The 71,392-nt window shown below is 40.9% G+C and overlaps 4 protein-coding genes across 5 annotated transcripts in view; 1 reads left to right on the top strand and 3 right to left on the bottom strand.

Moving 5' to 3' along the window:
* Positions 1–31, bottom strand: part of MCAT (malonyl-CoA-acyl carrier protein transacylase) — a 2,953-nt gene extending 2,922 nt beyond the window's left edge. The window contains exon 1 of the mRNA XM_009279090.2: positions 1–31. This exon is cut by the window's left edge and continues 236 nt beyond it. Coding sequence (XP_009277365.1) covers positions 1–31 — 31 coding nt within the window.
* A 1,817-nt stretch (positions 32–1,848) lies between these two features.
* TSPO (translocator protein) lies at positions 1,849–12,105 on the top strand. Its single transcript, XM_019472009.1, has 4 exons — positions 1,849–1,869; positions 6,812–7,012; positions 10,296–10,434; positions 11,339–12,105. The coding sequence occupies exons 2-4, from the start codon at positions 6,825–6,827 to the stop codon at positions 11,513–11,515; spliced, it is 504 nt and encodes a 167-aa protein (XP_019327554.1). The 5' UTR covers positions 1,849–1,869; positions 6,812–6,824; the 3' UTR covers positions 11,516–12,105.
* A 1,810-nt stretch (positions 12,106–13,915) lies between these two features.
* Positions 13,916–43,590, bottom strand: TTLL12 (tubulin tyrosine ligase like 12). Of its 2 annotated transcripts, XM_009279046.1 has the most exons (14): positions 43,437–43,590; positions 37,126–37,301; positions 34,883–35,081; positions 32,899–33,058; positions 32,090–32,223; positions 28,752–28,828; positions 22,531–22,647; positions 22,227–22,421; positions 20,508–20,619; positions 19,534–19,685; positions 19,368–19,449; positions 18,833–18,901; positions 16,464–16,602; positions 13,916–14,438 (listed from the first exon to the last, which is right to left on the bottom strand). In XM_009279046.1, exons 1-14 carry the CDS (start codon positions 43,554–43,556, stop codon positions 14,287–14,289), a joined length of 1,884 nt encoding a protein of 627 aa, XP_009277321.1. In that variant the 5' UTR covers positions 43,557–43,590; the 3' UTR covers positions 13,916–14,286. The 2 variants fall into 2 exon arrangements, with proteins under 2 accessions (XP_009277321.1, XP_009277322.1); XM_009279047.1 differs by lacking the exon at positions 22,531–22,647.
* Positions 43,591–57,139: 13,549 nt separating this feature from the next.
* SCUBE1 (signal peptide, CUB domain and EGF like domain containing 1) overlaps positions 57,140–71,392 on the bottom strand; it is a 219,653-nt gene continuing 205,400 nt past the window's right edge. The window contains exons 16-23 of the mRNA XM_009279091.2: positions 70,188–70,391; positions 68,609–68,770; positions 65,274–65,441; positions 64,211–64,372; positions 62,540–62,737; positions 59,908–60,060; positions 58,800–58,879; positions 57,140–57,631 (exon numbers count right to left, since the gene is read on the bottom strand). Coding sequence (XP_009277366.1) covers positions 57,479–57,631; positions 58,800–58,879; positions 59,908–60,060; positions 62,540–62,737; positions 64,211–64,372; positions 65,274–65,441; positions 68,609–68,770; positions 70,188–70,391 — 1,280 coding nt within the window. The 3' untranslated portion in view covers positions 57,140–57,478. The remainder of the gene's footprint in view (positions 57,632–58,799; positions 58,880–59,907; positions 60,061–62,539; positions 62,738–64,210; positions 64,373–65,273; positions 65,442–68,608; positions 68,771–70,187; positions 70,392–71,392) is intronic.

Raw genomic sequence — 71,392 nt, forward strand, 5'->3', positions numbered from 1 at the left:
CGCCCGGGGGGCGGCACTGCCCGGGGGGCATCGGCACCCGCTGCTGCCGTTCGCGTTTCTGCTGGCGGGGCCGGGACGGTACCGCAGCTCACGGGCAGAGAGGATTTAGTCAGGCAAACACCGACTGCTTTTCCATGCCAGCATTTGGCATGGAAAGTGCTTTTTTTTTTTTTTAAAAAAAAAATAGGGACCTAAACAAGGAAGCTTATTATTAATTTTGGTTTTGCATAGGAGTTTTCCAATGGTTTACAGCTGTCCAGCTGTGCAAGCACACGGCTGCGCAGCTCTCAGTGAGGCACGGTGACTGAACAGCAGACAGCGCGCTGCTTACCCCTCTGGTCTCACCGGGACCTGCCCTTCTGTCTTCTCACACAATGCACATGCACTCCGCGCGCTCGAGTGAAGATTATTTCAGGCTGATGTTTAAGTAAAGGTGTTCTCTTTCAGCGTCGCTGTAATTTGCTTTTAATTGGACATTTCTTTAAGGGTGAAAGGGCTTGTTTAATGTGTATTAGTAAGTAATGCTTATAAATCAGCACAAAATGCACTTTACTAATTTGAGCATTCAATAGCAGATTAAAAAAGAAAAAGTGAAAGTTGCCATGCCAAAGTTGCCGTTGTGCAACGACTTTGCACGTTATGAAACAGTATCAAGCAGTGAGTCAGACTGCTTCACAGGGCACAGACACAATACAACAGATTGGATTAGTTCAACTCGGCAGAAGGCATACGGATCAGAATAGCAAGAAATTCTGTTGACTCTTTATTCGGGCCGATTCAAAAGGCTCACAGTGGGCAGATTTTGCTCGCTTTTCTAGTCTCTATCCTATGCTGCTCAGTGAGAAGGTTTCCTCCATTTTTGTCAGCCTCCAGGTCCAATACCTGGAAAAGCCAGTGAGCTTCTCACCTGGTACAATACCTGGAAAAGCCAGTGAGCTTCTCAACTTAGCTGAAATATGTGGGCAGCAATACAGGATATATATGACTACATCCCACTCCATGGCTGCCTCTACCTGTAACGTAAGCGGCAATACCTCTTGTGCTAAGCTGAGACGCTGGGTGGCAAGTTATCAGCTGGGCCAACTGAGGTTGTACCTCAGTGAAAACTCCCAGAGTAATGGCTGCTCTCGTTGCGTTTAGCTTGTGCGCCAGAGCTTTTAGGCACCCTTACTACCAGCTGCCCCGCGAGCCCCGGCAGCGTTAGGCCACTGGATTAGGCGCCCCTCTTGCGTTAGGCCACTGGATTACAGTTCACTCTACTGGACGCCCGTCAAGCCCTGGGAAGATTCACGGTTGTGACCTTCACCTTTGATGCCTTCAGAGGCAAAGCCCAGGGCAGAGTCCAGCTCCTGCAAACCACCACAGCAGCCCAGGTCGTAACGCTGCGGCTGTGAGTGCACCTCAGCCGCGACCGTTTTATCTTTGGTTTGCTGTAAAGGGCGCAGACCATTTGTAAAGCACTTGAGACTTACCAGTGCTGACACCTCACGAACGTCCCACTGCTACTGAAGCACCCCTTGGATGTGGTGCCTGTTATGTTTTACCCTGTTAAAAGAATACCTGGCAAGCTGAAAAGAGTCAGGCCTAGGCAGCACTTAAGCTAGAAATATCCAAGAGAAACTTAACTTTTTTAAGAATAGATGTAGATGACACTTTCCAAGCGGGTGGACAAAGAAGATGACAGACCTACAGCAGGAGGCTGGCTAGCTGTTTGGAAGGAAGGTAGCCAAAGGGATGTTTTGTCTTTAAAGTACACTGCGTGCAGAGGATTTTATACAAACATACATAGGGAAAATTAGAAGAGACTGAGCAGTAAATGGCAAATTATCACCTGGGAGGATGATGCTCTAGCGTACATTTGAGTTCCCGGTATGTAAATCTTCAATAAATCATAGATTTATTTGCACAACTTGTGCTCTGGTATTTTAAAAGAAGTGTAACCCAGGCAGTGAGATTTGTTGTCTCTGAACCTGATGAGTACGCCTTGCATTGTATCCTTAAATAAATACCGTAATTTTTATTTTTAGTTATAAATACCTATCATAAACATATACTATACACTTGTTAGATATTTATATTGTATTTATATAATATATACTGTTTTAAGTTTCTCTTTTACTTGAGATTAGATAACAAAGGTAAGACTGCTTTTTTGTGGTATTCTGTATCACAGACTGTGATATAATTTTGGTTTTAGTGTTGCGGTTTCCCAGGAGGCTTTAAAGCCACAACAGACATAAATAGTTTATCAATATAAGTTAAGTATGCACCCCTTAATTCATCAGACAGCTGTCTCAGGAAGAAGCCTTTTCCCCAGGGAAAATTTGCATGCTGCCCCTCAGAGCCAGGCAGAACCTTATCTGCCCTCAAAAAAATATACTGTAGAGGACGAGAGGGAGAGTATGTATCTTGGGGACCCCCCCTTCAATAGTATGTTCACAGCTTGGCAAGTTAACCCAAAAAAACGGGGACTAGAAACCCCAGAACCGCGTGGGTGATTTAGCCATGCTGAGAGATTTTCCTTCGTGTTTTTAATGCGAGCGCTGTAATTTAAGCCCCATGTGATTGGGTAGCCAGCACCAAGTTGCACAAGAAAGGGATTAGTCAGGGGTTTATCAGAACAGGGATGTAAGAAAATGCAATGAAAGTAGTCGTCCTTTCCTTCCTTCTCCTTCCCACTGACTGAGCTCTCTCCTTCTCTCTGAGTGCCCAGAGAAGGGGAAGGGATTCACCTGCCTTTCAGAGACCTGCTCAAAGCAAAGGAGCGTTTTAGTTCATTTTTCATCAGGCTGAAGCAAGCCAGCTCCTCTAGTCCCCCCCATAGCGCACCCCATCCCTTTTTTTGGGTGCGCACTGTTTTTTTCCAGAAAGAGGAGGACACGGAAAGCTTCTGTTTGATTTTCTGCGTGTTATACCACCACAGAGAAACAACCTGCAAAAAGACAGAAGCCCAGCAGGCAGCAAGTTGCAGTATTGGTCCCCCTCCCCCCTTTATTTCTCCTGTTACTTTATGTAGCTAGAACCATCTTTGGGCAAGTCGGATGTTTTGAATACCTAGAAAAATTATTTTAACGTGTTTGTAAAACAAACTGGCCTGCTGCAGCCCTCACTGCACTGCTGAAACTGCCTGAAGTCAGACTAAGGCTAAACAGAAAGTGGGCAGGATGATGAAGAAAATATTGCAGGGCAGAGATAAGAGGTGGAAGCAGAAATAAACAAGTTAAGTGTGTGTGTGGAGAAAAGATCTCCAACTGTGGTGGTTTTAGAGGCAGGTATCTGCTGGGCACGCTGCAGATATCATCCACAGACATCCCGGTTTCTTCAGCATGAAAAATCAGGGTGCAAAAATATTGTGCAACCAGATCTCACCCTGAAGTGGAGCTGGGATATGATTGGGAAAGTAGTAATTATTCCTAGGTTGTGTAATACAGATGCAGCCAGAGGGGCTGTGTTAGCAAGCCTGTGCCGTGTAAGTTATCACCAAGTAATTTCAGGATTATCAGCTATACACTAGAAGGAATTCAGGGCTGATAAGCCTTTACATACTCCGTGATTACATTACTTTCAAAAACTGTACTGGGCATTATATAAACCTTGCACGGATCTCGTGCTGCACAGCTAACCAGACAAACGCTACAGCACTGACCGAACGCACCAACTCCCCAGTGCACCCCCGCCTTCCACTTACTGACTAAAGACCTACAGCAAGTAGCCAGAGGAAGATGGACATGGCTTCTTCCAAAATCAGCTAGTGCTGCTCCTTGAGTTAGCTGCTGCTTTTTATGGGAAATTGATACTAGTATTTCATTTCTTGGGAACTAAAATACAGGAACTCCCACTGCTGATGGACAGCTGTGGTCGACTAGGCCGAGCCTACCAGCATAGTCTGATCTTGCTGCATGGCTTCATTCCTCTTTCTCCTTGGTACTATACAAGAGACATGCTTGGGAAGTCCCGAGAAATACTATTGGAAAACATAGTATATAATTAGTAGTAATAGCAGTCAAAAGACTGGGACACCAACATTCAATTCAAGCCAGTGTGTTCAATCTCTTCACTTCTATTTCTTCCCCTTTCCTGTTCATACACGGCTTCACTTTCCCTGTTTCTTTGCTTTGTGCCTTCCCCATTTCTGTTTGCCTGCCTGATTTTCTTTCTCTTGTCACTTAAGAATTATTTCAGCGTTCTTCCTCCAACTTGAAGAGGGACAGATGTGTAGCTACATATTCACTACTGACTGCAGCAGAGCAGTATTTTTCCAGTTTGATAGCATTTAGCACTTTCAGCTTGCAGAACACTTTCAGACTTTCTTCCCTGGGGAGAAGCTGACAAAACCCCTGACAAAGTCCAGTTGCTTAATACCTGCAGGAAACCACCCTGATATTGTTATGTCCAAATAAAGCATAAAACCCTCTGGGTCCTTGCTTATCACTTTAAAAAAAAAAAATTAGCACTTGACAGCCACACTGGAGCTGCACAGATGACCAGCACTTTACAGCATGTGTAGAGAACTAAACCTAGCGTTCTCTCTGTAGGCAAAGCAAGAGCAACGGGTTAAGAATTAGTGAGATCTTAGTAACTTTAAATTTCTAACTTAACCTTTGGGAATTACTTATCTGAAGGCAACCGAAGAGAATCATTGTGCTTGGAGCTCTTGTTCCCAGTACACCTTGTTGCTCCTGCATATCAATTCCTTCACATCCCAGTAAAAGCAGAGCCTTTCATGCTGTCAATACGGGTGACAAGTAGTGTATACTGCAGCTGACAGCCTGCTCCCTCAGGGAAGTAACAATACCGATCTACGTGTAGGAGAACATATTAACTCCTCTGCTCCATTTAAGACACTCCCTGGTAAACAGCAAGTAGAATCCATTAGGCAGGAAGCATGGCAGCAATGACTACAGCAATGAGCTACGCAGATTTTTTTTCCTCCCTTCCTTGTTGTCCATCCTCCACCCAAGACCTAATTGATACTATTCCAGCAGACTAGCACATCGTTCTCCCACTTCTTCTCCCTAACCTTAGTTCTGAATTCTTCCCTGCCTAGTTTTTCTTTCACTCGTTCATTCTTTTGCTCTTTTTTTGACTTTGACTGTTGTACCGCTTTTGTCTGCTGCCTTTTTTGTGTGCAATCCTACTCATTGCCCTCCCACGACTCTCCCCTGAGGCATGCCCACAGCCCATCAGCCTACATACCCTTTCTTGTTTACTCCTTACAAACCTTCTAATCCTGCATGCTTTACCAGTCCCTCCACACTCTCTGTTTTTGCCTTCAAAATTCTGCTCTGCTTCTGTCACCAGGATTTTTCTTGATCGCATGCAATCTGGCTTGCGGTCCCAGCCACTGAAATCTCTTCATTAAATCTGCATAACTGTATGGGCAGATCCCTGAGAACAGGGACAAAAAACATAATGCAAGAGAGCTCCCTTGCTGGCCAAGCTTATACCTGCTCTCCAAACAGAAATCCACTGTACCAACAGAACTGCGACAATGCAACGTCATCTGTGTGCCATTTCCTATCAGTTTAAGCACATCTGTTACAAGTGGGATTTCCTCTTCCCCACTCCCTGCCTCCTCATCCCAGCAGTCATAACTATAGCAGTAAAAACTTTTAAACATAGGCCAAGGCAACAGCCAAGTCAATAAGGCACTTTTCTTTGACGAGCCTCTGAAATGCTGGTTGCTTTAAAGCTTTATTCTCTCTCCTGTGGCTTCCACAGTTGCTCTTTCCCCACTGCTGCAATCTCTCTTACGATTCCTTCCTGCTGTCTCCCCCTCCTGCGTAACAGATGAACAGGAATTGGGTGTATTTGCCTACTGTATATTTGAGAAAATAACGCATTTCAGTTCTGCCCTTTTTTATCATACCTCTAATCTGTTTACATTTTAGCAAGCTAAACACAGCTCTTCTGTAGCATTTGGCTTTTGGCCAGAAAATCTGCAATGAAGCTTTTTCCTGCTTACTTTTTTTACTGCTGCCTGTACTCTAACTAAAGCAGTGTGGCCTACCAGAACGAGGCGTTACTCAGTCTTACTTCTGTAGGCAAATTTAATCTGGTACACTTTACGGGCTTGGCAGCTAAGATTGCTGCAAGTGATTGAATGCTTCATGAAGAAGCCACAGGTGTACTCCCCATCTATCCACTGAGATCTCCTTCCTTGTTTAGCAAAACATCATTTAAGTACTTATCTTCTCATTGTCCTCCCGGGTGTTTATTTTCCGAGGCAGCTTCTCAAGTGTCTGCTACTAATTCACACCACTCTTACTAGCTATTGAGCATCCTCAGCACCCTTTTGAGGCTAAAAATACAACACAACATATACAATTACTTTGCTTAAGCACAGGAAAGCACACACTCTTTTCACACTCTTGACTACACCATTTCATTGAGTGAATGGGCTTTTTGGTGAATACAGAAATACACACTTCTTAGTACATTCCCCCCCCCTCCCAAGTGCAGTTCATATAATATCAAACTGCTTTATTCCTCTGGCATACTTATGGGTGAGGATATTTATGTAGGTAAAACTCAGTAATCTTAGTGCACAAAGTTGAGAGGGAAGTAAAGGTCTCACTTCCCCCCCGCCACCCCCCCAGCGTAAATGATAGGTTCCTTTATGGGGGTGAGTATTGTCCAGTGAAGCTGGTACAAGATCCATTCATTCCAGCTGCAGTCCTTCTCAGTGACAAGACTAGGCTGTGGATCAGATCCTACACATGTATATTTTTAAAATATGCTAAAAATGGAAAGTTTTTGTAGTTGCATTTTAAAATTGCTCTGCCAATCAACATGTTTGGGTTTGTTTCAGATTCACTGCCTCAATGGAAGCGGCACCAGCCTGGGCCCCAGCAGTGGGTTTCACACTCCTGCCTCATGCAGGAGGATTTTTAGGAAGCAAGATAACCAAAAAGGAAATCCCAGTGTGGTATGAATCTCTGCAGAAGCCATCCTGGTGTCCACCTAACTGGGTGTTTGCTCCTGTTTGGGGAACTCTCTATACATCTATGGGGTATGTTTTTCACATTGTATTAAAGCACTTATCTCAGAGTCGCTTGTTGTACAATGCTGGACCAGAGCACTATTACTGTATTCCTGTGGCTGTATGTTTGTAAGAAACTGTGTCAAGCTGCCTGTTTAACAGGTAAAAACATGTTTTGGGAGTTGTGTGTGGGTTTGATAGGACATTTTTGTATGCACAAGTATCCACATCAAAAGCAGGAGTTTGAAAAGCTGCCATTAATTTGCTTTCCTCATTCATTCTGAGGGGAAGACCTGCCAAGCTGGCAGCAACGGAGCAAGGCAGCGCTGGGATTTCTTCTATGTATGTCCTTCAGTAGTTTTAGGAAAAATTAAAAAAAAAAAAAAAAAAAAGGGGGGGGGGGGGGGGGGAGGGTGGAGAATTAGGATAGAACTGTTCTAACAGAGCTCAATTAAAAAAAAAAAAATCAAAACATACATGTCCTTTCAAATAAAACTGCCAGGCTGTTAAACTGTAAATGCTTGAAACCATCTACTGCCTCCTTATTTAACTAGTTTAAAATACTTGACAGCACAGCAATTACTGCCAAATGAACAAGGAATCACAAGGCCAAATACCATTCCCACAGGAACCTCAAAAGTTTAATACTACTGTATTTTGGCAGCTGTTACTTTTAATAAGATGTAGCAAAAACATTTATAGAGGTAGGTTGTCTCAGGAGATTGGGCAGTTTTGATATTCCTCACGGACTGCTCCAGAAGCTGTCCACCCAACATTACGTGCTTTTATGTTAATTCTGGTGAGCTCTGCCATAGAGGAGAGGTAGCACCCTGCTCCTAGAGCCTCAGAGGTCAGTACAACCCCCAAGCACAAAGTGATGCTTTGTGTCTCTTCCCCACTTGGTCATTAAGAACTAGCTACATACCAAGATTCAACATGTTTTTTCCTAGCTATCAAAGACACATTGTTGCTAATCCAAAGTAATAGGTTTTAGGCTGCAATATGCCTTTATATGGCTTACCCAGCCCATTTCTTCCACCATGACAGTACGTTTTAAGTGATTTGTAGTTTGTATATAGCACTGGCTTAACTATGTAAAGTTTCAAAGAGACCAAATCTTTTGCAATTTAACATTACATAGCCATCCTGCAGGTTATCTTAAGTACCACACCACCTGTTGCAAAATACAGCAACGATGCAATGTCTGAAACTGTATCTGAATGCTACATTGGCTCTCACATTCCCATTTTGGTTTCATTTTCTTTCCAGAAAAGCTTTGTAATTTTTACAGCCTCATGTACCGTCCCTCCTTTCCTGTCAGGATTCTCTTTTCTTTTTCCTTTTACAGAGTGTACTTTTTAAAATTGGTGTCTACTCCTATATATCCCAAGAGTTAGAATTTGAATTGGATCATTACTGTCCTGCGAATAAAAAAATGCCTTCTATCAAAGAGACAAGAGCTGAGTGGCTTTCCCATGAAGAGCTTCCTTCAAGTTGACTGCACAATTTGTAACCCTGTTTCTGGATTCCTCATCATAAACCTGGATATCAAGTTAAATATTTTAAAAATCCAAATTGTGACAGCTTATCACTTACTTTGATGATATCAGAATCAGTATATTCTGAGGTGGATGGTCCCAGTTATGTACTATACGTCTAGCTCAGTGAAAAGATCGTATTTATTACCAGGCCTTTTCTTCTGTAATCCATCATGTGCACACATTCCTTGAATGATCGAGACATCTCACTTCATTAGAATCTCTTGAATATATTCAAAGCAAGAAATAACTAAAAGCAAGATTTAATAAGCTTACATGCCTTTCTTGAGATTTAGCTTCCTAGCAGATTTGTACATCGTGATCTTGGTCTGAAGTCAAAGTTAGATGTACAAAGAACTGTAAGTCCGCACTGTGGCTCTGTAAATCACTTAGGAACAGATTTGGGTCCTGATGCCTTTTATGAAGATAAACTGTTAAGTTTCTAATGCTTACCCTGCCCCCTTTCTTTTTGTTTTTTTTTTTTTTTAATACTCTCTGCAATCAAACTGCCAAAATATCAAAGCTGCATTGTTTAGTCCTTATGAAAGTAATGGCCAAGAAGCAAGCTTGGGTCACTAACTGGGTTAAACAAAAAAACCCAAACATCCTTCTCATATGACCTACAAATGAAGACAAACTCCTTGCAATTACTTCTATGGATATTTGTCTGCTCCTAAAAAAAATAATGCTTACAAGTTGGTCTCCATCTTTGCTCCACTGCCAGCAGAAATTTGTATGAGCCCCCTGCTGTCCAGTATAGCGCAGTCCAGTCGACATTCCCACCAGGATGAAATCGGTATTCAGTTACTAATGCTGAAACGAGGGTATAATATCTGGCATTATCCAGGGGATTCTACTGCAGTCACGTGGAATGGCTGTGCAGTCATCTGGATTGAAATCTAGCTAATGTCTAAAGGGAAAGTCAAACGAGCAAAAGAAATAGTCTGAGGTGATGAACGCTCTCTGTTCTAACCAGCCTCCTTCAGTGCAAAAATAAACCTTACATTAGTAAGTCTCCCAAATCCTGAGAATTCCTGTCTTTAGCAGCTTACATTCTGGGATCCCTCCAGTGAACTGTTCTTCTGTGGCATTAAGAAGATCTGTTCAAAATCTTTAAAATATTTTTGGAAGATGTTTCAGTAGCCAGGATCCTGCAGGCAGGAAGGGTGCTGGATGCTCCTTGTGGTTAATTCTTTCCACAGAACTCCTAAAATCTTTGTTCTCCCCATCTTTGTCCCCTTCCTTCTGAAAAATGACTATAGGGTTCCTTCTGCTCTAACACCATCCATCCCCACACTCACCTGTGCTTTGGGATGCCACTCAATTCCTACTTCTCCTATATTCATTTCATCCACTGAAAAAGTTAGTGGGTTGTGTTTTTTTTTTTTTGTTAATTTATTTTTAAAGCACTATCTCCCAGTACTAAAATTAACAGTTTCTTCACTATTTAGAGACTTACCTTTTACTCTTGTATCTTAGACTTGCTTCCATTTCAACACGGCTTTCTCTTTTAAGACTGAAATGCAGTAGGTCATCTGCTCCTCTGCACCTAGAAGCAAGAACTCTGGCAGGATAGGGAATTTTTCTCTCCCCATATGGCTATCTGCAGTAGGTGATCAACCCCGTGCAGTCAGTTACTCTGCCAAGTAGTACCTGGATATCTAGTTTTCCAAATGAATTTAGACCCTAGCACTGAAGTAATTTCATTCGATCAAGAACGTGTGGTTGCTTTCTAACCACAGTACTGAATTACACCTTACATTTGCTTTCTCCAGATTCGGCTCCTACCTGGTGTGGAAGGAACTGGGGGGCTTCAACGAAAAGTCAGTGGTTCCTCTGGGTCTGTATGCAGGGCAGCTGGCATTAAACTGGGCATGGACTCCAATATTTTTTGGAGCTCACAAAATGGGATGGGTAAGTGGAAAAGTAAATTTCTTAACCATAGGCTTCTGCTGTCATTTGCAAGGTGCTAAGACAAAAGTTTTGTGTCAATCTTTTCTCCCTGAAAATGAGCCTGAGTACAGAATATGGCTTGCAGAAGTTCTCTAGAATTCTCTTTAATGCATCCCAGCAGCCACCTGAGAGAATTTACATATCTACAACATCCTTAAATGTTTAGATTTCAAGAAACTCTTTCTGCCACCCTTTGATAAGAGCTTTGTGTGACTAGAAAATGTAAACATTTATGCCCCACTAAAATTCCTAGGTATCTCTGGCAAACAGCAGCGATAAGAAGCTTATCATAACATTACTCAGGTAATCAGCACCCATTTTTAGACAAGACTAATTTTCTGCAGTCTGAGAAGAAACACCTTGCCTCAAAAATAAAAATCAATAATAAAAATAAAAAATATTTGCCTGGTTCTCTAAATATATATGCAATGCTCTAATAGCGGAAGACTTTGCAATCCATCAGATTCATTCACACTGCATCTCTTCAGGCAGCATCTATGACATGAAAAGACTGGATAAGTTTACTTAGCTAAGTGACTTGCTCAAAGTCACACTGAGTTTTTCGTCAATGTAGCACTTCCCGCTGCCAAAAAAAGAGAGTATGGGTGAGGGGGATTTTATTCTCCCTCTCCTGCTCCCAGCTGCAATGCCCTTTCTTGTGACTGTTGTATCGTTTTATGAGTCAATTCAACTCGTAACTCAGCAGAAATCTATCTTTTTTTTGCTGGCTGGTTTTCTGAGAAGGAATTAACTCACAGAGGGATCCAACAAGTGCCAGAGCTAAGTGGAAAGAGCCACACACAGACTGTCTAGTCAAGAAAATGCAACAAGTAAAACCAACGCTAACTACCTTCCTGTGTTTCAGGGGTTGGTGACTCTCCTGCTCACGACTGGTACGGCAACAGCTACAACTGCTTCCTGGTATAACATCAAAAAAACAGCAGCTTATTTGATGGTTCCTTATTTAGCTTGGCTAGTCATGGCTTCTGCACTCAATTACCGTCTCTGGAATGACAATCGCAACAAGAAGCAATCTGAATAAACATTTTTCAGCCAAAAAAATTTTTTTTTTCCCCCACAAGAATTTTCTAAATAAAGTTATGGCCTTATTTTATTTTTAGCTGAACTACTTATACCATTAGTTTGCTAATTAAAAGTTGACTAAGCAGTACTTGTTTAAAACAAATATGTCTTTACTAGGCAAGTCCAAGGGGTGTATGCCTGACTGAGTTTTATAGCAAACTAAAAGATAGTGCTGATTGAAAAGTACTAGTTTTCTATGTTATAGCATTACATTTTATATGACAACAGCATTTTAACTATTACCAGAAATAAGCATGAACTGCAACTTCATGTTCAGAAGAAGAAATCCAGCCATATATTAACACAGCTTCCAGAAAGCTGCTCCTAACAGTGACAGGCATGATTGTGGCCTGAATCTTTCATGTTTACCACTAGACACGGTGCTTTAGTGCTATGATGTGTCCCAGTACGGCTGCCAGATATTTATCTTCTGGTCATTGTACTCTGTAAATGTTTAAGATGAGATTTTTTTCACAATTTGTGCCTTCCCACTTTGAAGCACTGTGCAATCTAGTGTCAGCTAAATGCATTAAACTACATGTAAATTTACTAACCTTGTTCCTCTGTTTTTTATTGTTTTTAAATGGTTTTGAGCAGAAAAATACTGAAGGCAACAAGATGCTATAGCCTCAAAGATAGCCCCTTCATCTCTTCTCCTCACCATTGCAATGGGCAAGACAAAACAGGAAATTCAGAGCAGCTGGACAGAAACTGAGAGGACCCAAATATTCAGCAGCCCCCTGCACACACCTCTGAGGCATCACAAGCAGCACTGGCCAAAAAAGCACTAACATACTCCGCCTGGACCCTCAGTGAGATGCCAGTTCACCACTGGACCTTGACAGTGGAGCTGGCAGCCAGGCCATAGGTGGGTCTGCTGCCCAGCAGGGCAGTACAGACAGCATAGCTACTAGTGTCTCCTACTCACACCTTCTCACTTTAGCCACTTAGAAATAGAAACAAGGGTTTCTCCTCTTCAGGGTTATGGTAGCTGACATAGTAAGATCTGGGACGCTTAGTTCAACCAGTTGCTTCCTATAAGATAAAACCATCTCTTTTGCCTAAGAGCACAACAGCAGACTATTTTTGCCCACAGCTGGTGGTCCCACTGCACAAATCTTACTACTTTTTTTAAAGTCATTCTTCTGGTTTGCTAAGTGTGACATCACTTTTCCCTTTGTGATGAGGGAAACCTTCCCCTTTGTTCTAGATCCACAGGCACTTTGTTACATGTTTTCAGGTACTTTAAAAGCAGAAAGTGCCTTTTGCTCTCCTACAAGTGACAAATACGTCTGCTGAGCTGCACTGCATGTCCCCTTATGTCCGGTCTCAAGCACCCGTTACTATATTCTCTATCACAGACAAACTTTTTCCCTGCATCGGAAATAGTCACACCATCTATGTTAAGCGCTTCACCATGTTTCTTTAATCACATTTAAGTAAGGAGTCCAAAAAAGTTCTGACTTATGAACAGGAGACTGATATGGCTGTCAGCACCACTTCTGCCTGTGCAATCCAGCTCTCCCCTCTGCCCCACTTGTACAGTGACTGAATTTTCCTAAGACACAGATGGTTTATTTCTCCAGCCTATGTTCCAGTCAGTGGAAAGAAGTAGGTTTCTGCAGACCAGCCTGAAATAGCCTAAAATATCTCTCTCCCTTCCTGATCAGGAGAGATAACATGCTGCATATTTGCAAAGCCTGAAGCAAGGTTTAGAACATTTATGCAATTTTATAACTGTACTTTGCTCTCAAGCAGCTCCTGATTGCTGCAACTAGCTTAAAAAAAAAAAACAACTACCCACATAATATATACTTCATGATGGACAGCAGAATTTTTGTAACTTGTACATACATACAAAGCAACATAAATACAGCCTAAAAGTGCTAAATTTCAGCCAGCTACCCTGATTTGAGGAGAGAGGAGAGATTAGGAATGATTAATTTCAAACTGACACCCCATTCCCAAATACCTCTACCTTAGGCCCTAAACTTTGAAGTCCAAAGGCTGCTTGGGCTTCTAGCAGAGCTTCCCAGATCCCTTTCATTCCTTCGGGCTTCTTCTGCATTCCTGTGCTGCTCTAGACGTTGCATCCACTGATGCACTGACCACTTCTCACAAATCTAGTTTCTTTAAGGGGCAGGCTAAGGATGACAGCCAGCAGTACAGGGTTCCTAGATGTTGTGGGTTTTGTTTGCTTTTTTAAAATAAGAAAAATGGGAAGAGCCATCAAATCTTTCATCTCACTACCCTAGTAGTTCATTGCACTGAAATACCGTATTATTTTCCCGTCAGAACATTTTACATCTTTCTATAACAGAGGGATAGATAAGAAAGATATACAAACTCCAACATGATTCAGTAAATTATAGTTTTAATGTTGACATGAGGAACTTGTGCAATGTTTCCCAGCAAGCAAGCAATCAGGCTACCTGAGAAACAAGTCAATTGTTTCCAGTTACTGTCCTATTTTGAGGTCTCCCATATTCAATAAATGAGATATTTGGTCAACACAAACCAATGATTTATAGAACTAAGCAAGATAACGAAAATGCAGACAAAATGATTATCAATACAGTATATGGTATACACATATTCTTCTGATATGACTTTTTTTCCAGGGTTACCAGTATAGGAAAATAGTTGCATCAGCAGCTCATAGAACTGAAATATAAATCTTGCTGTCAAGCATATCTGGGAAGGAAATTAATAGAGTCAAGCCTCCTGTGGCTAGACAATGCATGTCACATGGCAGCTGTCTGTTTCATCCAGAAATAGGGTGCTGAAGACATCATTAAAAAAGGTAGGGTGGTATTTGCAGGCTCTATCACAGTCAGGATTAAAGTTCACCTCCAGGATCTGAGGCTGCATAATTCTTTTCCCTGTAAAGGGGAACACAAACATTGCCTCTTACTACAAGCTCTAGAGAGATCCTGAACCACTACCTGTGTTTAAGCCAGAGATTATAGAAAATGACTGGAAAAAGCCATTTTTTATGACACAAGCTGGCAAGCCGGTAAAGTGTTTTTATTTCAGTGGGTTTGGTTTTTTTTGGAGGGATGGAGGTTTGTTCTACCATCATTATCCAGAGGACAATTATCCAACAGATTCTGCAATCACTGTGGTAATCCAATGTCTCATTTAGAATGAGAATTCGCAGCGATTTAATAGGATCTCCCCGATACAGCTGTCTTGCTTGACAGTCTGAAACGTCTTCCAGAAAACTCTGCTTCTCCTTTCACATTTCAGTACAAACCTTCCTTTCTTAAAGCTCTTAGATATCTACCTTTCTAGTTCTAGCAGTCCTGTTCCGTTACACTCCAGCCTCTCCCACCTGCCACTTCATCCCACTCCTAGAAGCAAGTCAGGAAGTTTAATTTTCTCTTAAAACTTCATCAGTATGGTTCAGAGTTCAGAATCAAATGCATTCTGTGCAAAGAGAAACAAAGGATTTTCTTTCCTGTCTGGTGTTGAGATCGTAAGTGAGGGTACAAGCTTCTGATGCATAGGTAAACCATACTGTGCTCTGCACAGAAGCAACTAACCTATTTGTCCATAGGCTGCCTACAGCATCACAGCCATGACTTTGGCACCCATGCCTCCATCTTCAAAAGGCTAGGGACCTACGCAGTTCAGCCAGGGCTATAATGTGAGGTTGGTCCTTTTACTACAATAGTTGTCCTCGAGCTAGTAATAATATTGAGTTGCTTTGCTTCTCCCATTCAAGACAACTCTGGGATAGCTGAAAGAGCATTCAACATGGACGTAGCAGACCCAAATTCAACCCCTTGCTCCACTTGATCTGAGCACGAAAGGGTCAATTGTACACCTCCTGTTTCTCAATCATCTCACTCCATGAAAGTGATTCAACATTTACAGAATCAGCCACTGCAGGACTGGGCTAGGGGCACCCACCCAACATACATCATCTCATCACTCCTCCAGCAAACCTGGACACAAGTGATGAATTTTTCCTGTGTCCCGGGGACCACATTGTTACAAGAAAAGAGTATGCTCAGTTCTGTTTAATACTCCCCCAGCAGTCCTTTTTGTGTTGGTGCCTCTGCTGCTTTTCTACCTACAAGAGACACATGTCTGGGTTGGGCATGCTTACAGAACAGTTTTGAGCCTTCTGGTGCGATAATAAAGAATTCACCCTGTTTGGCAAATTTTGCTACCAGTCCTCCACAACTGGCTGGAAGAAAGGCTCCAGGTAGTTGGCCATGCTGTGGCACTAACATGAAGCACCTTCACGTACATGTTCTTGCAGAGACGTGGCAACAACTGAGTGACAGTCCTGAGGACATCAATAGCACTGAAATGGTGAATGTGGTCCTTTCCCTGCTTTAATAACTAACTGTGCATTGAAGACACTGGGCCAAGCCTGGAAGCCGCAGATAGTAAGATGTCTCTAAGGTTTTCATAAAGACATGGCTATTTCAGACATTCTCTCACCATAAATGGGAAAGAAAACTTGCTGCTGTCAGAGTGACTAGATTGCTGTACAGTTGGGGTTTTTGTGTGTGTGGTTTTGGTTTTTGTTGTTGGTTTTTTTGCGTGTTTTTTTTTTTTTTTTTTTTGTGTTTTTTTTTTTTTTTTTTTTGTGTTTTTTTTTTTTTTTTTTCCCCTCAGAGAATGGCATCAGAGAATGGCAGTAGCAGGGGCACAAGGGAAGCAAGGACTCAGCCAAGCACAGTTAACAGCTCCCCCATCATCACTGTTAACCAGCATGGTAGATGCTAACCCCACAGATCCGCAGCTCCAGATGTGCTTTGATGTCAGTGGGAGGCACAGAGCATGCAGCTCACACTGCTTGAAAAACAGTAAGAGTTCAGACAGAAGAAATAAATTTCTGAAAAGGTCCGCAAATATAAACAAGTCAACATTCAAAGAAATGAGCTCCTCACCATCTCTGCTGGTGTCCCATTTAAGCATCAAGTCAACGGCGTATATTGCTCTTGATGACGGATAATCACAGATACCAAGAGGCGCAGGTTTAGCTGAAGCAACTTGGAACAATTCAGCAAATGCCTTAAAAATATTTGCCTAATAACAGGAAGAGTTCTCTGAATAAGAAGTGAGGTTCCATAAAAGCAATAAACATGTTTTTAATCACTTCATTCATACAGCTTTTTAAAGAGTTCGTATAAATTACACTAGCCAACAGATGAGAATCTGCACAGTATTAGCTTCAAAATGTGCATTTAGACCTAAATACAACACAGTGAAAGCACCAAGCACCCGGCAATATTCGTGGACTCTTCTGGGGAGCAAATCAGTACTACAGAAATCCTGCAAATAGGGCATTTAATATTAGAATTAACCCCCTTCTCAGACATTATGTACAGTATTGCACTTACGTGTAGAGGAGGGGAAAAAGAAAACCCAGGAGAGTTCTGTGAACACCAGCAGTACAACTGTGAAATTCTGACTTTTTCCTGCTTATTAAGTTGTATTCTAGCTTCATTTTGTTTTGTTCTGTAAGGAAAAATCTTCTACCCACTTGCACCCGTCTAAAAAGGGTGGTGGGGACATGGAGATTTTAAGAACATACTACACTGGTATTTTGAGAAACAATCAGATATCCAATGTGAAAGTGAAATAAAACAGAAAGAACATACAGGTGTGAATTTTAGCATTGAGTTTACACTGCAGTGAACCACTCCTTCTGCAAATGAAAAGATGGTGTAATACTTCCTATTCTGCACACAGTACCACTTTGGGTAACCTACAGTATGTATTTTGACATCTCTTTTTACCTCTTGTAGTCTCTTCCAGACTATTTTAAACCTAATGCTGCAAAACCTGTCATACTCTGAGTATCAGTGATTGGATATGAGGTTCTAGTTAAAACAGATGTAAATTAATTTATGGAAACCAACCCACAGTTGGGCAATTTATTCACTTTTGAAAGCATACGCACATATAAATGCTCAGCTACCGTTCATTCTGCATCTTCTAGCTCCTGATAAATATGGAAAAACACAACAATTCAGTTTTGTGCATGTTTCTGAACCATCTCTTCACATTCAGCTTTTTCTTTCAAGCATGAATTACAGGCAAAAATCAATGAGAAGGCCCTCATCTGCCTTCCTGAATGGCTTATGGAACATTTGGAGCTTCCTCTTCGCAAATAAAAGATGCCCTAGTATTAGGGAACCATCTGTTTTCTTGTGAAAAGTCATTAATGGAATGACCAGGGACAGGGCTCTCGCCAGCTCGCTAACACAGAGAAGCTGAGGCAGCAGCTGGAAGTTCTGCATTGCAGTCTCAAAGGCAAGATTTAGTTTAACAAACAGGGGTTCTAACTTACTACCTCAGAGATACTACGTTGGTGGAGGAGGGGTCTTAAAGAAAAGAGAGAAGACCAACCTAACTTTTCTTTTAAATGTGCCACAGTATACAAATGTAGCCTCTGCACTATCCAATCTGGCAGTGCAACCCTTCAAGCACAGTACCCCTGGAGCAGGGGCAGTGCTTATTTCTATCAGCCACGTGGGCACAGCTGGGCATATCCTTATTTTGTGAGTGAGCTCCAGTGCGCTGCACAACAAGCTAACCTGAAAGTGTACAGGAAGATCTTTAGACCGACAGCTCTGCTTAAAATAGATAAATCAAAACCTGTGATGCCATTTCACTGAGATTACTATACACTGTAATTTCCTATTTACTTCAGTCTCCTACCTGTTCTGACAGCTCCTTATCTTGTGAAGCTCTTTGGAACAAAGAAAGCAAGAGCCTGAATACTTCAGTGGTTCAGCTTTTCAGAATCAGAGTTAATATTCTACTGAAGAGTAGTGAAGGCTTTGAAGACAACTTCTCCACAGTCATGTGAGCAACATCTGTAGCGATTAGCACACTATATTCTGGACTTCCCTGCCTTTTTGCATGAAATACTAAGTCTTCACAACCATGGGCTTAGATTATTGGCAACCTTCTGCAAAAAAGATGGAACTTGCAAGAAAAAGAGATCCTGCTCCCAGGATCCTGAGGGTAGTCAGGACTGGCTTTATTACTAAGGCCAATATAAAGAATTCTCATAGTGTAACCATGAAATAAAATTCTCAAATGTTAACAACAAAATGTTTGAGGGGGAATTATGCTAAGTTAAATACTTCTAAAGTAAAGGTTAACATTTGTTGTCCTTTGTGGAACTGATACACATGAAGTGTATCTTATGAATAAAAAAAACCAACACTACTTTTGGAAAAGCTAGTTTGCCGAATAAAAAAAGATCCACAAACATTTACACAAGAAAGTTGAATTGCTGACTTACTTGTACCGTTGTCCAAGGATGTTCAGGATATTGTTTTTCAAACAGAGGAATAAATTCTTCACAGTGTACCTAAAACAGTTTAGCAACATCAAAGACTGTTTTGGTTGGGAATGACTGAGCAATCAGATAAGAGAATGGAATATCAAGTATATTTTTCCATTCGTACAAACCCAGGTAGAGAACTAGGGAATTAGACAGTTCCTGGACACCTTCCTTGTTCCAGTATTTCTTCTTATAAAAGATCACACCGAAGTCTTTGACAATGATTAGCTGCCATTTTAATAATTTTTCTACTGATCTCTATCAATGTGGGTTATATTCAGGATGTAGGTTTGCATTACCTTATATAATCACAGATGATTAGGGGTCCAGAGGGGGAAGAACCTAGGAAAATATTTGCTTAGGGTACTTTCAACACACTGACCGCTTGTTTAAATGGATGTGAAATAGGTTATTTGGCAACAGTCACAAAGGAGGCACTGGAAGATTTTCTAACAACGGAAAGGCGAGGGAGCATTTTGGACTGTTTGCTTACCTGTTTTAATGTTACACCGGGAGCATAATTCATGACTGTGAAATGCTTCTCATAGTCATCCAAGTCATCAAGTGAAAATGCCCTAAGGAATAAAACAATTCCTTAGTTTCCAAGGTATCAGTTTTAATTCTAAGCCCCTCCACACTAATAAGGAGAACATAATTACCGATTTGAAAAGCGCAGCCAGAATACATCATAGATATACAGCTTGAGTGGTTTTATGGACCGCAGCAATACAACATAACGGATGTCAAATTTAACCATCCCCACATCTTCTCGGTGAAACAAGACTGGATTCTCAATATATTTGCACACTACCTACAACAAAGCAAAAACACTCACAGTAAATATAATTCAACTGAAATGAAAACAAAGTGTCATTGGATCTCGATGATTTAAGGTATCCTTGTACACATTTCAGTTTTTCTTTAGAAGTGTGCACGAATACACAGTGTTGTTAGTGAATAGGTACCTTTTATCAAACTTTGACATCAGGGTGGGGAAAGTGGGAGGCCAGAATATAATAATTTTTAAAAAAATTACAAAATTAATTTTATTTATAATTTTGGTGACTGTTGTTTTGAACTAGAAATGTGAAGCAATTCTTTGTGCATTTCTGCATTCCAGAAAATACATGCAGTCCACACACCAACAGAAATAAAGCTGAAGTGACACTCTGACGTATGACTGCATATTGCAGACTCCCTATGAAGAGGTCCACGATTCATCTATTGTTGGCAAAGACGGTACTTTGTGCCACTGAGCAGAGCAATAATGATCAACCAGAGGTCAGAAGCAATAGTGTTCCAAAATTTATGACCAATGCTAACTATAGCTAATGTGTGTTCATCTGCCAGTCTGAAGATTAGTGTTAAAGCAGCACCACACTGGAGTATTCATTACTGTCAGGGCAAGTTTTATTTTTTAAATAAGAAAACACCAGACTAAGTTCATCACTGCAACAAATGGAGCTGACCGATTTGAACCTGAGTCAGTTCTGAATTGATTGAAACTGTATGCTTATGGCCAGCATATGAATTTTGAAGAAAAATTTCCTTCTTTGTATTTTTAGACCTCCTTCTCTGAAGCAGTTTTTTCAGCTCTCTCCTTTAAATCACATTTGAAACCATGCTCTCTAACCTTTGGGCTGCTTTCCCTATGCCTGATGATATTGTTCAGGCTGTTGGTGATGTGGGTATCCAGGCTTCTGGCCAAGTTCCACGGTTTGCATATCCAGTGGTTGTCTTCTCCTCTGAGAGAGAGAGAAAGAGAGAGAGAAGCCAACACCTGTAAGTATCCACCTCATTCACCTGTCTGAACATCCACTTGAACTGATCTATGTACTCCCCTGAATAAATACATTATAAAGCTGTGAGCTACAGTGCAAGAACTAAGGACTTTTGACTGACAGCTGGGAGCAGTAAGCCTTAGGCATGAAGGGGAGAAAAGGCAGCGGTAGCTTTCGCTGATCTCTTCAGTTAGGGCCTAGCATGCTCTTACTGTTTATTTCCTCCTTCTGCATCCGACTCCTTCAAAAGGGGCAAACAATCCATCAACTGGGCAGCATCATCATGAACACGCACAGGTCACAGTGTGGAAATCATTCTGCCAGGAGTCTGTGAACATTCTGGCAGTGTATCGTGCAATTTTCTAAGTTGATTCCCTAGTAATACCTCCAAATCACTCACGTTAACTGACACCATAACTTGTCTCTTTGGGAAGAAATCACACAATATCTCAACAGTTCATATTGCAAGAAAATGAAAGCACATCACCATCTTCTCACTTTCTAGTAACTAGTCACCTCAAGGGGCAATATTCTTTGAAATATCTTTGAGGAAAATAGGCAACATGCTGGTCTTTCAATGCATCCTTCTGAGTAAGGGCAGGGTGACACTTGATGTCTTCCTTTCCCCCATCTATTAAAGCATCCTGAGAAACTTCTTGAGCTTCATGATAAACAGTGTAAACTGAGCTGAAGTTAGTGGTGTTAACTTAAGCGGGTCTGTTTTGTTTATTTGAAACTTCCTATCCTCTCCTTCCCATTCCCTACATGCACATTGCATTTATGGTCAATCCTTGGTATTAAAAAGGAATTAAAACACCAAACACTAGGGATACATGGAAGGAGCGCTCTCTCCCGGTCATGCCAGTCAATAACAGACTATGTAGAGCAAAGAACAGCCAAATGAAATGCCTGGCAGGTGGCACCATAAGCAAATGTCACCAGGGAAGCAACGTTTCAACCAGAATACTCCACACCAGGCATAAGAGGTTATTTCACTAGCAGTACCTAATGCTCTCTTTCTCTCTTACCAAAAGAAAATTGTAGTTTCCATCCACTCCAAGGCAGCTGCACCAGCAGAAAGAGTGTGGATTTTAAACCCTAAAGCTCCACAACTGCTTTAGGCTAACACTAAACCTAGATTTTACTTTTACAACCTTACAGAACCTAAGTATTTTAACTCTAAACATTTTTCACTCTGGCTTAAGTACAAGAACAACTGCTACTGGTCCCCTGAAAAAAACCCCATTTGTTGCAAACACATTTTGATCCTTTGTATATCTGTTAAATACAAGAGGTAAGATCTTGACTAGACAAAAAGCAACAGCTTCAAATTTGTATTCAAATCATGGCAAAGTTTCTGTGTTTCAAAATGCATTGCTTAACTACTCTTACATTAAAGAAAATATCTAAAGAGCTCACACTTTCCAGGTAAAATTCACTTGAACATAAACACACCAAAAGCAAACTCATGGTGGTGTAACAGCTGCCAATCCCAAAATGCAGGCTACTGGCCTTTGAGGAAAGTGGGATTAAGAAAGCACAAAATGTAAAGAAGCGGAAACATAAGCCACCTTCTGTCGCGTTGCTGAAAGTAGCTGATGAACTGAGGCAATTCTGTTTGGAGGTTAAAAGTACGAGGCAACCATCTTGGCCCGTCTGGTCCTCCAGCTCGCCTAGAGATGGATGCCAGGCAGTCTTTGACAGTCAGGAGGTTCTCACATGGGAACTGATTCAGCATTACCTCAGGCCTTTCCTCACTTAGCTTCCTACAAAACAGAGTAGTTGTTAGGTGAAGGAAGAATGTTGGGGAGGCCTTTGGAAACACAGTTTTTATAGCAACGAAATAATTTGTATTATCAGGGGAACAATTGCAACCTATAATCTTTGAAGTGTGAGAAGTTGTAGAGGATGTCTGCTTCTCCCTCGTGGTCTGTGAATACAAAACGGGGATGTGTCAGGTTGTTGAGGACTTGCTGAATGTCTGTGAAAACCCTAGAAGAAGAAAAAGGCATATGAAGAAAAATGTGAGAGTTTGGTTTCTGAAACTGGTCAACTCTTGCTTGAACAGAAAAAAAAAGTTTTAAGCTTGGCTTCCTACAAGAATTATGCTTTACCAATACACACTATCTGTGACAATCTCTTCTTAACACACAGAAACTTTTTAAATTGAAGTGGGGCAGATTAAAAAAAAGTATTTTGAGACAAAAATCTCAAAGATAGTTTAGCTCCTACAACTTTCACAAAAATAGCAATTCAGAAGACAGTGACTAAGTCCCTGACAAAGAAGCACTAACATGAATTCACTATTCTACATGAAAAGTCCTTGAGAGAGACCTCGTAAATGCCTTTGTTGTTGGAAGAGCCCTAAAAAATGAACCTGCTGTCATTCACAAGAAAAATTCGTAGGAAATCTTGTCAGTTTAACTCAGCAGCTTTAGAAGACTATTTTCAGAACTTCACACGAACAGAGACATTTCAAACAATCAAAACATATGAAAGTATGTACATTATGTATGTGCAGGAAGTACACACAACTTTGAGGTTTAATACAAATCCCCTTCCAGCTCCATTAAATAAACCACACCAAAACCCAACCCAAACCTGATACACATTACAGAACATAACCAAGAATGAGGCAAGATGTTGCATATCTTAGAAAATTCCCCTCTCAAATAAAACCAGTGACTTGGCTATCTGACATGCTAAAATAAGCAGATAGCAACAGAGGTTATTCTGATGATTTTACAGCTTAAGGTGAGGTCACTTAATTCAGAATTCAGCATGATGACTCAAAAAGCAAGACTAACATAGAAAACAGTCCTCATGATAAGGGAACATTTAAACAGACTATGCAACCACTAATTTTTTCCATGAGAAACCACTATATTCTTCCTCCTCTTCAGACCTATTCTTATCAGTTGTGTAACTTTCCTCTCCTCCTCTGCTACTAACCAACTGAAAGATACATTCCCCTGTGAGAGACTTCTCTGAAATAACGAACTGTAAAAATAGCCCAGTCACAGGGGGAAATACATTATTTAAAAAAAAAAGTATGTAAGATGTTTTGCATAGCTCCATGTGTGACATACTACAATGGTTATACTATTTACACTGGAGCCTAAGACAGCTGACTTCACAGTAGATGAAGACAGTCAGCCTGGCATCCCTGTTGAAAGAAGTCACCAGTCTTTCCCCACTGTTGCAACAGAGCAAAGTTAGTATCTTCATACAGCCCCACTAACATTTCTTTCTGCAATATGTGGCTTGGCTTCTCCTTGTAAGTCTGCACACTAGGGGAAAGTACAATACCAAATTTGATATGGGACCCAGTACAAGTTCCACCAAACCTATTTCGTATACAAGCTATCCAAATATCCACTGGTTTGGAGCAACTTTTAGTCGCTGCTGAAGCAATAGGGAATCAAAGTGGTGACCTGAAGATAAAAGGCCTTACAACGCTGTAACAAAGTCTTGAAGCATCCAACATCCCCCCACAAATATACATGCAAGAACACATGCAACACAAGAAATACTAGAATTTAAGTTGCTCTTACAGTCCCAGATCAGTCCCTTACAAACGCACCCTACAACACAAGTTATCATCCCACAGGCACTAGTCCTGGGTAGCTGGATCCAAATCTAGCTAACAGATCTTAGTAGCAAGAGGATCATCAGATCTACACAATGGACCTATTCTACTTGTTAAATCCACTCAATAAACAGGAGCAGCAATAGGTTGTTTCCCTGTGCCGCCACCTTTCCCCTCCCCCTTCATGTGATTAAGCCCCTTTAGCATGGTATGGAAATATTTTGCTAACATATTGCACAATTTTTTCTGGCAGAGTGCTGGAATGCTGGCCTTTAGGATTCCCAGCTTCCGTTCCAGCCTATGCGAGTGGTGTCTGGTTTCCAGCTCAGGAAAAAGGGTAAAAGTATCATACCCAAGGATAGAGTTTGGTACACTCATTCTGAAAAGCAATGTGGTTGGATAAAACTTGTATAATGCAATGTATTTGGAGTACAGCCACGGTTAGAGTTGGGCTAAGGCTGTACAATCATTTGGTTAGTTATCTGCAAAAACAGCCCAGTTACAGTTGCTTTCTCCAGGACAGAAGTGAAACCTCCGTTCAAAATTAGTGTTACGCTGGAGCTATGAAGAGTCACAGATAGGACTCCTTTGCATATGAACTACCAGAGACCTTGAATGCACTTACAGGTAAAGTTCAAAAAAAGGTTTTTACTGAAATTAGTGGAAGTAACTCAGTAGGGGATCTTTGGGAGTCAAGAGTAAGGCTTCCTTCCCCTCCAGTTGCAGCTATGGCAAATACCTTTGAGACCTCTGGTTCATCAACCGATGGTTCTCACAACAATTCTTCCAACTAGGGTAACAATGAGGCTGAACTATAACCTAAGGTGTTAAAACAGATTAATCAGTGCTTAAGGCCAAACAAAAACACAACCCCTGTGGCAAACTCCCTTACTCCTGTCAGAAAGAGGCAATGGTATGAAAAATGCTGCTGTAACAAAGGCCTGAGGCCAAGGCATTTGGCCTTACACAGCATGGAAGGACACCTGGAGAGCCTGCCAGCATCTGATAACTCCAATAAATGTTACTCCACATCATTCCCTAGACATCATTTAATCAGAAGTTCCCTTCCCCCCCCCCTTAATTCCATGTTTCCCAATACGTCATTTAGTAATAAACTCCCACTGCTGGCTAGACACCAGATACTTTTCTCAGCTGAAGAGCAGGGTGTTCTTTGCACAAATCGGGGATTCAGCTGAGACATGGGTCACCTCCTCTTGCACATCCAAAAATCAATTTCCCCCCAGTGTTAATTCACTTAAACGCTCTACATAAGCTCTACACCACACAGAAATACAAGTAGTGACCTGCATTCAGTCCCTCTGAACAGCAGGCTTAAAGAAAGATTCTGGTACTCTTTTTCCCCTGATTAAGTATTAAAAACAAAAGAACCCCCTTCCCAAAAAACTAATACTTCTCTTTCAAAAATTTCCCACTACAACACTGAGCTCCCTTTATAGATACACAGAAGATAGTGGTATCTTCTATAATATATAGTTATCAAAGACTATTAGAAAGACTTCCCCCCCCAGTAGCTTACAGCTATACACAAGATTTCACAGAGGTGCTACTCACATTAACAATAAAAAGCCTGCTTTCTTAATCTTGAAGTCTTGCTAGGAAATTCATGTGCCAGAGCACTCTGGATTATGTATCTTAAGACTTACTTATAGAACACAAAAGTGCAGCACAGAAGAAACAGGGGAGCTCAATCTATCTTTGCCAAGTGCAGGAAGACCACTGAAATAAGCTGATGGAGGTTAAGATTAGAGGGGAAAATAAGGCCATTCCACTTGTTCCAAGTTTTTAAGTTACTCCATCCATTCTATACGCAATCCTCTTACCATAAAAGTCTTGGGACAGTCAAAGGCTCTGGAAGGCATATGATTTAATTCTGAGAAGGAAGATTTCATAGAAACACTATATAAAATTAATGTATTTCACTGCCAACACCTATCACTGAGTTTAGTGGTCAGATTCCCTTAGGTACTTTAGTATATTCAGTATTAATGCATACATTTGGAAAAAAACAGACCTTTGCACTGAAGAACACAGACTATAAGGGCAGGCACCTGACAACTACTGGGCAATTCCTTTGTTGTTATCTAAGGAGCACGTAGGATCTTCTATGGTATTCCCTTGTTTTAAGTTAAGTAAATTGGTACACATTCCAGTGTCTACTCTGATAATACACATCCACATATATACATAAAAATACAGACAGATAAGAAATGCACCAAGTCCCATTCTGGGTTTGATAGATGACAGAACCTCTACACTACAATACTGTGATATTAGCCAACCTATTCTGGACCTTTCATTCCGATATCAATGACACACTGAACTAATGAAGCCAGCTAACCATACTTCCTGAATGATTCCCCCCCCCCCTTGTCATACAGAAGTCCTAGTAGGGATGCTATAAATTCTGGGATTAAAGAAGATATTAGCCAGTGGAATTGTGCAAATAATATAAAACATGTTAGATGTTACTTAATTTACTCAAAGCATTTAAAGCTAAGAAGCAGTTATGAGAATCAACTCCCAAAGCACAGAGCTGACAAGACCGATCAAAACAGAGTTGTCTTGTAACAGCTCTTCGGGCATCTTTAAGAAATGACTGAGGTAGCTGAAGAGACACATGAACGAGAAGATCAAGAGAAAAAGAGATGATCAAGCCCAACACAAACTGGAAGGACTTTTCATATTAATTTTGTCCTTGAAACGTTTAGGTCTTTTATCCACCTTTTTTTCAAGCCAGCAATCAACACAGCTGGATAGAACAATCTCCCTAGGGCAGCAGTCACTATTAATGCTACAAGACCTACTTGAACCTATAATTTTGCTATATCAAACTACACGTACTTGCTCCCTCCCCTGCCTTTCAGGATTCAGGTTTAACATTTATTTCATCTTCCCATTCTCTGTCTTAGCTCTACTTGGAAACAAGATGACTAAGAATTTGTCCCAGGTTCTAAACTTTGTAACCTCATGCATTTAATGACGTGTATGTATGCAAAGCATACACATTAACAGGCTACACACATCTACCCAGCTTCACACATTCCCATCTGCCTGTCCATGGTGGCAGCCTTAAAACCTTTAAAGCTTTGAAGGAGGCCAAGAGCACTGGAAGACTGCAGCTCCCATTAGGTCATCTGGACTCTGAGATGCTACCCTGCTCCTGGAGGAACTTTAGTAGATGAAATTCAGAACACAAGAAGGACCTTCTGGCCTCCTGTGGAGGCCAAGCTGCTCTCCTTTCTCCTCTCCAGACAGGAGCTGGACAAAGAAGAAGAGAGGAAAACCCTTAGGAATACATGGACAGGGTGCTGATGACATTCCTTAGAAGCAGAGCAGGAAGGATTTGGCATGTGTTTTCCCCCTCCTTCCCTCTCTGCCTCCCTGATGTGAATGACATTCACCTGAAATATGAGATGCAAAATAAAGAGGTAGTGGTGAAAAATAAGTTAACATTTCCCAACATCCTCACTGTTTCTTTCCATCTCTGTTAGAATGCATCTACCTTTGACTCCCTTATCTGAAATAGAAGCAAGTACACTGCATGAAAAAATAGCTTTTGCTTATCCTCAAAGTCTAGACAAACCAGAGATTTCAACTGCATAATAAAATCTAAACTATCACTGAGCAAGTTAACAAATGCCTCTCAACTCAAAGCGACTTTGATTTTCAGTAGTTCTTCCCAAGTAAAGTTGATCTAATGAATAATAATTCCTCTCAACACAAGAAGCTGGGGCGTGAGTGTACCTAGCAAATACGTTTTAGCCTAACCTCATCCCTTAAGCAAAACGTTGCAAGCAAGAGCTCGGATCCCAGTGTCAGACTACAAACACCCTGGAGTGCAACTCACAGCAATGCTACGTAATAGTACGTTTTTCTGGAATAAAACTAGTAATAAGGCAGTCTAGCCACGCAGTGCCACTGCTTTTGCTCACAGAAATCCCTTATCTTTGCAGTGTTCTTCCAGCTTTCTTCTGAAATAGTTTCACGCCATACACTCCATTTTTGTAGTAAGGCACATATCGAATTTAAAACATCCCAGGTTTTGACAAGATTCCTGCTTGGCAATCTCATCTGAAGAAGGGGAATAGTCTGTAACATTCACACAGCACAAAGAAGCACATATACCCCTATGGACCTACATGCCATAATGCAGAAGAGAAGTCTTTAGTCTTTCTTACACACTTTAGTTATACTCCTTAGTGAAAAGTTACAACATTGTGCAACTTTTCTTTCACCCAGAAGGTGGCGCTTATTTAAAAAAAAATCTTAAAATTTATTTTTAGAAATTCTGTAAGTGACAATCCATTTAGTCTGAAGAATCCAACAAGAACAACTAGTAAGTCAGAATCTTAAGCAAGTGGCTACGTAAAAACACACCTTCAACTCGTCTCTGTTGTTCAAAGCTGGAAAAGACTGTTCAGCCTCAGCACATTGCAATTATTATACTTAATCTTGATAAGAAAGCATTTTGTTTGCAGATACATACTTGAAAACTTTGTCTTTGTCATAAACTGGTGGGTTTATCATTACAGGCAGTTTTTCCTTGTTTTCTGCTAAAATTGCCTAAAAACCAAAAAAACACAAAAAGTTAATATTCGGCAGAATAAATGAGCAGTCTGAGGTCAAACTCCACAATATTCAGTGGAGTATTTTGGATACTATCACATATTTGGATATGAACAGCAGCTTAGACCAAACTGAATTTTAAAGTGTGCATAATCGTGTTTATAAAAGAAGGGATTGAAAAACAACATAATCTTTAAGGAGAAGCTACAGGTAAAATATTCTGTATGACTCAATGTTCATCCAAGTGTTTTATTAGCAACAGTCTGTTGAAGTTTAGCCTGTTGAAATTTTCTCAAATTGTAAACCTTTACAAATCATTTTCTGCAATTCCTTATCTCCACATAAGAATTTAAATACACGTATACAGATGCATTTGTAGTCACAGTAAAAATGACAGTCCATCTGCATGTCTTGTCGGTCCATTGTGTTCGGCACAAGTGAATTCCACCAAAGCTGCATTTTGAGAAATATATTATGTTGAATATGCTGCAGGGGGAAAAAAAAAAAAAAATCAGTACAAGAGCAGCGGCAGAAGGGAATCAGAGGTAAGAGGCTGTTAGTAAAAGAGGAACAAGAAATATGGCTTCAAGACCAGGGCTTATCAACACTGTCAAAGCACCCTGAGAAATTCCTGTTTCTCCTAAGCATTAAACAGGATATCAAATCACAGATGATCATATGCAGTAAAAGACAAAGTTACTGTATTTCCAACGAAATGGAAGATTGACCATTTAGCCATGATGTTTTATTACAGATAACTAAAAAAAATATAGGAGGCTGGAACCTAATTCTGCTCCTGTGAAAATGAGCAAAAGGCTTTTTGCAGTCTTCAGCAGTAAACACGCTTGAAAAAAATCTCATTCCACCTTTTACAACACCTCTGACTGGTCAAAGGAAATACACATTTGGATCATTGCTGATACCCTGCCAAAGGAAGTAGCTCACAAAACTCTGGGATGGGAGAAGTGCATCTTGAGAAACCAAAGTAGCTGCTGTTCTGCAACAGCTCCCTGAGTTCCAGCTGCTGCACACTGTCCTCATAAGTTGCAGTGGTGAAGTGTCTGTCCAGCCATAGAAATACCTCTTTAGCTTTAAGGCTGTTATGGGGAATACAATCATACATAACTGGAAAGCATAAACAAAACCACAATTGTAATCTAAGATCTTAGACATCACCTTCTAAAATAGACCGGACAGTACAAATACAAAGTAATTCCTGCAGTCACCTAAGAATAGGAAGGGAGCCTGTACTTTTAAGAGAAGACTACAATTCTTAGAACAGTACCAGAGGATTCATTACTGCCTTTTCTGCAACTCAAACGCAGGGAGCTGCTGCAGAACAGCAACTACTCTAGTCACCCCAAGAAATACGTCTTTCATCCCAGACACTTCATTAGAAGCCGCCTCCCGTGACACTGGTTTCTGCAATCATTGCCCAATCATTACCCATAGTACCATTTAAATTACAGCCTCTGTGATCTGTGTTGGAGACCCGAATTAGGTAACAGAACAAAAATCAGGTAAAAGTTAAGCCACAATGTTGTTGTGACAACTCTGTGATTCTTTTAAATAGAACACTGAAGCCTTCAGGTTTATTTAATGGAAAATTAGAATAAGAAATATAACAACCTTAGCTATAGTAAAAAACAACACAGTCCATTTAACAACAAGTGATTATTTGCACATAGTAGTAAAGCAGTTGCAGAAATTATACAGTGATAGCAGCAAGCGATTTTGAAACCGTATGACTTGCAGAAACGTTTAGAAACATTTTCACACAATTGTATTTCCCTGCAGAACTGCTGGCTCACATATTAGTGCTGTAAACTGATCTCTGAAGTTGTCTGTACTTTTTTGCGCATGCAGCTCTGCTTATGTGAAAATAGGGGAATCGGAAATGTCAGCAACATGGTATCTCTTTCTAGCCACCTCACTTTCGGTGCTTAAGGATGTGCTATGCCCTAAGCTATTCTTCACTGGTCTGTCACCATTTAAGACTTTAATCTACAGCTAAACATTCTAGAGTAAAAGAAAGCTCTGTTGGTTGGTTCTAGCATCAATATTTTGCTGTCATCTCTTCTCAATAGCTGAGTGGCAGAGACACAGTAAAGAAAAAAAAGATGCTTTGAGAAGATGTTTTTCAGGTGGGGTGGTAAAGGAGGATATTGTTTGTCCATTTGCCACACACAGTTCTTTAACTTGACCTATCATCGTAAAACAGAATTAAAACATGTGGAAAAAATTGCCTTATCTGAGATCCAGGCACTTTTGCCAAGAGAACACCTGTAAGACATGAAACTATGGGTGCATTGTTGTTCCTCGTCTGTAAATGCAAAGTACATCTACCCCTCTTCCAAAAATGTAAAATCCCAACCAGCCAATCTGACTTAGGTTACAAGACAGCCTAATTATTTTGAATGTATATCCTTCTTTGGCAGAAACTTCATTTCTGACTAGATATTGTTAATAACAAGCTGGATCCAGCATTTTCTGCCTATCCTCTATCACAAGAAACATACAGTTGGAGTAGAGTATAGATTAATCTTCAGAAGCTGCACTTTGAACGCCAGTTCGTGGCCAGTACAGTGTCCTCATAGGCATCAGGTTCCTTAATTTTTCTTAAAAAAGAACCTCATGCAGATCTGGTTCATGAAAAGGAGATTCCAAACAACAATAATTTCACATCCTTAAAATATCACAAACATTTAGCAGAAAGGAGAGCACAAAACAAAACGAGTACTTTATAACAGTGCCATCAAACTAAAGACATCTCTGCTCCAATATTTAATGGTTCTAAACCACGACATTGAGTGAGTAGCCAGGTTGAAAAATATAACCACTCCTAAAAAACTAAAATAAATCTTTCTGTAATTCAAGACTGACTAAAAGTGCTACAATAATAAATCCAATCGGTAAGCCTATTAGGCAACGTCTCAAATATCTAACTGGAAGGTGGGTACCTTATACGATGTACCTTACAGCATGCTTATAGAGAAAGTTATACAATATTACAGTAACATATTAGAAATAATTTGTGTTGCTTCAGTTTTTAAACAGTTAAATATTATGCATAAGACATTTCTTGTCTCAACATGCTTTCTTTGAAATGATTTGTTTGGGGTTTTTTTTTTTTAGTTAATAGCTATACTCTGAATTAATCTTTAAGCCTAAAAAGAAGCAAAATCAGAATTTTTGCAATGTTTTTACCCACCACCTCTTCTTAAAAGAGATAAAATATGAGATTTATTAAAGTTATACCTGGTAATGCTCATCTGATGGCTCTGGTGTAAAACAGTTGACATCCAACACTTCATTAGGCACCCACGGTAACAAAACACACTTCCTGATCAAGCGATCTGTTTCCCCGTAAGCATAATCACGAGTCACTTCATCTGCACCAAAACAAGGAGAACCTTCTAGGAACTACCTTTCATATCTCCACTGAAAGTCTTCCTCATGCCATATCACACCAATGACAGCTGAACAGTTAATAATACCACAACTTCTTTATTTAAATGCAAAGTTAGAGATAATTAAAGAACGACATTAAAAAGGGTATTATTTAGGATGCAAAAATTAGTCCAAAACCATCTGACTTAATGTCAGTTTAGTCAGACAGCTGGGCACTTATCTCCTCTACATGATGGGGGCATAAGGTGGCCCCCAACCAAGATTACAGGAGCAAACGGTTGGCCTGGCATTTTCTGACTTCAAGTACTTGACTTTGTGACTCAGAGCTACAAACATAGACTTTTAAGGAATTTTTTTTTTAAACTCTCAGATGACTGAATCAGTAGTTTCACTAGGACAGTGTTGCAAGATTGAAGTTCTCTGTCAATAAAACATTAACAACATTTTTTGACGAATGAAGGCCTCTATCTCACATAAATTATGGTGCTGGGAATATCAGGCAAAGAACTTTTAAATTTGATAGCACTGCAAATATGCAGTCATTTTGGTCTTGAAATATTTGCTCTGCTGTGAAGTGCTCAGTGATTTGTAAGAATATGGCACATCTTCTGTTGCGGGCATAAAAAAAACCCCAAACTTTACAGACACACACTTACCACCAGTTTCAAGGTCTCTCAAAGGCCAGAGAACAGTGTAAGCAATTTGTTGAGGCATATAAAACAGAGGTGCTGTTGCAAAGCTAGGCTGATCTGAATGCTGAATGCGTGATCCAAATTCATCCATAATGTACCAGACAGGAACCTTCTCCTCAGCAGTCTGTACGATTAAAGAGAGTGAGACATCCTGCACATATCAATTGCTAGAAAAGCACTGCAAGACAGAAGGCACTGGCAGCACCCCCTACACCATTTCTCTGTTTCCTACTCTAGCCAAGATTGTGAGCAGGTGCGAAGTACAGAGTAACACTCCCATCCCTGCAACTCGGAGGCTAAGCCAGACTAGCATCCAGCCACTGCTGGGAACAGCCTGTTCCCATCTCAAATGCACAGTTCCGTCCTCTTTCTTATGCTAGTGCTGTTGCTTACTAGACCTGTTTCCCCTCTACCAAACTAGCCAGTTCAGGGAGCTAAAGCAGCAGAAGGCTGTTTGGTTTTTTTGGTAGGGTTAGTTTTCCTGCAGTTTCTATCAGAACTAGTTCACTACAAGGACGAGTTGGAAGTTTACAGCTTAAGAGTGAAAGAGAGCAGAACTGCCCCCTGCAACAACAGCTCGCTGTAAGAGTGTTGAGGCTGCCACACTTGTCACAATAAAATCCTGAATGAATGAATAAACTTTAAATTGCTTGGTAGCACTACTGTCGCCCTTTTACAGATGCGGAAATGGAGGCACAGAGATTAGCCTTAAGATATTCAGGCAGCCTAGTGCCAGAAAGGGGAACAGAAGACAAATGCAGCTACAAGTTGAGTTAATTGTCTTCCAGGAAAGCACTTTTCAAGTGGTAACACAGATAATTCCACCTGATTCACAAGCCACTCATGACAACAAGATGGGCAACAAAGACATAGGGTAGAAAGATTGAGATATACTGTTCAGATCTCCTTTTTATTTAAACAAAAAAAGAAAACCCAAGGAAAAAAGAAAGCAGTCACAACTAATCACTTTCTCAGGGATTTTTCAGGCCTGATACTACTGTGAGCTAAGCTGATACCATAATTGAAAAAGGTGTCCACTCCAAGCAACAACCTCAAGCCCCTGAGTTAAGAGGTGCAGGTTAGTCATGCTCACTTGCTCAGGGTTAGCCCTGCCCATTCTGCACAGGGCTTGGCCCGAAGAATTTGCCTTTCTCCTCTTTAATCCAAAATACTCACAATAGCCTAGGAGGTATATTGCAGCCCCTACAAAAGAGTTTTTAACTGAACCCTGAGGATTGTATTCCCTCAGAAATGGCATGTATGCACTTGAGGGTGTTTGAAGGCTCAAGACCTGCTGGTACAGTGCTGAAGGAATATGTAGGGCAGAGGGACCAAACCTGGTGTGGTCTTATCCACACTACCTAAAAGTAGCAGCCCTTAGGGTAAGCTATGCTCAGAGACACTTAGGTTCCATCTTGAAACTAGCTGGTTCTCACCTGAGGGTGAGCTAACATTTACACAGTATAGACAATCAGTTGTCAAATACAAACCAGGAAGTTAAGTTATCTGACAGTGTAGATATATCCCTGGTATGTAAAGCACTCTATACAGGTGAGGAAAACTGTGAGCATAGCTGAGACACTCACTTTTATGTGAGACAGTTGATTCATGACATTCTTTCCCTCACTATGAGAAAGTTTGAGTAGAAAAAACCCACATAATATACAAGCAGATCTTCCCCTTCTAGCCCACTTCTTTTGCAGCAGACTCTTCCCATCTCTATAAAAACCCCCTCAAAGTTCTCATCAGAAAGCTGGTAGCAAGCCACTGTGCATTTTAGCCCTACATGGCATTTGCTCTCCTTCCAAGTAGAAGTTTATTCTGAAATGCCTGTAAACGACCTTTTTTGTATTGAAAATGTATCTTTGTTAATAGCCATGTATTGGAATGTCTTCATTCAGGACTGCTCAGAACTTTTTAATGTCCTAATTAGGCCTTAGAGACTTACCCCTTGAGAAAGCTGGTAGGTCTGATTGTATTTCCACATTTCCTGCAACACTTGCTCAATACTGCCCTCATCTGGGATCTCTCCATGAAAGTCGATTCCCATGAGATTTGTCATCCTGTGCAGTAAACCAGGTACGTGAAGCAGCTGCTGGCGGGCATGTTCAACACGGTACGTCCAGGCGTGGTCAATGAGGAAAATGCTTAAAGAGAATTTTGGTAACATTACAACAGTATATTTTCACACATATATTGCCAGATGTTCTGTGAATAAGAGCTACGTTTCCTTGTAGATTGTTTGATAACTAAGTCTTCTCTTACTCCCGAAGTCCCTCCCAGAGTACACATTGTGACATTACAGGTTAGGAACGACTTCCCAGCAGTAACTTACACTCTGTTTTTGTTCTAGAAAGCTTATTGTGCATTAGTTAGTATTTCCATGAAAACGAGGAGCAAACACAGAACAGGGCACTCAGTTTGTAAGCCCAGTTCCCTTTAAAGGCCAGGAACACAAGAGTTTCTTCCCTTTTGATCATTAACTCCACTGTATCAACCAGATATTCTTCCCTGAAGAAGGAAAACAACACATTATTTTGCAAAAGTATTCAAGGATCTTGTTAGCCATGAGCTCTTTGACATCTACCATCATCTGTACAACTCAGTGGAGAGATCTGATCATGAAAAGCCTGTATCTTTTACTATTAAAAAAAAAGGATTAAGTTTTTTTTATTGTTTGTCTTTGGGGTTTTTTTTGAGTGTTTCCCTCTCCCCCCCCGCCCTGGTCTGCAGAAAAAAATGCATTGTTTTAAAGAATTACCAATCTGATCCAAAACAAAATCATACACAACTGGCACAGCTTCCCTTGACAAGTTTAACTCTTGTTTAGGCTGCATGATTTTTAAAAAAACCAGTTATTCAAACAGAAGGGTTCTCCCACATTTTGGTTATATCCTCTTACTGAACCAAGTCAGATAGGAATCTGAATTCTACTTGCTAAAAACCCCCAACAAACCAACCAACCAAACAAACAACAACCCCCTCCAAACAAAACCACCCCACCACCCACATTTCAGAAAGTTAAAAACATGTCCGCTGTCACGTACACCAAGTATCCTTGAACAATTATTGTATCTCAGATTCCACATACAGAAGAAACCTCATTTAATTTTAAAATTAAAGACTCTAGAGAATGCTAAGATCAAGCTCTTTGGAAATCTGTTAGCAAACAGGCGTGCTGGTGTTCTGCTCCTACATTCCCACACATCTGAATGCTGCAAAGAAGCCCAAGATTATCACAAGACCTGTTTTGAACTTTGTAATTTAAGTGTGTTCTCAGATTTAGAAAAGTAATGACTTAGGTTAAAGCAGGCACGTAAAGGCAGATACCTATGCTCTATGTTGTTTTTACTCACCAAGGCTAAATTTAGGTTTTTAGACTTTGTATGTTTGCCTAAGACCTAAAAAGTATGAAAGTTCTGGCAAAAGAAGTTTTATAGAACTGAGCAGAATTGTGTTTAGATCTCCAGCAGAGTTGACTTCATCTCACTGCCATTTATTAATATATGACAAATAGCCTGTTCTATGTTTGAAATCAGTAAGAACACAAAAAACTGTGTTGTAACATGAAGTTGTTTCTTATGCAACTTTTTTCTAGTTTTATAGCTGTACACTAGTCTCATATTCATGACAGATAAGCTGATTCTGAAGAAAGCCAACAGTAACGTGATGTATTCAACTATATATGCATGCATAGCATGCAATCACACTATCGCACTCTTGAATTATATTTTAGCCAACTGGAGGAAATTTAATAGTCCATGGATCATTACTTTGAAGCTGCTCAATACCTCCTTAGCCTGAGATTTGTGAAGGTCACAATTATTTCTTCAGTTTTTTTTTTCCGCAAGGACACACAGTCTTGCAGATACAAAGTTTTTGTTTTCTTTCTGCAGAATTCATTTCAAGGTTGTCTTTTCCCTATTTTCTCCCTCAGTTTACTAAAACCGATTTTTAAGCATCTTCCTGCATGATTTAGAAAAGAACAATGTTAAGATACTTGCGCTCCTAGTACCCTTTGCAAGATGTGCCTCATAGCATGCACCTTTCCTCAAACAGGCAGCTATGTCTTATAGTAAGAAAAGAGGATTTTTGAATAGGACGAAACAAGTTTTAAAGCAAACTGTCCGTATCGTTTTAGGGTTTAAGACTACTCAAAGACTGAACACTAGTTCTGAAATCACTACTCACCTATCGGGATTGGAGGCTTGAAGCCCATTCTCATTTGTTACGATAACTTTGAAACAAGGTTCATTTCCAGGATTTGGTTTCTTTTTTAACTCTTCTTCCATTTCTTCATCACCTTCCTCCTCATCATCCACCTCTTCTACTTGCATTATACCGAAGTAGTCACCAGCATCAAATACCTGAGATTGAAAGTGCACAAAATATCAAGCAGTTGGTTGAGGCAGTACCCCGATATGCATAATGCAACACTGAAAGGCACTTTTAGATAATTTTGGCCTGCAATCTGATAAAAATTGGCATTTTTAACTTAAGAGACAAATGAACAACAGTATTTATTCTTTCACATTTTAATAGAGCTGTTTGTTTGGGAAGTTTCTTTAGTTAATATTGGCAGGAAGCTTTGCTGGTTTCTTTGGTACCAGTACGTCTACTGACGATCGTCTATTAGTTTAACTTCTCATAAAGAATTCCAAAAGCTGAAAACAGAATATCTTTGCTCAACTTTGCTAAAATCAACAATTTAAGACCTACAAAACCAGGTATTACCCAGGCTCCACAACCATACTAAAGTACATTAGGGCCCCTGAAGAAAAAGAGCTTTTACCACTTGTGTTCTGAAACAGTTAAGAAATCTTAGCATGTTTCCCCCCTGCTTCTTTCCCTACACAAGGAACTGCCCATGCTCACTCACCTCCAGATGAGTTGGGAGATTCCTTATACTGCTGCAAGTTAAGGTCTATACACTTACCTCTACTGATGTGCTGAAAGGGATTTGTTTGCATTCTTGCCTACTCCAGATATAACATCTTGATCTAGAACCTACATAAATTCAGTAGGTCAGTACACAAGTTTCCCTTCTGCCAAAATCTTGCGAAATGGTGGGCTTGCATATCTTTTGCAGAACCACAACTCTGCTGACAACTTTCATGATTTCAACGTGAACATGTGCTTTTAAAAAGAAAAGCATGTGTAAAGTCTCAGAAGACTTTTCAAATCCTTTCAGAGGGAGTTATTTTTGTTAAGTCACTCACAATGAACCAGGCAGGAGCAGACAAATCATTTGTCTCAATCTAGCCTCACTAGAAAGTAGCAGGGAGGGAGAAAGACCTAGAAATGTGACCTCTAGAGTTACTGGTTTAACATGTCAAGCCCCGGTATACCTAGCTTCTGACACCACATTATTAGAAGTCATTTCTTCTAGACATTGACAACTTATTAGCTGTAAAATTCCAGAGGCAGTGACAAGCCTTTATTTGTTCAAGTGAGCATTCCTTCAGGATAATTATTTCTGCTAAGCCCCAACAAGGAGGGGAAGAAATCAACTCCACACCTGTAAAGCAAGGCCACCTAGACAAAGCAGATAGCTGCCCAAAGACAGCTAGCAAGGGAGGAAGGCAGTGGGGAAACAACACCTGCTTCAGATCTTAAGCCACAGCATGATATCATTGACCAGATCCAAGTGGAGAAGTACCTGAAATTCTTTTCTGAGGATCAGGGGATGGCATTTTCCTTTGGGCTGGGGGGAAGAAAAAGAAGATGCCAACAATGTGTTGGCTAACTCCACACATACATTTTTCTTAAGGTAAAGAAAATTACTTTCTCAACAGCCTCACCGGAGATTAAAAATACACCTGTGTTTTAAAAAATTAGAAGCTGACTTAGTATCATTTACTTCAGCAGACATCAAAATAGCTAGCAATTCTAATTTATTCCTAGTTTTCCAGTTTTGCTAGAAGAGGACAACATTACTCAATAGTAAGCAGTATCATGACCTCTTGCTGTTACAAGAGTAGCCACCAATGTTCCTTTAAGTCTCTGTTCGGTTGCCTGTACAATTTGTAGTCATTCTAAGCTGAGGTAACCACAGGCAGGTCCCAGCAAAAGGAAGAGTCCTTCCTTGTGCAGCCGTCAATAGTGCTCACAATTTATTTTCGTCAGGTTAGCTCCCAGCTGGATAAGCTCCCTGATCTGGCTCACCGCACAAGTGCTAATCCTGGCCCACGACAGGCAGCAAAAAAGTACACCAGGGCACACACGTTCCACTCTTCCTTGAAGTGACGCTTTGCTGCTCCTACTGCTGGATCAAGAACTGTCCTCATCAAGCTAGCAGGAGAAACAGCAGCTAAGTGACTGGCAGTCATTAGAAAATTAAAACCGCAAGTGTGATTCACTGGAGTCCACTTGACACCTGCTACTGTATGGCACTATGTATGCTTTCTACACTTGACAATTTGTCTTAAGGAGTTTGTAAGAGCAGGGATATGAGGTGAGCCAGCTGCTGACTTGGGAGATTAGCCTTCACTCGCCACAGGCTCCACCCATTCACCAAAACCCCATGATGAAGTCCTTCTACAACTAAGGGAAGCTGTTGGCTTTACGTTTTATTAAATATAAACTCAAGACTTAAAAATAAAGGGACTCCGAATTCTCTAAGCCAAAGTTTTGACCTCTCCCTCCAACAGAGCATCAGTTGCATGAGATTGTAGCAGTTAGCAAAAACTCTCCACTTTTAATACCTTTCAGCAGAATTATGCTAAAAAAAATTTCTCCTTGAGAATTTAACACCTTGAAAAGTGAATTAGGTATATATATTCCTCACCTGAAGAAATTCACACTTCTTGGAGCAGCAGCTCAAGACCACCTTAATCAGTGGCTTTTTGTGAGGTTTTTGTTGGGTTTTTAAATTCATAATTGATAATGCAAACAGTTCAGTAGTGAACTGACAGGTTTGGCAGAAGTGCCTGGTTGGCAGTGTGGACACACAGCCTGTTAAGTGTGTTGACGACACTGCTGTCCTCCTCTCTTCCTCCCTCCCTTTGAGGGTCTGTCACACTGTGAACATACTAACGCAGCAGTTCCATTAAAGGAATCTTAAGCTACTTAAGCAAAAAACAGCTGGATAAGATCACACAACCAATTTGAAAAGTATAACCTTTCGCTTGAAGCAGAATAGGGAGAACTTGCATGAAGTACTCCGACAGAGTTAGTAATAGTCTCTAGAAGACAGCAAAGGGGTAGCAACACATTTCAGTGGCACAACTATTTGCAAGCAAAACATGCTTGGGCAAAATCACTCTCTCTTCATGTTCAGGTGCAGTTCCAACTTAACAAACCTAATGAACCAGAGAAAGCGGTAACAAAGCAGGCGCATGTCATGACAATGACATGCACTGGCATCTTCAGCAAATTCCTTTTAGGGACAATGCAAACTGCTTTGAAGGCCACAGGCAGCCTCTGAACAATAGCCTGCCCTCCCCTGCTCTGGAAAATAAAGTCTAGTAGTATTGATCATGCTGCATTCCTCCTAGTAATTAATTAAAAGCCTCCCATTTCTAACTGGGATGAAACTCTAAGCAGTCCTTTGCCAGCGACATCTCAGGGCCACAAAAATCTTACTGTGATACACAGAAGCCTGCCACATAACTTAGTATATGGCTGGAATAGAAAAAAAAAAGATTATGAATAACATCAGATGCAGGCACTGTATTTCCCAGGCTTGTAACCAGACTATACACGGTTTCTCCAGTAACATAAGAAACAACCACTATATTGGAAATAGAATTTTAGGGTTTATAGCAAATTATTACACATGCATATGTTTTGTTTTTCAAGTTTCTGCCAGAAACATGGAAAGTTTGCTTCCCAACAGACATTGAATGCTAAATGCAAAACAAACAAAAGCAGGTTTCTTGACCTAGGAGATATACCATGTTTTGAACGAGCAATCCAATTCAGTTCATGGTTACATAATGCTCTCAGAAGGAAACCTGCTCCAGCAGATCTCAAGGTAAATGAAAAAAATAAACAAAGTCCCCTCCACTTCTCTCACAGGCTTTAACATACACAGAGGAGGGAGGGTGCATTCACTCTGTATGTTGAAGCACGCGTGTGTGTTGGAAAACAGCTGCCTGGGCTGGGTTCTAGAGGTATTGATGTAAGAGAGATTTTCATCTGTATTATGGATGCAAATTTTCCAAGTTCAATGCTAGAAAGTTTTAATCTTTGCAACAGGTTAGGACAAATGAAAAATTCCTCCAACCTTCACACATGAAACAAGGAAACTCACCCTATGCTCCATGTTGCACTGATTTCCACCCCACCCCCAGTTACTATTACCTAGACTCCCAAAACATTGTCACCCTTTCCCTTCACCTCCTTTGCTTTCTTTACTGCTGCTCCTCCAGCCACTCCACATGATCCAGTTCTAAGTAAGGTACTGTAGCTCTGTCTCTACCTCCTCAAGAGCTCATCCCAGTCCACGGCTCTCCTCACAGTAATTTTCCCTGGACATCCCAGTCTTCTCCATATCCTTTTGCCCTTCTTCTGGGTAAAACCCAGAAGCTGCAACAGTAAAGACAAGCACCATCAGCAGCCTAATTTATCTTCCTAAGCACACTGAAATCATTAAATCTCTCCTTCCACATGCACTGGAACACTTAGTACAAAAGAACATGCTCAGCCACTACTGCAAGCAAAATGAAACAGAAAGAGCAGCCTGCCACCTTAGAGCATATGCTTTCTTCATCCTGCCTTTCTCCATCCCCACCTCTGTAAAAGGATCAGGACTATGGATCTCCTCACTCTATTCTCTTACCTTCCAAATTTCACACACACACCCCCAAGTTGGTAACATGCAAGGATTTCAGCCACAGGACACAAATCTTAAGCCTGTGTTATGTCACAGCACAATTCCAAAGTTTGCCAGCTACCTCCAGCTTCATAATACTGGCATATGGCAATGCAACAGCTTGCAACTTCAGGTTTCCTTACCAGTTTTATACTGTCTTCTATTTCATCCTGTTCCAGTACATCCCTTCTCATACCTTCCTGTTTAAGAAGAGCAGTAGATATTCCCTGCTCCAAGTCACTTACACGTATGGTTGTCGAGAGAGGTATAATACAACAGGAAGTTTGTGACTGGGCATATGCTTGAGCTAACGTAGATTTATTTTCTCTGTAATACACACATATTCCTGTTATTAGCAGTACCAGACACACAACAATTAGAAAGCAGCAGTAACATATTCAGACCCTTCCTGACTGTATGTGCTATAAACACTCAGATTATATCATGACTTGCTATGTTTCCCTCCTGTCTGAACTTCAATATTGGGATGGGGAAAAGAAGCATTCAAGTAATTAGAAATTAGTTTACTTGTACATGTGTGTTAAACTACAGTCCCCTTTCCTTCCCCACTGTCCTATACTTCCTGTTCAAACTTCTCATCCCATCCCGCTTTTTTCTCCACTGCTCATCACGCTCAACAGCACCCTACCGCTAGTTCCCTTTTCTCCCCATACCTTGAGGTTCCCATCAGATCTCTTTCTCTCCCCAGGACTGAAAGTTCACCTTATTCTTATTTCCTTCTCCAGGCAGACTCCTCCAGACTCCCTGGAGCGCTCTCAAGTCTCTACACAACTAGTTTTGGGTTGTGTCTCTTTCCTGCCTCAGTTCCTTGTTCCTTTACTACAACAGGGGAACTCAAAAAGGCTCACAAAGGGCAATGTCCCCAAATTTATGTCATTGCATCTATGAGTAGCAATTTTACAAAGGCTTACAACTTGCCCAAAATTTCGCCTGATAAAAAGTCACACAGCACCGCTGCTCTGAGATGCTCTACAAAGCAGTCCTTGCATTGTTATTGTTTTAACCATTGCTGGAACGTTCTTCTACCACCATCCCCATTCTCTGCAAGAGCTGAACGGCTTTTACTCAGATCAGGAATAAATGAACAAACCAACCGGCCAAAACCACCCCTGAGACAGGCAACTCACGCATACACAAGACAAGCTGGCTGAGTTAGCTCTGCACAGTTATAAACGATTAAGGACTGGGCAGACCAGCATGGAAGTGAAGAGAGTCAGGGCAAAAAAAAAGAATCAGCTAAAAGGCAACCCAAACCATAATACATTAACATATGATGACATCCTGGCTTTACTACTACCACTGTTGCTTTTCTAGTTTCCTCTTCGGCAAAAAGGTCCGAAGGCGTTAGGACATACTCATCACCTCTCTCCAACACTGGATCTCCGGTTACCAGGATCCCCAAACGCTTTCAAGCTTTACGCTGACAACAATAAGACGAAATCAGATATGCACAATACACCTAATCTCTTTTACAGTCCCAAGCTGCAGCTTCGGTAACAACCGGCACGAAGCTTTTCTCAGCCTCCCCTGCAGAGCAACCTCTTGGCTCTCTTCTTCACCCCGCTGGGAAAGCGGGCCCCCTCGCCCCCGGCCCCGCGCGGTGTTTCCCGCCGAAGGAGCTTCCCTCAGCGCCGTTCCCCCCCAGCAACGGTCCGCGGCCACCCACCTCGCCACGCAGCTTGCGGCACAGGCTCTCCCAGTAGCGCGCCGGGACCCTCGACGCGCGGAGCGCGGCCCCGTGCAGGGCCACGAAGGCCGGCAGATCCTCCTCACCGTCTCCCGACATGGCCGGGCACCGCCGCTACCCGCTGCCGCTGCCCGCCCCGGCGCAGACCGGAGCATGCCGGGTGGGGGCGGCCCCTGAGAGGGAAGGAGGGAGCTGCGCGCGCGTGGCGGGGCGTTGCCAGGGGCGGGGCTTCGCCGCGCTGAGGGGCGGTTGCGGCCGTTGGGCGGTGGCTTGCTTCAGGAGGGGCACGGCAGGTTTCCAGTTACACCTGAGGAAAAGGGGTCTGAGGGGGCTTTAGTCTGCTGAGGAGGTGCGGGTTCTGCTTGTGTTTTGTTCTTCTCTTGGCCTTAAGCTTTAATAAAACCACAGCGTTCGTGGCGTGGTGCCGGCCACAAGATTTTTGAGTTTCACAGTGTTTCATGATGAAGGGGCTTTTCAGGAAGGCCCCAGCTGTAGCCTCTGAAGTGGGTTACAGGTGGGGTGCGAGGCATGAGAGGGGCTAACTGCCAGTCACAGCCACGGGAGATGCTCTCTTTGAGTCGTGTGCGTAGAGGAAAAACTGGCACCATGTATGGTGCCAAACATTTTTTAAATCAAACCTTTTTTTTTTTTTAAACTGTGACAAGTGAATTTTAACGCTAGGCCTCTCTTCAATATCTGTCAGTGTAAGAGGGAGGTGTGTTCTTTGCAAGTGCCTGTAGGAGGGAGGTGGCTTCCCAATATTTTTCTTGTGCTGTTTAGAAGACATTTCTAAGAAAATCCATTCCTTCTCAGGTTTTGTAGGGAATAGCCTAAATCAGTTTAAGGTGTGGCTCCCTAAACATTACTGGTAGCTTTGGTCCCAACTCAGGTACGGTTATAAAGCTACACAAGAGCAAAGCAAGGCATCTGACGCTGGTGGCTGCTTGGAGTGCAGGCTGGGGCTTTGCCGTGCCTGCTCTTTTAGCTAGTCAAGAGCTGCTGCTGCTGCTAGGTGCGCCTGCATTGCTCCCTCTATGGATTGTCTGCTCCAGGGACTGTGGAAACTGCTTTTCCTGCCAGCCTATCCTCAAATCAAGCCAGGATCTGACTTCAGCGCTGCTCCTGCTGGCAGCATGGCACCATGCTGGGAGGGGTGTCCTACAGTCCTGGAAATAAAAGGCAGGTTCTAGAAATAGGAATTTAAGGTCAGTAGCTGGTCAAGAAAGCCTCAAATTCACAGAGCACAGTCAGTGGAGAATGTACGTGAATGCCATGTTGAAGAAATACCTCTTTGCTCAATGCCCTCTCTTGTGTTGCTGGACTGGTGTCCTATATAACTACCCAGAGCGGCAACCCCTCTCTCCACATAAGAGTTAGCAGGTGGAGGGTCTGTAAATTAAAGTGCTGCAATAGCTTGGCCAGGCACGGAGAAAGTAGAAAGAGATTAAAAATGATGCCTACATGCTGTAACTATACATTGCCATTCTGCAGTTGAGGATCTAGCACAATCCTCGGGTTGGATATCTGAATAGTAAATGCAGGCAAATCTTCCTCTTTGCCCGAGACTTTGTCTGCCTCACCACGTGCTGTGTTCCCACAATTCCCCAGCATAAAGGCTTTACTAGGATGTTGCTAAGGAGGCCTACCTGATTAAACAGCAGCAGATCAAAAACTAGTTGTATTTCCGGTGTTCCTTGACTGGGTTCCCGCCATGCTACTCTGAGTTTGAGGATGTTTTTGCTAATATTGTGCTTTGGAAAAAAAGGATGGCTGTGGTGGTGATCTTGCACTAGTATTATAAAATGTGGAGACTAGATCACTTACCAGTCCTCATGGGGGATCCTGCTTACTGAAGAGGATCCCAGTGCCACCCGTCCCTCATTTCTGTCTTTGCCATAGACTTAATACCTGATGGCATATTATATATGCACACAACGTAATACAGTTCTACACAGTCTATGTCAAGTATATCAAATTACACGACTTGGTTTTTTGCACAGATTTTACTCACTATACCAAATGTCTCAAGTTGGGAGTGTTTACTACTGCTAATTTGAACTGGTGGTTCATTTACTTCTTTTCTGCCAGATGACTTTATAAAAATAAGTTCCCAGAAAATATATAATAATTATTTTATAGTTAAGTCAAACTTTTTAATTGCCTAAAAAAAAAAAACTCTTTTTTCCCTAGGCAGACCGAGTAAGAAAAGCGGGATGTATTTTCATTCCTTTGTTCAGCAGAGCCACACTGATCATGCCCTGTCCAGAGGCAAGGGGAAGAGTGATCCTGCTCCAACATGAGATTTACATAATTCGTGTTCTCGCCAAGTGCAGGCAGGTGCGTTGTCAGTGCTTATTTACACTTCCACCTCACTTTGGGTAGGAGTTCTGGCTGCTGGCCAGCTGTCTGTGGTTCCAGACTGTTTGGGTGAGTTTGCAGGTCTGGGGGCAGGCTACACTGCTGCTGATAAACTCCGAGTAGTAATAAACACAGTCAGAATCAGTGTGGTTAAGAGTAGATAAGACCCTGAGACACAGAAGCAACTGTAAGCAAGTGGGCTATTCCCTGACTTTGTCCAACAGTTACCTAATGTGGTCTTACTCAACTGCTGTCCTTGGCAGCCTACCCCACTTTTCTGCTGTTTTTCCACAACAGGAGTAATTCCTGGAGCAGGGAGCGGCATCCAGCGCTCACCGCTCTCCCATCACCACTTCAGCCACCAGACTGCACAGTGAGGCTTTCAGGAGCAGTTGTTCCTTCTCTGTGGCATAGATCACCTGCGATGCCAGAGCCGTAGCCCAGAGATACCACTGTCAGCCTCTCATTATGAAAGCAGGTATTTGTGGATAATCTTTGTAAAGAAAAAGTTACCACAGTATATTATTCTGATTGTTTTCTTAGGAAGAGTGACTAATTTACAGTGCCTGAACAATGCAGTCCTCACTCAGGCAAAGCGCTTGTTAAATTTAATGGGTTACTTTACATAGGTATTTGCAGAGAATGCAAAAAATTCTCAGCAAGGCTGAGCTTACAAGCACTGCCCCAGTCTAAAATAAGAGGATTTAGCCTTCTGGCAGTATCTGTAGGGGACCAACCCATGCAGCTGTTGTGCCTCTGTCACAGCAGTCCCGATGACTTATCCACCACTACCTCATTTAGTTCCTGCCCTGTAGCAGGAATTTATCATGAGTTAGCATATGTGAAGCAGCATTTGGCCCCAACAAATACAACTAGAGTTTTACAAAGTTTTGTGAGTCTGGCAGTTTCTGGCTTTATTCCAAATGTTTATGGCTATCTGATCCTGATAGATCTGGGGTGCATTCCCCACTTCCTGTTGTTTCACGTTAGAACCTTCCTCTTTGGCAGCATGTCATGGAAGCCTTCTCCCGAAGAGAGGTAGGGATGTAAGGGGCAGAAGAGACCCTCAACATAATAATAAAAAGGAGATGAGGGGATGTATTTCTGATGCATTTTACAATAAATGCTGTAATATGTTATCAAAGAAACCATTTGCTTTCAAATAAACAACTTTCCCAACAGTAAAACTAGAACTTCTAAGCATGGAAAGCTGAGATGGGGGCTTAGAAGGGAGGAACATCATTTGCTGTAAATACTTTATCATAGCTGTATCTGTGAGCCTAGAACCTCATAGATGCTGTTACAAGAATGCAAAATGTATTATTCTGCCTTAAAATAGCAGTGATTGTGTGTAGCTTTTGCTTACCTGCTTTTGTGGACAGGTATATTTTTGGGAAGCTATTGCATCCCTCTAACTGCAAGAATCCCCAAAACAGCATTGACTGTGCTTTGCACTCACCTGGCAAGGAACCTGTGCAGAGGCAGTGACAGCAACCAGCTGTGAGGCTGTGAGCACGATTCTGTGATGCGCCACATAAGGCTCAGACAGCCGTGGGGTCATCAATTCAGAGCTTCAAACCGCAGTGATGTCCGGGCATGTGGCTGCAGTAGAAGGAGGACAGAAAAATAAAGCACCACATTTAGTTAAATTTGCAACACTCACCTGTCAGCTGGTGTCCATCAAGGGCCTTATACGAAGTCTCTTTCCTGTACCCCAACTACTGTGTGACAGCAGGGCTGCACTGTCCTGTTGTGTGGCTGGATGGGCACCTGAGTCAGGAGGGAAACCCATGTTTTGGTCTTGGGGCGGGTGTCCGTGTGAGCGTGGAGTTTGGAAAAAGCCCTGGAGAAAAAGAGCCTTGGACAGCAGCTTGCAGACAGATGAATGATCTTAGCAGGTTGGGCCCAGTCTCTAGCCTAAAGGTCTGACGAGATCAGTGTCTTAAGTATAATAAGCCAAACAAATTGTCTGGTACAAACAATACTCATTGTATCCCCCAGGAAACATATTTACTGCATTTATATTATGCACTGACATAACACACACTGACAAGTGCAGGTGTCTTAATTTCAAAGACGCTTTCACTGCTCAAGCAGTACTGGGCTGGAGGGAGGCTGCCCTTATACCAGGGGTACAAGATGAAAAAGCGGCTTGCCAGGAAGCTTCAAGGATCTTCACCTCGTGTCACATCCATGCAGGCAATCCAACGTGCTGCCCTTAGTCCCAAGGCATCCTGCTGCACCTCCACAGCCAGTGCTGCAGTTTGTCACAAGCTGCTTGGGTGCCTTCAGAAAGGCAGATCCCTGTTCCTCCTTTGCCTGTGTCTTTAGGCATACATACCATGTCGCCTAATATATTACTTTTATAAAAGTTATGACTGTTACTTAGGAGTACTGTTGCACACACAAGTGAGCTGGACGTGATGTTATTCTGCATGTTAGGAAGTGCTGTTGGAGTGTAGCACATCTCACACCGTGCATCAGGAGGCACACTGCAGAGGTGACAACTGGTATGTATGTCACCTTCGTGCTGGAATGGCTCAGGATGCTGACGGGCCAGGTACCTGGCATCCATCTCCTTGGGCAGTGATGGGGCTCTCTAGAGCTAGTCAGTGAGGGATCTCCTTAAATGATCATAAAAAAGCCGTGGCTGGTAATAGTGCTGACTCCTAAATAAATACCATATTGGATAAAATGCACAGATGGGCTTATGGTACTTCGCTTGATTTACGTTTTAAACATAGAAACATTTTGTAGCAAAACTAGTCTGTGGCTACCTAGAGCATGCACATCTATGTTTATGTTGCCTGCCTAGCAACATGATAGGAGGAAATTTGTTGCGGAACAGCAGCAGCAAGATGCGCACAGGGGCAGGAGAAAGCAGACCGCAGCTGTGTTAGCTTCCTTCATGTGCTACAGGAGTTCAAGCACAGCTACATAAAACAGAGGGAGAAAGAAAATGCACCCGTGGCAAGGCAATGTCTCCTAAAAACGCTCTGGGAATGAAGACTGGTTTGCAACTTAAAGATTTGGAGGAATGTTGCCAGCAGTTCACAGCTGACTGCCCATTTAGATGTTATTTTTAAGAGGCAAAAATAGCCATTTATTGTGATTGTACAGGACAGACCCTTCTGTGACACCAGGAGTCAGTCAATGTTGATGGCTAAACAAAGAGAAGAGTATGCCCAGTCTGCCTTCACTTACCTGCTGGGTCGCACTGGAGTGCTGTTCATCAGGCCATTATGTTTTGTGAGCTTGTTGGGAAGTCATGGAAAGATCTGAAATGAGAATGGACCCCTCTGCGATTCTCACCAGGCAATGCCTATTTCAGTAAACTAGAATCTCATACTCAAACGTGCATCGTCGTGACCGCTGAACTTTCAGCAGCTTTTGCCCTTGTACGCAGATACTACATTACCAGTAATTAATTTGACTTCCAATGACCTTTAGGAACTTTTGAGTTCAGCTTTTCTCTGTCTTTGATAGGAGCTGACTTTTCCTATTACTCCTTTAAACCTCTGAAGCTATAAAGACAGCTGAGCACCATCTTACATGGCACTATTTGTAGTCTGATAAAAGTGATGCTGTATCTTCTTGGAGTGTAATGAGGGTAACTGCCCATATTACCTAAGTGGATTGCTGCTAGCTGAAAAATGCAGTAATTGATCTTTTGCAGCCAGTCAGAATGTAGCTGTCTCTATGCCTTTCAAACCTGTCAGTGACGCCAATAGTCATCAGTCATACTGATAGTATTTGTATCATTTATAACATACATAAAATCAGTGGAGCATACTGTCATATGATAAATGCTTTCTCTTAACAAGAGAAGCTGCTTCCATGAGTATCAGCAGAATAGCACGCACCGTGCTGGTATGTATATGAAGTCTCCTGCCCGTTCTACAGCAGGTGACTGCTGTAGCGTTAACAATGCTCCGCAGGCTGTGCTCATCTCCTAACAAGCACTGCTGAGTGGCAAACCTGTTACAGGTGTTATCAATTGAATTAATAACATCCGTGCTTTTTGTCTGGTCTAGCGGGCTGCATAACCTTAATGGCAACTTGCACTTCTTCTTAAACTGCAAAATATGATTTAAATCAGATCTAACTGACCTATTTGTGTCACTACACAGTCTATTTCTGTCAGTCTGTCATCATCCATTTTCATCATTACCAGCATCAGGAGTTTCACTTGGGCCACTGATTGTACAAATGCTACTTGCTTTGTAATCTTGGACTGCAAAAGTGTAACTACCATCGTAAAATTCAGCAGCAAGGAGGGCCTGGGCAAACACACTTTTTCCCCAGCAGGACGAGAGGAGGAAAGGACACTTTTGACCTCTCTTTAAATCATCGTTTTTGGGTGCAAGCGTAGTTTCCTCTCGACCTAGTCCTCAATGGGACAAGCAGGATGTGAGTTTGGAAGTCACCAGTCTTCTCGGCAGCTTGTGGTGGGAATAGCCCATCAGGCCACCAGTGGAAGAGAGCTTCCTTCCTCTTTCTTTCTTTGAGGCAGGTTCTCAATAGAGGGAAAGGGCACCTGCATGAGATACACATAGTAACGTCAGAGTTATTTTAAGAAATGGTTAAAGGTCCTGGAGGAATGTTGGTGATGTGGTGCTTTGCTGTAGCCAGGATTTCTTCTTGCTCTGAAAAATTCTCCTTGAAGTCTGTTTGGAAGGAACGTAACTCAGTGTCCCAGCACTCACAAACTCCAGTTGTTTGATGAGAAAGGAAAAGCTCTCTGTTGCCTGAAGATGAAAATTAGACCAAAATATGTAAAGGCTATCAAAAAAGTGAAGTTCTCTTCTGATTCCTGTCTACATTACACTGGTGCGTGGAGCCTTCTCCATGTACACAAATAAATGGCAGGCAGGGGTACCCATTCCATTTTACGTTTATTATGAAAGTGATTTTAACAAAAGTTTTATTACATGCTTCATTTTGAGCTTTGACATAGAAATCAAAGCTATTAATATACAGAGGCAAAAGGAAATGTATTTTCTTATAAGGTACATTTACAACAACGTTTTCTACTACAAATCTGACAGTATTGTTAAAATATTGGTAAAGCTTAGACCACTGTATTTTATTTCCTAAGTATCAAATTTTGTACAGTTATTCACTATCTTTGCTCTAAACTATCATGGTACATTTCATATGGAAATACCTGTTTGTACATAATTTACATTGGTAATAAAGCTTAGAAGTCCCAGCAGCATCTACAAGGATTTAGTTCAAAATGTCACTCTTGCCCAGTGATTTACACAGAGCAAATTGGTACAGAAACCAATATTACACTCCAGGTATTTCCCTCCCCCCCCCCTCCAAATCTAGTCTACCAGAAATTCCTGCTTAACAGATGACGGACATGATCATAGTGAACTTTATGCAGGTGAAACTACCACTGACTTCAGTGGCAGTTTTGCCTAAAAAAGGCTCTATGATCTGATCCAACACGAGGTTTTATCACTTCCACTGCTACCGAGGAGCACAGGGGTACCATACCTTTCCTTGTCTTTATACTATATTTGGGCATAATCTTTTGAATTCCCTTTTATTTCTGAGTTTTGTGTGGTTTCTTATCCTAACAATGGAAGAAGAGCTAGCACTAACTTTAAAATACATATTCTTTATATGTTATGAAAATGGTAAGCACTTCAGAATGACACTTGATAGTCAATTCTACAAAAATTAGCAGGTTCAATTGCCCCAGAAAACTCTTCCGATGATGCCAGTGAGACTGCAGAAATAACAGGAGCAGTCATCTGGAAGGATGAATCTGACTACTGACCACATCCACCCCAGTTTCCTAAAGTACCTTTTTAATCATTGTGTGGAGTTATCTGCTGCTGTCAATGCAAATTAACGGCCTTTCTAAGGTATAAAACATAGAAAACAATATTTACAAAATAATTTTAATTAAAGTAACAAAACCAAACTCTAAAAGATATTTTCACAATCATTAAAATAAAGTTTAATTAAGCAAAGCCACTTCTTTTTCTAGATATTGAGAAATTCAGCTAAAATTGAATTGCAATTGTTTGTGTATCTTTAAACTTGTTATCTCCGCTTTCTGAATACAGATGGTTTAAATTATTACATCTAAAGGTACTTCTGTACATTTTACTCTTGTATATTACATATTAATCTTATAGATTAAAAGCTTAGTGATGAAACAGAATAAATAAATGAAATAACAAACTGGAATTGTATATATTCAGATACTTAGATAACAGTTTTTTGACATTAAGAGTTTATTTCCCAGTCTGTTTCTATTCAGATGAAAAACGTTACGATAAAACATGAGACTTCTCTCTGAATCCAAGTCTCACACTGAGGAATAAGTTCGTATTACCTTACAGAAATTTCCCTTCTTCCATAAATTCTTATGGGAGACAAAAGTCTTTTTTTTTTTTCCCCCAAGTGCTTACAACAGTCTCTCATCCTAGAAAACTATTTCATTAAACTCTCGAAGTACTGAGAGTCTATAGAACTTCTCCAGTTACTACCATTCCTGTCAATCAGTGGTTTTAAACTATGAAAAAAATGCAACTACTTGAACACAGGTACAAGTAACTGCGTGTGTTGCTCATTCCCATCATTAGAAAAGGGTCATGACACAGGTACAAGTAACTGCGTGTTGCTCATTCCCATCATTAGAAAAGGGAAAATCCAGACCCCTGAGGTGGCCGAGAAATTCGCCACTGGATTCAGTTGTTGAAGATTTCACTCCAGCTTCTTTTTTAAGAGCACGCAAAGGTATTTAGAGTCCAGATACGGGAACTGTCACAAAGCAGTTGGGTTTTGCTGGCCAAGACCTGTCAGCAGTTCCTGTATAAGAATCGTACCACTACTTTTGCTCCTGATGTTCGCAACTCAATATCCACAAGATTAAAACTGGGTTGTTTACAGATAAGACTGACCTGAGAAATTTGAATCTGTTGGGCACGCTTACAAAGGGGCATGGGGTGGGGTTTGACTTTCCCCTTTGAATGTTTAATGCATGCAAGCATGTTTCTTGTTCATGTGGCATCATCCTTGCGTTCTGCTTACAGACAGAGGACTACAGGCGAGCTGTGCTCTTTCAAAACCAGCTGACAACTCAGAATGCAGACTCTCTGAAAACTCTGCGACCAAGCCTGTATTTATTTAAGCTAGTCTAAAACAAAACTAAACTTAAACTAAACCTAGCTTACTAGGTAAGCTAGTTTTAAGTAAGCTTACTTACTTTTAAGTAAGCTTACCTTAGTATGAAGCTGATGAGTCTAAATCTTCAGTAGTTATAACACACTGTGATTTAACTTTATTCTATAGGGGAGGCACAATGAGGAAATAAATTTCTTTTGAAAAGTTGGTCTTTAGGTAAAAATCTAATGTATGATGGAGGAAGGAAGGCAGGGCAAGAAAATGGGCTGAAAAAAGACTTCAGCAGCTTTAAATCCAGTTTTGGCGAGCTAAATCTTCAGGCAGAATAAATCTTGCTATTGCAGGCAAGATGCAGGTGGCAATCTGTTGGACACCCAATCCTGATGCTTCCTGTACTCAAATGACACACAGAGGCACCTTGCCCACAGCAATCGCTAACGAGCGCTTTCACGGCACGACTTAGGGCTTGATTAGCAACTTCTGCTTGTTGCAGTCTCCTGGACTGCAGCAGGTATGCAGGTGGTGATTTGGTGGCACACAAGAATGTTTAGGGATGATTCACCACCACCTCACCAAAAATAAGTGCAGTATTTAAAGCAGGAAGAGAGGCTTAGAATGGTAAGTGCTACAGGTGCAGCTTTTAGGCACACAGGCATTTGCAAATTGAAAATAAAAAGCTCGGGTTGTGACGTGGAATTGGGCAATCACAAATGGACACTTCTTCGGCCTTGCTGTAATAACATGTAAACATGTTGTTGCACCTATCCTGCGTACAATGTGTAATTCTATAAGAACAGATACAGGGCTGTATTTATTGAATATGTTTAAAGGCAATATTTCATGTTTAGGGTAAAAGCCAAAATTTTATATTCTGTGATGTATTGATTCATTTAATGAAGCTGGTTTTCTTAAAGGCGGCCATATTTCTCCTCGTATATTTTTTGATTCCCAAATGCGTCTAGGTCTTCTCCATAGAAGATGACATTCCTTGTTGTACTGTTATTGTATAGTAGCAATATGTTCTCTGACTTCTGACAATGAAGACATCCTACACCTACATTAACAAATGAAGAGCTGAGCTCACCCTCTATTTGGTGACCGCCAGTTTCTGTAACTATAAATCCAGCATGAAAGTCAAAGTATTTTTAACTTTTAGAGCTGATGTAAAAATTCTGTGCTGTTATACAAATCAGCTGAAATTGGTTCAGACAGTCCTATATACTTGTCATTACTTATATTTCATTAGAAATTTGCACATCCAAGGGCATTTCTATGCAGAGCTGCAAACATTCAAACCTGACTCATTTTCTAAGTATGTCACATACGAAACCCCTATATATTCAGAAGCATTTCACTGCATACTTTTGAAGGCCAAATTATTCTCTTTCTTTCACTGCTTTCAACAACGCAAAGTCTGCATTTGCTACAGAAGTCCCCGAGCGCCCTGTCCTGACTGTGGAGTCCATGCCCTGACATGGCTCCGGGGAATATGAGCTAACACGCGCTCTTAGGTTGTCTGTCAGGATGAACTAGACAAAACCCTGGTTTTGTCTAATGTGGTTGTAAGTCAGGGCAAGCTGTACCAGCACTAAATGCAGCTAGTTCCTCCTGTATTCACCTTTCACAGCTCTACCAAGGTCCCACTAACAGTGGCCACAACTGGGCCACGTCCCTCTCGTAGTCGCTGTCTGGCACTGGATTCCCCATGTAGTTAAGAACCTGGAAAATGTTACGGTGCTGCCAGTGGTTTCTGGACTCGTAAGGCAATTACTTTCAGCCCTGTTCCAGAGAGGAAGTTTGTCCTGCTTGGCACCAGTGTCGTACAGTGGTATCATGTCCAAACGTGTGGGTTGTTAAGCAAAAATTTTAGCAAGGATTTTACTAACCTCACTGCACAGCATCAGGTTCCAAAGTTCGCTTACTGAAGTTTGAAATACTAAAGATCACTGTAAATTGTTCAGCAAATGAGGAAGTTATTTTTCTCCATATCTTTCATATCTTTTCCATCGTATCTGTCAGTAGGATGGCTGCAATCCTGACCCATTTCTAATCATTCTGAATAACCTATCAGACTTTAAAATACTGTTCGGCTGAAGTAGTTTTTTAGCTATACACTTATTGAGTACCTAAAATGATTTTTGCTTTTTTAAGATTTAATTTTTTCCTACAAATAACTCCTGTTAAGGAAAAAGATACACGTAACTTTTTTTTCGTTCCAGGCATGCACTGAATCTAGGACTGATGAGATGTTCTCCTTCAAATATCCACCTTTAGTAACCCATAATGAATATTTAATAAAAGTGGTTTCAACATCCTCACAAAAAGTTAGGTTTAACAGCCTTTAGAAAAGGACTTTTATGGAGATGTTACGTTTTGAAATGAGGGTTAATATATAAATATATATATATGTATAGAAAGCTCGAAAGACCTAAGATCTGTGAGTTAAAAAACTGAGTCGTTAGACCCTAAGTTAAAACTGTTCAGGCACAGAAAGAAAAAAATTATGCTCTTCAACAGAAAAGGAAAGAAGGCAAGCAAAATTACAACATGACCAAGTAGAAAAACTCATAAGAATACTTAAGGTGTCTCTTAGAAATGGAGTATTCAACCGCTTGTAGCCAACAGGAAACAACTTTGTAAATTTAAACATTACTTGCTCAAAAACAAAAAAAGTGTAAGAAGTTAACCGTAACCACCCTTAATGTATGTCTTTGAGAGCATCCAAGGGTATGCTAAACTACAGGGTAGATATGCAAAAAAAAATGCAGTGAAACGAAACTGTATTTTCGTCTTTTTCTGAAAGGATGTTGGCGTGGTAGTTGATTTCTCCATGTAATAAACTTGTAGGATCAAAAGGGAAAATGATATACAAGAGGAAGGGACTTAAAAGTAAAGCGGCTGAAATACTAACAAAAATAGCTACTCTCTCATTGAAATGGGCTCCTGTGCCAGGAAACTGCAGGAGACACAGGATTTATCATCATCTTAACCCACCAGTACCTGTCGCTCTGTGAGGAAGGCCTGACCACGAGGCTAATGCTCTCTTGCAGACCGTACAATCCCCGTGGTTGATGGGCACTGCAGTTGCAAACTCGCGATAAAAGGGAGCGCCGGGTCCCTGGAGACTGCAGGACCTGCCCTCCAACTCACCCGCAAAGCTGTGTCCTGTTCACCCCCTCACCCCCCTTAGAGCCTGGGCCTGTGACACAGGTATGTTCCCAGCGTTTTAAAGGTGGCAGATCCAACAAAAATTCCTCCCTAGTGAGCCTCTCTCACGTGTGTCGTCCTCAGGGGTAACTCTGTTGGTCTGCATGTGAGGGGTGCCCAAGGAAGAGGCAATAGCCGACCCTTTACTGGACAGCAGTTGCATCTTAACTGATGTCATTTCTCCTGGAATAATGTATGGTGAAAGAGATTGTCCCAGAGTAAACAATTATCCAACATTATAAAAGTCCAAAAGGCTTCAGTTTGGTGTTAACGGAAGTGACAAGCACTTGGAGAAGTCATTTAATCATCTAAGCAAAGTTACAAATAGATACGAGTAAATAGGGTGTGTGGGAGTAAAGATTTAAGCATGAATAATATTTACAGTAACTAAAGATAACATTACTAATGTACCCATAAATAGAAGTATATATTTATATATTTATATATTGTACTTAATTAGATGCTCTATTAACGGAAAGAAAAACAAGACTACTACTGTTGTTGTTGTTCATTTCTCACCTATCCTATTGTAAATGCCTTCAAAGGGATCAACTGGTGTACGGAAATCCAGAGCGAAATCTGTTTCAATGAAGTAATTGACAGCGGCAAACCTCTGAAGAAGTTTAGGAGACGACAGATAAAAACATTCGGACATTAGGGCATGGGACTCGTTCTTATGTAATTCATAAAATAAGATTACAGGTGTTTGGGTTTTTTTTTCTTTCTTCTTTTTTTCCCTTTTGATTTCTACTTTGACAGAGGTTCCACTAAGCCACAAATGAGCTTGGACAGAGGTTCCACTAAGCCACAAATGAGAAATAACAAAATTTACATTGTTTTGTTTTCTTCCAAAGATTCAAATATAAACTTCAAGTGCAATTCAAAATCCAAATATTATTTATACTACATACTTCTTTCTACAACAGAACTTATCTGCAGGTAGTTTAATCGGATATGAATAGATTCCTTCTTTGCTTTGACGGAAGTTATTGTTGATGAAAAATAAAAAGCTAGAAAGAATATTTTCTACGTAATGTAATTTCAAAATGGAAAGTGAAAATACACTAGTGCAGACACAAATTTGGATCTTCAACTAGATGCACTCAGGGACGCACAATTTTTTTTGTAGTAAAAATCCCATTCAGAACATTGGCTTTTAACGATTATAAAACATTATAGGTATTCTTCAATATACAATTGAAAACAAAAGACTGCAAAAAAGAGCCTTCAAATTAGCAAATGTTTCTACTATGGAGGAAAGACAATATTTGACAGGAATGCGAAGTAACCAAAAATTGAATACCGCTAGACTATTTGTATGGTCGTAGAAATCTGGAAACTTTTGATCGCAGTAGCTTTATAAATGATCTTGGAAACATCTCTTTTGACTCTTGTGCTGTGTACTTGAAATAGTTTTGTGGGTGTGCCAGTACATCAAAGAGAGCTTTAATCAGTTTCTTGTCCTATGGGAGACAACACATATATTAGAAAAAAATAGCGTTTGAATTTAGTGTCTGCACAGCTTTCAAAATTAACAAACAACAATCAGGGTTTTTTCTGCAAAACTTGATTCTGGGGAAAGCCCAGACATACTGGGCTTACATACAAACTGCTCCGTGTTGCTGTGGAGTTTTAGACTGATGAATCTTTCTACTGTGCCGGACGTTTTGTTGCCATTAGCGTTCCTGGAAGGTCCTGAACTGAGAGGGTAGCAGCTGGGGTAACCACAAACTGGCTGCAGAAGTTAGGCATTAGAATTGCAAACTGCCGCTGACTGCCCTTCCAGCCTGTTTCACGCCGTCATCCAGGGCCTTCCCTCGGTGAACAAGAGAGAAGGCTGTTCCCTCAGTGATGCTGAGCTCTTTAAGGACCTTCTCCTGTACCTTGGTAAAGTCTTGATTCAGAGCCTCAACTGAGCCTGTGCCTGACTGTATGCACTGCAGCTGGGACCTGAGCGATCTCGAAGCTCTAGTGAGAGAATACTGGCAGGGCTGGGGCAGGGATGGCCAGGGGAGCTGGCTGTTAATCAGTTCCTGTCCTTCCAAGCTGTACATTTACACGGCTGAATTTTGCCTTCTGAACAGCCTTTTTTCAGTTTTAATTAGTTAGTTGTTATAGGTGGCAGCCCAGCAGCCTTCCTCCACAACTCTCTCCAATGTGTTGCTTGTGTCTTTGGAAAACCATTTCATGGACAGCTTACAATGCTACACTATGGTTATGTCTTGGTGAGGCAGGACAGTGATTTAGGTAAATACATTTTTTTAATGCACAGGAAATTCTAACTTAATGACTCATTTAAACACATACCAGACTGAGGCTGAAGAAGGCTCTTCAAACAATAGGTTCTTCATTCTTGGTTGACTAATTTTTCTAACATACAATCATGTTAGCATACATTTCATTTAGTTCCTGATTCAGCAAAGGATGTACGCACATGCTCTGCCCAGCTGAGCTACTGATTTTGTGCTGCTCCAAATGCCAGCAACAAACCTCAGAAGACACAGAATTTAATTTGGGGTCACACTTGAGGTTTAAATATTATGACCCTATCAGGGTAATGAGAACTATCTTGGGAAAATATTTAGTAAAAGGAATTCTTGGTTAGCCTCAGATAAAGCAGAATTTTCTTACCTTTAGGATTTCTTGATGATTTTCTGATGCATATAATCGTCCATCTCGAACAATGTCTTCTATTAGTTGTTGGTAATCCTCTGCAAAGTAAAGATCAGTTGAGTGACTGTTCGTGACGTCCTTTGGGAGGATAATAGCCAGACATTAGCTAGACCTCCTCTTCAGGACAGAGCTGAGAAATTTAATATCCAGTTAATTATTCAGTGTCTCTCAAGCTGCTGTAGTCTAATCTAATCACATTAAAATTCTGTAGTGCTTTAGAACAGTAATTTTGAATTTTTCATATAAATAGTAACAGCCCCCGAAAACTACTCCCTCCAGATAATAATGCTTTATTATCTGCATTCTAGAGATGAAGAAACAGGACCAGGGATATGAAATAACTGTCAAAGGTTATACATCAAGTCAGCAGCACAGACAGGAACAGATCCTCGTTTTCTGCCCTGAGAACAGCTCTTTTGATTCCTGAATGACCAGCTTAATACAGATTTTCTCATCATTCGCAAAATTGCACAAAAACAGCTGCCAAAGGTATCACAGAAAAGTCTTTGTTTCCTTACAACAGAAATAATCTCAAAGTCCAAAATATACAGTTTAATGCATAATTTATATCACAAGCCAGACTCTTTTAAAATGTGGATTTATGAAAGTGGTTACTGAAAGGATATTTCTTTTTGCATCATTGTTTTTCTCTGTTGGGACTTGTGATTTTATTAATTTATAATTTTCAAAATTGTGTGGGTTACCAGTAGGACTTGATGAAGGCACTTCCTAAAATGTACAGCAATTAATGGTATTCTCATTATGCATATGATAAATGCCAATTAAAAGGAGTCTTGTTGAATTCAGTGGGATAAGGATTAAGTTTAAAGAATTCTGTGTAACTCGCTGTCCATCCTTAAAGTATTAGAAAAAGTAATAAAAATAAAATTAGGTATTATTTCAAAATCTTTGCAACTGGTTTTAAAGTAATTCACTGGAATAAAAATGAGTTACATCAAGTTTTTCCTCATTCTTCTCTCCCTGTCATCAGCATAAGAGAGATTCTAAAGGACAATTTTCTGTAATTCAGATATAACACAAAGGTGGAAAACAATCCCATTCTCACCGTCGTAAGTTACATAGGGGACCTGAAATCCCTTGCCACTGTTTCCTTCATTTGACTTGAACTGAATCCACAGCTTCCTCGATCTTGAGGTAAATGCAATAGGTCTCTCGTAAGTCTGACATGTTTCATACGTAGTAATTGAAGTAGGAGAAGCTAGAAAGAAGGTTAAATAAAGAAATGTTCTTTATAAAATAACTTTTTGCACCATTCCTCATCTAGAGGTCAGAAATGTCAAATTGCCAAGACACTTCTCAGCTGACGTATTCCTGAGAACGGAAGTTTTTTTGTGATAGAAGGGATGTAGTCTTTATCTGTCTATAAGGAGAAGTAAGTTTTTCCACAAAGGTAATGGGAACCCCTCTGTCCCACAGCAAGAAGCTTAAGTAGACAGTGAGGTGCCAGAGATAATTTTTGACATTTATAACATTACTATCAATATTACTTATTTTGTGTACTGCTCTAGCATTGAATTCCAGGGTTCCCAAGTGCTGGGCCCAGATAGGTCAGAACAAGTCAGCTGCACCCCAGGCAGATGTGGTAACCGGCTCCTGACACACCCAGTTTGGGGAGTTCATCTGATAGCAATAAACCACTTATCTGACCAAAAGACCATCACACACGAGGAGTTAGTGATCCACAGAACAGTTAACCTGGGTATGGCCAGGCCTGTGCTGTGCTGCGCGTCCAGCGTGGCCTTCAGGCCTGTGTTGTGCTGCACAAGTCCCATGGCTGCAAGATAACCTCGGCCAGCTCGTTGTAACGAGAGGAACTTGCAGGCAACTTCCACTTGGTGCGGCAGTTACGCTACTGCGTGGCCTTGCCTTTATCTAAAAGTGCAGCAAGAAGTGCTCATGAGAACATTGTTTCTGTTTGACAGTAGAAATGATAAATCGAGTTGTTTCCTTGTAAGAAAATCCTGTAATAGCTTGAATGACTGAAAGGGCAAAATCTCTTCTATGGGCAGGGTCTGCCCAGCATGCTGCGCGTGGATCAGAGGCCCATTCGATGCTACGCCGCCTATCGTTCCCACCATCTAAAGGGATGTAAGATTATCTATACTATTCTCTCCTTACAATGATAGCTCTAATAAATAGCATTTTAAATGATACCTTACAGAGCCTCAGTGCCTTTCTTACTGGGATCATAATGGACCAGCACCTCCCAGTGCAAAACACGTGGTTGTAGGTTTGAAAAGAAAATGTCATTTATCTATACTGAAACAAAGCTAATAGCTGGGAACCAGAAAGACCCCCATTTGCCCCTAACATAAGTAACAGATGGAGGGTGCAGGATGTCTTCAAATCATTATGAATGTATCATGAGGCTCCTCTAAGTTGAAACGAATTTCAAACGAAAGGAAAAAATAGCTTCTTACCTAGTTCAAAAACCCCACTCCATAGCCACAGGATAATTAGGGAAAATAACAAGTGTAACCTAAAATCTGAACGTGCTAGGGCTGATTCAACTTTCACCAACGTTAGCAAAAAGAGACCTTTGGAATTGAATGGGATTTGGATTTGAAGTGCAAAAAAGTGGATCTAACTGTAACTCTGGAACTGCCATCAGTTTTTCCACAGTAACGTTAGCAGCTGACTGTACACGAACTATGATAAATATTCATAAGATCTACTCTTATGATGCCAAACATACAGTGATCGCAAAGCACGACTCTGAAAAACTGCCCTCATTTTCCAGTGTCATCGTTGTTTTGGTACCTTTATTGGTACTGAAGTGGAAGTCAAACTTTTCCCTGATGTGCCTGGCTTTACTCACTGTTGGAACCACAGTTTGGGATTAGAAGGACAACTGATTTGTTTTGCTACAGTAAGTGCTTTGCTTTTAAAAAACTGATCTGGACAGATATAATTTCCTTCCATCTACAGTGAGCAGGTTTCTTCTTCTGATATATAGAGATGTCAACACAAGCCCTCAAGGATAAAAAGTTGTGAAAATTGTTTCAGCAAATAAAATACACTGTTTTAGCAAGTAAAATACGCTGTTTTAAACAAAGCTCCATATAAAAAATTGCCTTTCAGGTTTGGTGCTTCTTGGAGATTTAGCAACAGATCACCAGAAGCTGGATGCCTACATAGGACTGAAGGAGGAGTGCATCTCATTAGTGTCTTAACTTCAGAAGTTATTGAATTAACTTCACAATCAAAGACACAACACACCCCCCACTCCACATAAAATCGGGAGAACTTTGGATTTCTTGAGGGTGTCAGGTGTACCAACCTGCGTCACCGCACAGATTTAGCAATAACTGCAGCATATATATACTTGCAAAGGACAAGTGAGAGCACAAATTTGTACAGATGACAGGAGATAGCTCTCCCAGTATAACCTAACATAGCTTTGTTGACTTCTAGAGTAGCAGTGATTTATCCCACGTGATAATTGGGCCAGACAGAAGCCCATTAACTGCTTTGTGATTCAGCCAAGACACTTGAATAATTAATATCACTCTGTTGGTTGTTATTGGTACAGTGTTCTGTTTTAACTTGCTGTGCCAGTTCATTCAACAATCCTTTTAGAAACACCGGATAGATGAAGACAGTCGTCCCTTCAATACGAACTTTGCACTCAGTCAGTTTGCAATAAATGTTTATATAACCCATGTCTGGCAACTTACCACTTTTTCTCATTACTAAAACATCACCGCATTCATCTTCAATTGGGAGAAATATCTCAGGTACTACGATGAGTATTCTCCTCTTTGGGGGTGGATTTATATTCCAAATGCATTCAACATTAGCTGGGTAGTCTCCAGGATAGTTGGGCGATTCAATGTAGCCAGTATAATCCCCAAGTTCTCCTCCACAGTGCTGGTCTGTGGAGAAACATAAATTAGCATTTGTGTTAGCTGATTAGCTAATTTGAGGTGTTCTTCTAGATCTGTCAAGAGCAAGTCTAAACTCCTCCTTGTGGCTTTAGAAATGCATACATTCTCCAGCTGCCTCTTTGTTTAGCATGGAAAGCCTTTAAAGGAATACTTGATCTGCAGGGCTGCTCCAACTGATTTGCGAAACCTTAATCTCTGGTGTATAAACTGATTCAATGCTTCATTCAGGCTGCTTTAACATTTGATTAAGAAACGAACGCAGCTAAGTAAATATGACCCCACTGTGGAGGTACTCACACAGCGGTTACCACTGAGACCATGCTGACATGCAGAAGGTATTCTGGTTTAACTTCACTTGTTTTTTAACCTGATTTAGCTGAATGAGTGTGATGATCCTAATAGCCAGCCTTATCTTGATTACAGATCTGCCTTGCTTTATCTTAGATTAAACCAGTTAATAAAGAATCTCCATTGATGGATCAGTTTTACTTTCAGAGTTTTCAAAACTCCTATTGAATTTGCCACGGAAGCCTGATTCAGTAAGTGACTTAAGCTTCATCTCTGCAGGCCTACTCACCCACATAAGACTAGATATATGTCTAAATAGTTTGCTTAATCCAAGCCTCAAAGATTGTGCAAGGTCAGAAACTGGCTTGAAAACGGGGAGTATCTAAGACAGCAAAGTGACAAGGATGGTTTTATTTTATAGGAAAATCATCAAACTTCTTCAAATTCCCTACAAATATCTAATTTACCCAAATTACATTAGAAATGATGAAGGGCTTCAAAGACACATGGCACATAATCAGAATCAAAACTTACGATAGATTTGCACATGAATAGTTAGTTTAGATGACATTACCTAATTATTGTAGAGACGTTCTCTCAAATTAGCATAGTAGAGATGAAAAAAATTGCTTGCCTAAAAGAATCAGTCGTTCACAAAAGATCAAATAAAATTGGACTGGAATCCTTGGGGATATTTAAAATGGTAATTGAAGATAGGAGGCTGAGTACTGCAAAAAAGCCTATGAGAAGATTTCACTGTCATGAGCGATTACCTGGCAATTGCAGTGTGCGTGACCATATCTCCAAGTATTTTATAATTATTATAAAATGGCAGTTTCTCTGATAGAAGATATTGTGCTCTACAGAGACACAGAGGAATATGTGTCACTGAAGGCAACTTGCAGGATCTGGGAAACCAAAAGCTGTGTAGTTTTAACTTGTAGCTGGCACTCTGCCAAATTACATTAAAGCTAAAACCATCATATGCATCAAGTGGTACTTTTCCAGGCTTTTTTCTCATTGTTTTCCCAATTTTTGCTGTTCCCTCTGGCAGTAGATATATGCTAACTAGGCAATACAGAATTGAATTCCAGCCCGACAGATGGAACCTTCAAGCTGCAGTTCAGATCTGAAGATACGTTTCATCTCACAACTCATATAAATGCAACTTACTTTTGCAGTGCGTAACGTTAGTGGAGCCATCAAAATCTGTACTTGTGTTCCCAGGGCAGGTGATGCAGTAGTTTTGACCAAACTCAGGCTGGTATGTTCCCACAGGGCATCGGATACATCTGTGTGTTGTGGAGTTGTAGTAGTGTCCAGGAGAACAATGAACTGTAAGGTATGAGGTGTATTATTTTCAGAAAGTAGCAATCTTCAGTGCAGAGAGAGCTTTTCTCTACCCTGGACATACCTCACGATCCCCATTCTGCAATATACTTATTAGGCCATAAAAGGCAAAAAAGACACTAGCTCCCTGTATTTCCCGTTACAAAGGACCTTCTAACTAGAATTGTTCTAACGACTAGAGCTAAACCCTTACGAACTAGTAACACGTGCTACATGTGCCTCTCACTGTATTTAATACAGTGGTTTCCAATGAGTTTGTAATAAGTGGAAGCTGATATATATCTACCTCAACAATAAAAATGCCTTTCACAATAGCAGGAGAGAGGTTTCCATTAGTGTCTGTTTGCCAGGGCCAGCATGTCATTCCAGCAACTAAACCAAAATGCATTTGGGCAGATTCCTTCTTCAGCATTTGTACTGGAAGTTGACGTTATGGAACACACGTGTTTCACGCTTACAGTTTCTGCCTAGGCCATTAATAATCAATCCTTAACTTCACATAATTTCTGTAGCGTTTAGTTTTTCTAATTTGGTAAATAAAAACATACAGGACATGAAGGCTAAAGCATTGCCTAATGCAAGTTTTTCTTATTTCTTGCCACGCAGTGGGGCTGATTGACTTATCAGTGGCGGCGCTGCCTCTGTACCTGCCTGTGGTAAATTCCAAAGAAAACCATAAAGCCTATTCAGTCTCCGCAACCTCGGGACATCGTTCCTAGTTTACAGATTTCCTGACCATTTAATTTAGTGTGTTGTGTAACACACTGTGTTGCCACGTGCAGTGACTATGTTTGTTTTGGAGCCTTTCAAAGCCCCTTGGCATTGAAGATTACAAACAAAAGGGCAAGCAGCAGAAATATGAATCATGGAAAGATTTTAAATTCACCTTTTGTTTCACAGTCTTGAAAGGAAACAGCACCTTCATACTTGGTCACAAGCCCACCGCCACACAGAAAGCAGAGGGTCCTTCCTGGTTCAGGCTGGTATGTACCCAGAGGACAGACTCTACAAGGTTTAAAACCATCTGAAGAATAGTGCCCAGGAGAACACTGCCCTAGAAATTGAAAATGATCTTCTGTATTAGTGAGCCAACTTTTCTGGACAAAGTATAAACCCCACTAGTAGTAAGCAACGCTTCCTTTAACTTAAACATGGGACATCAAGACAGCTGCAGATCAAATTCTAATCTTATCTGCTGATTTTGTATTGTTCCTGTAACTGCTTCCTAAAAACCACATCAGTAAATACAACTAGTTTCTTAATAAGCTCTTTGGTACCTATGTTTCTGTTTGTTGTTTTTCTTTTTTTAGCAAGGGCTCTATTAAGATGTTGTTTGAATACTTTGTACTTTCACCAAGTCTTTCATCTGAGAATTTCAAAGCACATTGTAGGAAGAAATGAAACTTTCCACCATATCTATAAAGCAAGTAATTGGGTTTTTTATATCTCCATTTTCTAGATATGGAAAGAGTCGATCATGGGGTTTTCCAGACTGGATGGGACTAGTCCATCACCCTGTCTATGAGAATAGCTGACACCAGCAACTTTCCAGGTAGCTGTGAAAACTAGTGCTTGTCAGAAGCTCTTCTGCCAGAAAATGGTGATTCGTGTAAAGCAAAGCACTTTGTGAATGAGTCTACTGACAGATACAAAGTAGTTTCAAAACTTGCTCTCCAGGCAATTTCTGATAGGCGTTTGTTTGTCTTGGTTCTTGCTAGCTTGAGTACTTTACTCCTTGACAACCTACCTGAGAATCAGGATGTCAAGTTTTTCAAGATTATGGCATTAATACGTATCTTCACACCACCCCAGCCTGGGAGATCAGCGCTTTGAGATGTTAGGTGCTCCCTGAGGCTGCCTAATCCCAATACTTTGTAAGTTAGCTTCCCTGAGAACTGAACAGCAGGCAGAAACAACTGGCTTGAAAACCTGAAAGTTTTGAGGGCTCTAGGTGGGATTGGGGTCTCTTAAGAACCCTGATACTTGCTGGGAAATGTTGGGGGCATCTAGCATTTCGGGTACTTGGCACTTAGGATGAACCAGAGCTCCTGAGCGAAAGCAAAGTTCAAGTTCTGTCCCCACAGAAGTCAAACTCCTATGGACACCTGTGGGACCAGGATCTCCGGGATTTAGTTGCGCTTCCATCCCAGCTGGCTGGAATATGACTGTACAAGCTGGCTGTTGTGACACAAACCTCTGAGAAATATTATGATATTACTAACTTGAAGACAATTCTGCTATTGTTTTTGTAGCAAAACTGATCCATCTGGTCTGGTCCAACTGGTCACGGGACTTTAACGTGAAGGCAGTTGATGAAGAGTGGATTTGGATCTGGATTTTAGTGTGAAAATTAAGTACTTGTGAAGCGTGGCTTACAGACATCCTTTTAAAGACGCGGACAGCTGGGTTTTAATACTGCTAAATACCCGATGCTTTCAGCACTAATATGTCTCAGTCCTTACCTGTATATAAGAATGAGCTAACTTGCTCCCTTCTTCCCTTCTGTATTGAAATTGCCAACAAAATCAATCTGAGGTGATTTCCCTGAGAAATGCCCCAAATGACTAGGTTTCCTAATTGTGTTTGGGCTTTGTACCTACATGGATCACATGTAACTTAAGTATCACAGCATCTTATTCACTTGCAGCTACAACATAGAGTTCTACACAATAGGCACTTAAAATCTCTTACATACTCGTTGTATGTGCCTCACCTGCAGGGGGTGAGGATTTCACTCACAGCTTATTTGCTACTACACAGGCATTACTGCTCCAGAAGATATGATGCAAAAATACTGTTGATTACAGGTGGTGAGTACATTTCTAACAAAATCTGTGTTCATCAAAATACACTGTTTCATCACACATGCTGACACATTTTATGGAGACATACTGATTTTGGTAAAATCTTTGACAGGGAGGTTTATGAAGTCCAATGCATATTCTCTCTTGACACTTTCAGAGAAAGAGAAAAGGGGAGAGTTGAGCAGAAAAACAGACTGTTGTGATCTGACAACAAACATTTTGAGACAGATCCACTCTGCAAAAATAATCAGAAGGGTTTCTTTTTGTTGTTGTGCAGACCAATAATTCAGATGCAAGCCTTGAAACATAACAGTCTTTTTCCTCTAGTTGTTGTGCTGCTTTGGCCAGTATACTATATTTAACCTTTATACACTCAGATTTTATTTTGATTATCTATTCTTGTTGGATTTTGGCTAAATGCAAGTCAACATAGCAAAGATGCACAAGCATTTCCAGAATTTTTCTGTGATAGTTCCTTCATAGAGTAAATCAGCAAAATCTACCATATGTTTGGACTGGAGACACTAGAGTTATTTTTTTATTCAGTGGATGGGGAAAAAGTGACAGTTTCTCAAGTGTCATTCATTGTGTGCTCACTCTGGATATCCTTGAAGAAAGCATTAATGTAAATTACATGGATGAGTTTTAAAGTTAGAACTTGTGTAGCAGATAGGACAGATTCCTTTCGAAGTCAAATAATGTATCTGCTATAAACTAGATTTTGCTCATCTGTAATAAAATAAAGAAAATAATTAACAGTTGTCTTAAAACCTTATCTTGATCAAGCTACAGTTGAAGCATTAACAAACTGAACTTCACAGCTCTCTGAAAACCAGGTATTTTCATCATTATCATCTAATTTATATATCATGAAGTTGAGTCAGAGACGCTACATCACTTGCCAAAAGCTACAGTGCATTCAAGCAGCGTTGAAACTTGCAATCATTAGCTCTGAGTCCAGGTTACAGATTACTGCAGCATAACTATCTCAAAATTATGATTGCTGCCGATTAGACCAGGTAAACTGCATCTGATGCAAAACATTAAATCAGCAGGTTCATTAGACTCACCAATACCAGTCCAAAGTAATCCATCCCTTTGACGCACAGTATACCTGACGAGTCCTTGCAAGTCGAGGTATGTCCAGATTCCATACCTGACTTGAAGCAAAGTGCTTTGCTCGGCTTGCTCATTTCCATACCATAACTCACATTGCTGCAGCAGGTCCCATCTTCTTGTCAGCAATGTCAGCGGATGGAACAAGCCAAAACATTTTGTGTATTGCTTGTAAGTGCACAGAGATTTCTTCTGTTACCTTTACAAGACAGAAGTGTGGAAGGCTCTCCCCTCTTTTAGCCTCCATGCCTCACAGGCTGTGTGGCAACACCTAATCCTTTTATAAGCAAATTAAACTTGCCTCCACATTCTGACACGTTCCGGGCGCCTGCTACTCCCTGTCCATCATTACTTGGGCAAGGCTCACAGGTAAGTTGACCTTCTGTGTCTTGGTATGTTCCTGGTGAGCAAGGAACGCACTGATTGTGTTCTCCGCTATAAAAGGTGCCCGTGCTGCAGGTAACTGAGAAAAGAAAAGGGGAATCTACATAAGGACTTTCATTTTGATCACATCACTTGCCTTTATATCAAACATTTAGAGAAGATGGATCTCTTTGGCCCCAGTATTATAGTGGCATATGTTTTGCATATGTTAGTCCAGGATCCTCACCTGATGTAAACAGGCCCATCTCCACTGCAGTCTAGGTCAATTTACATCAGGGTGAGGTCCTTCTGCTATTGTTTAAGCCATTAAATGGCGTTGTACTGCACTGAAGCGCTTATCAGACATATGTTGTTAATAAAGCTGATGCAGTCTTAAAACAGTATATTGCAGTTTAATTAAGACAGTGGTGCATAACATATGGGAAGTGATGTGAACTTTTAGTTTACACTAGGTGCATTTATGTGTTGGTTTTATGGAAGACGACTACAAAAAGTCTGTCGCCTGAGATCAGTTCTAGAGATTTCTCTAAGGGCAACATATCCTACGTAATATTTTGTCTTGACACTCAAATACCCCAACTGGAAAGTGTTTTAAATACAGATATGAATCCACATGCTTTTCTTGCTGCAACAAAGCACATAACTACATTAAATGTTTTTCTCTGCTGGATATAGGTAGTTAAAATGTATGGGTTTCTAGACGCTAATAGCAAGAGTCTTTCAACACAGTTTCTAAATCACTGTTCCTATATGATGAAAACAGCTTCTGAACCAACTCATTAGAGGCAGCTATCAGATCTGCACTTAACTATTTCTTTTTGCTTGTAAATTACTTGGTGTCTAAAAGAAGCTGGAAAAATAGATATGCTGATTTTGAAAAGATGACTCTAAGTGATTAGGAAGCTTGCAGTGCTGAGAACTGCCATTAATAGGTTTGTGCTAGCACCTTGCCCCCAGTAAAGCATTAGAGCCTGATAACCTCGGAAAAGGCTTAAAGAAATTAGGTATTTTACATAAAGTTAAAATAGATTTCTATAGGGTTTTTTTATTGGACCTCTTGAGTATTAAATATAAATATATCCATGGGTCATGGATTATTTGGTGGTGAGGAGAGTGAGAAAGGCAATATAAAACTAAATACGCACCATCTAGGTGAACATCATTTTATTGTTTTACAGAATTGTAATTATGTTTTCATAAGATGCTGGGAGCAACTGGGAACTAATTGCCAACATTGCCTCGTGGCAGGCCTTGATACATACCAGCTGACAGCATGGGAATGGATGCATATATACGCTGCTTTTGTTTTCCTGCAATCATTTAACAAACTCCCTTCAAAGTCTTATGAACCGTCAGTGGTCCATGCACATCTGCTGAGTAGTATCGATCTAAATCATCTGTTATCTCATAGATTTCCTGCCTGGCTCACTAGGGACAAGTTAATTTTGGATTGCTTGTTTTGGGGGCTATGGCTGACTAGAGTTGTTGGGACTTACCGCATTTTCCATCCTGCAGCACTTGCCCTGTACTGCAAGCTTCATGCCCTTCAGTAGCTTTAGCTGGCTTCTGAGCCACTTCGTATTCTGTCCCAGAAAACTGAATGTAAAATTGCTGTTTATTAATAGATTTCCTCAATGTTTTGATTGCAGTTTGCAGCTTCTGCTCCATCCTTTTCCGAACACAGTCAATGTTACAGGTGTCTAGATGGGAAATGATAAGAAAACTAGAAGCAATTGAGATTAATGTTTAAAAAGAGGTGCTTAACAAAAAGCTTAGCCTGCATCGCACTATGACACCTCTGTTTGCTTCACTGTCTGTCTTCCCCATATAAATTGTAGAAGCAGCCCACTGTATTCAGAATCAGGCCTTTTAAAGGGAGAAGACAGTACACTGAGGTCCATCAAATTGAGTTTCACAGCCTATAAGCACACACTGAGTACTGATATGTCTACCATTAAGAAATCTGGTTATACTGAGTGCACAGGGAGAGGGCTGCAGAAAGCATCAACCTAGCCAGCAAAATCAAGTTGGCACTGTGCAAGAATGCTCTACTCTGTTGTACAGAGTAGCAGTGACTGGTGCTTTGTGCACTGCTAGAGGAATGGTGAATTTCCCACTGTGTTGTATTTCCAGATACGTGTTCAGTCTGCCACCACTAATGTTTCTGAATTCTCTCTGCCCCTGCTTTACTCAGTCGATTAGGAATTCTCCTCTCTTTCCTGACCAAAATACGAGTGACACAAAGAAAGGTGCTTTCTGGCACAATTACTGTTTGAATCACTTGGCTAGTGAGGTACCCCTCATAGGTTAAGAAACTTGCCTTTGAGGACTGACATGTTTATAGAATCCAGCCCATGTTTTCTTTGGCTGGATTTTATAGCATAATATTCCATCTCATGAATAACTTGAAGCAATTCTTCTTCTTCCTGAAGTTTGTTATGAAAACATGAATTTACCAAATGTGTGATAAAAATGTTTGATTCTCAGACTGAAGTTTCAGCAACTTACATTTTGGAGGATATTTTTATCGTTGTTGTTGCAGAACTTCTATCTAATCCTTACGTTCTCTGTGCATCAATTAGCACTTCTGCTGTTTAAAGAAATCAGACTAAATTAAAGTACATGACTTAACTTGAGGCTTTGAAGGAATTTTGCTGCAGGTTCAATCTTTGTTCCTTTGGCTTAATTTCATACCTGATTC

Source organism: Aptenodytes forsteri, unplaced genomic scaffold, assembly GCF_000699145.1.
Source record: "Aptenodytes forsteri isolate BGI_AS27 unplaced genomic scaffold, ASM69914v1 Scaffold241, whole genome shotgun sequence".
Taxonomy (NCBI): Eukaryota; Metazoa; Chordata; class Aves; order Sphenisciformes; family Spheniscidae; genus Aptenodytes; species Aptenodytes forsteri.

What these genes read in the sequence shown, in the direction of transcription:
- TTLL12 (XM_009279046.1), bottom strand. Translation starts at nt 43,556, where the DNA reads ATGTCGGGAGACGGTGAGGAGGATCTGCCGGCCTTCGTGGCCCTGCAC. An exon ending in TCACACTTCAAAGATTATAG is followed by an intron (nt 22,422 to 22,530) that starts GTTGCAATTGTT and finishes TCTGTTTTGTAG; the next exon opens with GAAGCTAAGTGAGGAAAGGC. An exon ending in ATGGGACACCAGCAGAGATG is followed by an intron (nt 14,439 to 16,463) that starts GTGAGGAGCTCA and finishes TCCCCTTTACAG; the next exon opens with GGAAAAGAATTATGCAGCCT.
- TSPO (XM_019472009.1), top strand. Translation starts at nt 6,825, where the DNA reads ATGGAAGCGGCACCAGCCTGGGCCCCAGCAGTGGGTTTCACACTCCTG. An exon ending in ACTCTCTATACATCTATGGG is followed by an intron (nt 7,013 to 10,295) that starts GTATGTTTTTCA and finishes TGCTTTCTCCAG; the next exon opens with ATTCGGCTCCTACCTGGTGT. An exon ending in GAGCTCACAAAATGGGATGG is followed by an intron (nt 10,435 to 11,338) that starts GTAAGTGGAAAA and finishes CCTGTGTTTCAG; the next exon opens with GGGTTGGTGACTCTCCTGCT.